The sequence below is a fragment of the Geotrypetes seraphini genome, chromosome 6 (assembly GCF_902459505.1).
Source record: "Geotrypetes seraphini chromosome 6, aGeoSer1.1, whole genome shotgun sequence".
In the NCBI taxonomy this organism is placed as follows: domain Eukaryota; kingdom Metazoa; phylum Chordata; class Amphibia; order Gymnophiona; family Dermophiidae; genus Geotrypetes; species Geotrypetes seraphini.
This window is the reverse complement of record NC_047089.1, coordinates 34266659-34338747: the sequence shown is the minus strand read 5'-3', so window position 1 is coordinate 34338747 and position 72089 is coordinate 34266659. Positions and strand designations below refer to the sequence as shown.

The 72089-nt window shown below is 41.3% G+C and overlaps 2 protein-coding genes across 3 annotated transcripts in view; both read left to right on the top strand.

Moving 5' to 3' along the window:
• The window catches only part of LOC117362383 (collagenase 3-like), a 20232-nt gene extending 11094 nt beyond the window's left edge, over positions 1–9138 (top strand). Inside the window, exon 6 of one of the 2 annotated variants that reach the window (XM_033948671.1) lies at positions 8925–9138. The gene's annotated coding sequence lies outside the window, so the exon portion shown is untranslated. The remainder of the gene's footprint in view (positions 1–8924) is intronic. The other variant, XM_033948670.1, reaches the window with a different exon arrangement.
• An 11292-nt stretch (positions 9139–20430) lies between these two features.
• On the top strand, positions 20431–43245 carry LOC117362380 (collagenase 3-like). The gene is made up of 11 exons (XM_033948668.1): positions 20431–20569; positions 20666–20910; positions 21311–21459; positions 21692–21817; positions 26184–26345; positions 29368–29485; positions 35331–35464; positions 37023–37182; positions 40592–40695; positions 42186–42290; positions 42607–43245. Exons 1-10 carry the CDS (start codon positions 20447–20449, stop codon positions 42284–42286), a joined length of 1422 nt encoding a protein of 473 aa, XP_033804559.1. The 5' UTR covers positions 20431–20446; the 3' UTR covers positions 42287–42290; positions 42607–43245.
• The last annotated feature ends 28844 nt before the right edge of the window (positions 43246–72089 follow it).

The following is a 72089-nucleotide window of genomic DNA, read 5'->3' as shown; positions in this document are numbered from 1 at the left end:
TAAGACAGAAAAATCTAGCAGTGATCCATTGGTACATTGGAAATTCTGATAGGAAATTTTGCTAAAAATGAAAAAGTATTCTGGGACCATAACATAAGGAGTCTAGAAAAACAAAAGGAACCAAATCCCCATAGGACAAAAGCCAAAGTGCAATGAATGGAGAAAAAAACTGTAGGGAACAACTGTGAATATACGGCTATGGACTTAAAAAGACAAATAGTTCTTCAAGTGAATATTTATTAGACCTCGCATAATACTGTTCATTTCTTCACAGTTAGAAGTATTTACTTAGATATACAAATCAGAACATACTGACAGTACCCAGTGGCGTACCAAGGGGGGGGTGGTCCGCCCCGGGTGCAGCCTTAGGGGGGGGTGCACAGCCAGACAAATCTGGAAAATTCCTGGACTGTGATGACACTCAGTGGCATCGGCGCCCCCCCCCCGCCCCGCGACAGCACTCAAGTTCGGCCTCCTTCTCCCGGCATCACCAGAACTTCAGATCGGCAACAGGTGCTCAGTCAAAAGCTTCGCCTGACTCAGCTTCCTGTTTCCGCCCAGGCAGTTCAGTCAGAGGAAGCTTTTGACTGAGCACCTGTTGCCGTTCTGAAGTTCTGCTGATGCCGGGAGAAGGAGGCCAAACTTGAGTGCTGTTGCGGTGCAGGGGGGGCGCCGATGCCGCTGAGTGCCACCACGGAGGGGCGGGGCACTGATGCCGCTGAGTGCCGTCCCAGCCCAGGAATTTTCCGGACCTGTCCGGCTGTGCACCCCCCCCTAAGGCTGCACCCGGGGTGGACCGCCCCCCTCCTTGGTACACCACTGACAGTATCCTCTATCAAGGACCTCTACTATACTAGAAATTCCATTTTTTTCAGTAGTCGTACCCTCGCTCTGGAATGCATTGTCACTTTATCTTCGCAGTGAAAATTCTCTTAATAAATTCAAAACAAACCTTAACACTTTCCTTTTCAAAGATGCCTATCAATAATGCACTAAAGAGCCTATTAAAGGGGGGGGGAATGCTTTTAAGAAGCGACATCCCCATCTTCCTTCTGTTACTTCCTATCCTCTTTCCTTCTTTTTATTTTTATTTACATATTGTAATTAAAACTTCCCTATTCCCCAGTTCCTTTCATTTCTAATAAGTCTAATTTTGTCTTAGTCCAGTTTTACCCCCTCTTTATTTTATTTTAACCAAATTTCTATATTAGATTTTTCCAATTTTTAATATTGTAAACCGTCCAGATACATGTGATGTTTGGCATATCAAGCCATAAATAAACTTGAAACTTGAAACTACTGACAAGCTTGGTGCATTGCTAATTTTATCTGCTCCATAAAAGAGACTTAATATAGTAGGAATTTACTTAGTGCACACCTTATTTATCAGTACATTCCTTTTTTAATTAATTGATTCATTTTTGAATTTTTTTATCACTCTTTTTCTTTTAACATTTTTAGTCCACATTTATAGACATACGGAAATTTGTTTTTTTTTACACTTTTTATTTGTTTTATGGTAATTAATATGCTTTTAAACATTTAGGCCTCTGTATACTAAGCTGCAGGAGCGAGTGGCGCACAGCCAATGCTCCAATGGGACGTCAGAGCATTTAGGGCTCCTTTTACAAAGCCGCGCTAGCGGTTTTATCACACGTACCGGATTAGCGCGCACGCTAGCCAGAAATCTACTGCCTGCTCAAAAGGAGGCGGTAGCAGCTAGCACACATGGCAATTTAGCCCGCGTTAAGGCCTTAGCGCGGCTTTGTAAAAGGAGCCCTAAATTGGGCTTAGTAAAAGAGGGATTAGGTTTCTTGTTGCTGTTAGCTAATTTGCATACAAAAAGTTATATAATTATGTAATTTCTCAGTATTTAATTGGTTTTATGATTTACATAACAATTCTGTTATTTATGTTGTCCTTTTATGTTATATAGTATAATTTACATATCTTTTTGTAGATGTTGACTCCATGACCATTGATGTAGGCTCAGTAGAGCCAAAACATGGACCATGTCAGATCAAATAAATATGTACTAATAAAGATTCACTTGGAGAACTACTCATCATTTAAAGTCCTATCAATATATTCACAGTTGTTCCCTACAGTGTTTTCTCCACTTTTTCAACTTAAACGTAAGAATATAATCGCCATACTGGGTCGGACCAAAGGTCTGTCAAGTTTAATATCCTGTTTCTACGCTTCCAAAAAGATGATAATTTCCATGCCAGGAATAAGCTGTGGCTTTCCCCAGGTTTATGGATTTTACCTCCAGCAATATGTTCAAACCTTTTTTTAACACAGAAAATATAAGGGACCTTATTTCTTCAAAGGTGATAACCATATAACAATTCAAAAAATAATCACCTTATTTCCACACCAGGCTACACTAACTGCTTATATCACATTATCCAGCAATGAGTCCCAGAGCCTAACTATGCACTGAGTGAAAAAGTATTTTCTCCTATTTGTTTTAAATGTGTTTCTTTGCAGCTTCATATCATATGCTCTTGCCTATCTTTGTGAAAGAGAAAATAATCAAATTGCATTTATCCATTCCACTCTACACAGGATTTTATAGAACTCTATCATATTTCTTCTCTGTTATTTCTTTCTCCGAGCTGAAGAGCATGGAATCTTGCTACTTTTTAGGACTCTACTAGGGACTCTTTAACCTTTCTTCATATTAGAGTTGTTCCATCCCCTTTATGATTTTGGTTGCTCTTTTCTTTATGTTTTTGCTATATCTTTTTTGAGGCATGGCATCCAGATTTACATACGGTCTCCTGGATTCTACATGGTATCCAGATATGGACTCCTAAGCATGGGCACGCTTCTGAGATTCACACACAACTTAATTGGTTACCGAGCTGTTAACCATCAGTAATTGGATGCTACGTAACAACCAGTTATTAATGTTAATTGGCATCAGTTGAGACTTACATGTGCATCTGGTTACATGCTATTCTATAATGCTATTCTATAATACTAAGTCCCTAAATTCCATGGTGCGCAACCAAAAAGGGAGTATGGTCATGGGAAGGGCATAGGCAAGTCAGGAGCATTTCAAAATGTTATATGCACTTATAGAACAATGAGTCTCTGCATCCAATTTGGGCATTGGGATTTACATCAGATTTCAGCAGGCATAAGTCTGGCGCCCAGAGGAGGGTACAGAAATTGGTGCTAAATGCTGTTATATAAAGGGTGCATGCCCTTTATAGAATGGTATTTAGGCCCTTAATCTATAAATGGCTCCTTATTTTAGGCGACGATAGGCGCACCTAAGTTAAGAGTGAAATGCCGTTTAAAATAGTACTTAAAAAAATTTCAAGGTGCCTAAAAAATTGGCATTACAATTGCATCTCCAGAGGCGCCTACTGGTGCCTAATGCTACTGTAGGCCAGGTACTAGTGACCTGGATTGGCCACCTGGATTGGCCAGGTACTAGTGACCTGGATTGGTACTAGTGACCTGGAGAATGGGCTACTGGGCTTGATGGACCTTTGGTCTGACCTAGTAAGGCTATTCTTATGTTCTTAACGCCGGAAGTAGTGTTAGGTGCTGGTAGGTGCCTCCGAAGGCACAATTCACATCAAAGGTAGGAGCTGAAAATGTAGGCCTTGAAAACCCTGGAACTTTGCCTGAGGCATGATTCTCTAAATGGTGCCATTGCATAATTGACATATGATCGGCAGCCGCCGACAATGGTGCCATTTAGAAAATCTGGGCCTTAGTGCTGTTCTTTCCCAAGGCCCATTTTTGAGCACATTTATAGAATTCTCCCCAATATGCAAAGTGCAGTTGCATCATGGAGTTATACAGAGGCATTATGACATCCTTGGATTTATTTTCTATTTCTTTCCTAACATTCTATTTGCTTTTTTTTTGGCCAACTTTGCACACTGAGCAGAAGATTTCAACAGTGATGCCAACGTAGATCCTTTTCCTGGATGGTGACTCCTAATTGCAACCTAGAGTCATGCAGTTGTAACTGGGGTTTCTCTACATGCATCATGTTGCACTTGTCCTCATTAAATTACATTTTCCATTTGGATGCCCTGTTTTCCAGTCTTGCAGGGTTACTCCTCTCACAATCAGAATGCAATTTAACAACTTTGAATAATTTGGTGTCATTGGCAAATATGATTACTTCATTTGTTGTTCCCATTTCCAGATCAATTATAAATATATTAAAAAGTACCAATCCTGGTACAGATTTCTGTGGTACAATACTGTTTACCATCTTCCACTGAGAAAATTGGCCTATTAATTTGGTGACAGGACAAAAGCATGCCGGACAAAGTCGCACCGACATTTCGGCACAGATAATTGCGCGCAAGACTCCAGCGCGCTGCTGTAAAAGTTAATTTTAAAGAGCTCCGATGGGGGATGGAACCCCCTCTTTACTTAATACTGTTCACACTGCCGTTGTGGGGTGGGTGGGGGTGCAACCCCCCACATTATACAGAAAACATAACCTTTTCCTAATAAATTTGGAAAAAGTTAAGTTTCCTCTATAATGGGGGGTTCTAACCCCCCAAATCCCCCCAACGGCAGCGCGAACACTATTAAGTAAACTGGGGGATTCCCCCCTCACACAACCCCATCGTAGCTCTGTAAAATTTACTTTTCCGACGGCGCACTGGAGTCTTGTGCCCAATTGTCTGAGCTCAAATGTCGGCGCGGCTTTGTCCCACGCGCGAATGACTGTGAACCATTAATTCTAGTGTCTGTTTTCATTCAACCATTTCCCAATCCACTACAGTACTTTGTCTCCTATCCTATGGCTTTTAAATTTCCTCAGGAGCGTCTCACAAGGGACTTCATCAAATACTCTCTGATAATCCAAATATCCTATATCAACTGGCTCTCCTTTATCCACATGTTTATTCATTCTATCGAACAAATTCTATCGAATAGATTGGTGAGGCAAGATTTCCTTTGGCTAAATCCATGTTAATGCTGTTCTATTAAATTCTGCCCATTGGGAGGGCCTACCCTAGACAAATTTGAATGAAGAGACTATACCCAGTACAGGGTCAAACAAGATGGAAACCAGGCAACAAGGAACCAGAAATAAAGCATGAATTAGGTGTGAAAGAAGAATCACAAGCAGATCATGACTCGACCAGGTTGCATGAATCAGGCATGAAACAGGAGCAGGGCTACCGAGAGCCAAAGCTGGGCCTGGAGAAAACAAGGGACCCACCACTACCCCTTCCCCCCCCCACTCCCATTACCCTCTCACTCCCATTGTCCCCATAAAATTGAGGTACCCCCCCCCCCCGTACCTTTTAGAACTGCAGTTTTTCACTAGCAGCAAACTCCTCACTATACCCACAAAGAAATCATTCCGCATGTAGAATATAGATGTGCAGGACATCAGGTACTTACTACCACGGTGACGTTTTGATATCATTAGGGATGTTTTCTGGGAAAATTAATTGGATGTCTACTTTAGACATCTTGTGGCTCCATATAATCGAAACACTTGAACATCTAGCAGAATGGCTCTTAGCAATTTTTCAGATGCTTATCTAGTTGATTTTTGAAACATCTTATTTTTCCTGGATGTCTTTTCGATTATAGGCGCTACTTTTGGGAGTCCAGCTCTGGACATCTGGGATCTTTTTGACTAAATAAGCCTAGATCAAAGCCTTTGAAAACTGGTAGGACTGATTGACTGAATTTAGCCACTTAAATTTCCCAAGGAGGATAAACTTACACTTCCCCCTCCCGATTCGCGGTTTCGGGACTTGCAATTTTGATTATTCGCTATTTCCTAAAACAGGAATCACCCCCACCTCTCTCTTGCCTCCTGGGCCTCCCTGGACCGTACCTGGTGGTCTAGCGGTCTTTCAGGGCAGGAGCAATCTTCCTACGCTCCTACCCCATGCAGATCCCTCATCCAAAATGGCTACCGTGAGTTCCCGTCGTAGTCTCGAGAGACTACGGGAACTCATGGCAGCCATTTTGGATGACCCCTTTACATTAGATGTGTTAATTCTGGGATCCTCAGCACTATCCTCACCTTTATCTTTGTATCATGATCGCCTTTTGACCCTTTTGCTATTTCTAGCTATTCAATTAATTTTGCAAAATTGGAAAGACTTCTCTAATCTCAGCTTCACTCATTGGTGGAATTCGGTTTGTCTTCATGTTAAATATGAACGACATTTGGCAGAACGCTCTAAATCACTATCCACTTATAATAAAACATGGTCGATACTATTGGATTACTGCACTCAAGACCTTTGAACTAATAATATTTATTAGACCTTTACCTGCATAATTTCATTCATCTAATTGATTTACTCATTTGCATTTCTCATTGGTGTTTAATATCTACTGCATTCTCAGGACTCATCAGTGACCCCTTCCACATTTATGATAATTGGTTTTACATAGCTTTTGTAATTTATGGTTTTCTATCTTTGCTTAAATTATGGTTTCCTATGCACATCCATTGCCCTACCAACATCTCTGTCTTGCTATTTATTGTGGCTAGAAGACTGTATTGTATTATTTAATACTTTGTGTTTGATACCGATATATTATCTTATTGTGGTGATGTACTTGAAAGGAGCTGTCACTTCTTTTCTTGTTGGGCTTTCTCGGAAGCCTGTTGTTGTTTATTTTATACCTATAAAAATCAATAAAAATATTTTGAACTAAAAATATAATTTCCATGATTCTTCTGCATCTTCCAGTTTAACGTTAGGATTAAATGCCACGGTTTGATGGGCTTGATTTTGTTAAATTTGTTAGCCTAACCAAATTTTAGCATCTTTTCTTCTTTCAAGGCTACTCAAAATTTTCGATTTTCTATTTTGCTTCATCTCTATCAAACTCCTGTGGGTTAAAATATTTTTTTTTACTTACCGGCTGATATATTCAGTCCCGTATCGAAGCTATTTTTAGTGACAAGTTTCTTTATTCTGTGATATACCGTTTATCAAACTAGTACCTACACAGTTTACAATGGAATCAGTCTAAAAAAGGGAGCATGACAGACTGACATATTGGAGACAAAACGGGGGAGGGGCATGGTACGTTAATAAATACATCGAGATTGAAAAATAAAAATAACGTGGAGGACAGGAAGATACAGTAATGATAGGGCTCGCTTCAAAAGAAGCATTTTAGTGAAATCCATCAAGGAGCTATGTGGATTCTGTTGGAAAGGAAGTGGATCAGGGGTTATAAGCATCTTTAAAAAGAAAAGTCTGAAGTTTGGATTTTAATTTTTCAAGAGAGTTTTCTAAGCGGAGATCCAATTTGAGAGCATTTCACAGTGAGGGGGCGGTAACGGAGAAAACGGATTTACAGGTTGTGTCGTAGAATAGTTCACGTATAGAAGGGATAGTAAGTAGATTTTGACTTTTGGAGCGAAAAGACCTGAAGGGAGCATAAGGGGTCAGAAGTTGGTCTATAAAAGCTGGCGAGTTGGAATGTTTGGTTTTCAAGTTCAAGTTTAAGTTCAAGTTTAATTATTCTTAATGAATCGCCTATTTTAAATCACTAAGCGATGTACAGAGCCTTAATACAAACAAATTAATACCTAACTACATACAAATTAAATATTAGTGGCAATTTAAACTGAATTTTGTTAAAGATAAAAAAAATTAACCTACTAAAGTACATGCGTATAATAAAATGTTAGTTGGGGTAAAAAGACATACTTGAATTGTGAGGATAAATGGGGAAGAAATTACAATAATTGGATAGTAAAGATAAAGTAATGTTATTAGAAGTATTTTGTAGGATAGACCAGTGGTTGGCAAACTCATTAGTCAAAAGAGCCAAAAATCAGCAGTACAACGATTAAGATTTCTTTTGAGAGCTAAATTTATTTTCAAGAACCATGTTTTTAGGAGTCGGTTTAAACTAGCTACTAACATTAAATAAAACCAGATATGGCAAATGCCATTTAAAGGCAGCAAATCAGTATGATGGGCGGGAAATATTGTCCAATATGAAAGGAGGGGTTCGCAGTTTTCTCTGCATGTTTTGCGGTGGGACTGATATTGCTCCTCCTTTCCTCTTTCCACTCCCTCCCTCGCCCCACAAGCATACCGGGGCCGCAGAGTTTCCTGAACACTAAGTAGAAATACAATAGATGTATGGAACGAGGAGGGACAGTTGGGTGCTATAGAAAAGTGGTGAAATCTGTACAGTCAAGCCTGCAAGGATTACTAGATGTCTTTCAGCAGCTCCCCTCCCTCCCTCCCTCCCCCTTACCTTCATGACAATTTTCTTTTCTTTTTGTTTGTCTTCCAGCTGCCCAAGCTAGCTTTCATCAAGTTGCGTGTGGCTGCCAAAATTAAAGGAGGGAACGCACACGGTCACCAATCGGGCATCTCCCTCCCTCCCCCTTAACTTACCGCGGCAATTTTAATTTTATTTTTGTCTTCCAGCTGCCCGAGCCAGCTTTCATCAAGTCGCGTGTGGCTGCCAAAACTTCTCCTCTGATGCAACCAGAAACAGGAAATTGCATCAGAGGAGAAGTTTTGGCAGCCACACGCGACTTGATGAAAGCTGGCTCGGGCAGCTGGAAGACAAAATTAAATTAAAATTGCCGCGGTAAGTTAAGGGGGAGGGAGGGAGATGCCCGATTGGTGACCGTGTGCGTTCCCTCCCTTAACTGCGGGAGACAAGGTCTTTAGTAGAGCCACAGTCTAGTAGAGCCACAGTCAAGTGGCTAAAGAGTCGCATGTGGCTCGCGAGTCATGGTTTGCCAACCACTGGGATAGACGATGGGTAATGGGTAGCCAGTGTCAGAACTGTGAATGATGAAGGAATATGTTGGTACTCTTTAATGAGGATTTTTAGCAAATACTAAATGGGCAAACACAATGGGAAGAAATATGAAAAAAAAAATGTCTTCATTTATTCTTTAAAATATGTTCTTCCCTCCTAAGGTTACATCTACTTTATCCATGAATCAACACTGTACAGCAAGTGGCATAAACAGGTTATGCGGCCATAAAAGAAGACTTCTGCACTGTGGTGTTTATCTATTCTGATATTATTGTATAACCATATAAAGCAATCCTATTTAATGATGGCATATCCTATATACTGAATATTCCAGCTCTAATTTCCAATAAAATATTTGCTAATAATATGTGTCTATAATTCATAATTCTGTCTCGGTAACAGAAATGGTGAAGAACAGTCCACAGAAGGCCTAATTGTTGACTTTTTGAATTAATGCAGGGTTGAATATTCAAAAGCACTTATCAGTATATTGAAAGTTGTTATCCCCAATTTTTAGTGGTACTATCCAGATAGTGATATTGAATATTATTACAGACCACCTCAACACTATCTGGATAGTGCTGGAGTAGAGTGAGGGTATAACATCAGCATTTTGCCTAACTGTATGGATGGTTGGTGATGTTCAGCTGCTATTTGTATAGTTATTGTATGTGATTTAATTCAGAAATGACAACATTGGAGCAGTCATGGTCATAAAAGAAGCAGGAGATTTTCTTAATAAATAAATAAATAAATTAATTAATTAGAAAGTGTGGCAGATACAGCCATGTTTCGCTGGACACAGCCCTGTTTCGCCAAACAAGGGCTGCTTCAGGGGCAATGCATACCATATATGTGAGCCATTCACTTCTCCATAGGCATTACAGGACCTCTAGCCTCTAGGGGGAGACACTATAGGGCATATCTTTTAATTAATTAAATTAATTAATCAATTAAAAAACTTTTATCCCATTACATTACATTAGAGATTTCTATTCCGCCATTACCTTGCGGTTCAAGGTGGATTACAAAGGAGTTATAGAAGGTGGGTTACAAAAGAAGATCACTGGTCATTTCCAGTGGAGATAAAGAGTAGATCAGGTAGTATCGGTGAGTCGGGAAGAAGATGGGAAGAAGGAAGGTATTTGTGGTGTTAAGACTTATTCAGGGATTTCTTGAAGAGTATAGTTTTTATTTCATTTCTGAACATCTTGTAGTCTGGGGTTGTTATTATTAGATTGGATATTTGTTTATCTAGTTATGCTGCTTGAGTGGCTAGGAGGCCATCGTATAGTTTTTTCTGTTTAACTTCTTTGATTAGAGGGTGAGTGAATGGAGAGGGTGTTTTTCTATGTCTGGTTGAGGTAGTTTGGATGAGGCGGTTGTTCAGGTAGTTTGAGCTGTTTCCGTTTATACCAATCTATGCGGGTTACAATATACACAGAAATAATAAACAAACAACAGACACATCAAAACTAGACAGTAAAAATTTGAATAAAAGAGTAACAAAATACATTTGGCAAATTAAAATAAACCATAACGTACAAAGTATCAACCCTCACCCCTTCTTAGGTAGTATTGAAAGCCTTCTGAAAAAGAGGCGCTTTTAAAATCTTACAGAATGTTAGATACACTGGGATCTGACGAATAATATCAGGCAATGAATTCCACATTTCTAGCCCCACCACACTAAAAACCCTAGAACGAATAGTCACTTTGGTAATAGACTGCAAAGAGGGCACCTCCAGTAACTGTCGTGATTCTGGCCATAATGAACGAACAGGCTCATACAGGCTGTACCGAGATGGAGGAAGATATCCTTTTTCTTACGGGTCCTACGGCAACAAGAGGGCATCCGCTCAAACTCCAGGGTGGGAGATTTCATGGTGACATCAGGAAGTACTTCTTCAGCAAAAGGGTGGTTGATCGTTGGAATGGCCTTCCACGCCAGGTAGTTGAGGCCAGCAAAATGCTCAACTTCAAGAAACGATGGGATAAACATGGGGGTTCACTTCGGGGAATTGCTTAGAGGGAGTGTTCTTTTAAGGGGAGGGTTCTTTTAAGGGGAGGGTTCTTTTAAGGGGTGGGTTCTTTTAAGGGGAGGGTTCTTTTAAGGGGAGGGTTCTTTTAAGGGGTGGGTTCTTTTAAGGGGAGGGTTCTTTTAAGGGGTGGGTTCTTTTAAGGGGAGGGTTCTTTTAAGGGGAGGGTTCTTATAAGGGGAGGGTTCTTTTAAGGGGAGGGTTCTTTTAAGGGGAGGGTTCTTTTAAGAGGTGGGTTCTTTTGAGTGGGCAGACGTGTTGGGCCGAGGGCCCTTTTCTGCCGTCATACTCTTTGTTGTTACTCTTTGTTGTTACTCTACATGCTGAAGGCTCTTAAACACCAACACCAAGATCTTGAAGTTGAACTGGATTCTCCATGAAATCGGAAGCCAATGTAACTTAACCAATAAAGGAGTGACATGTTCATACCGATGAATACCTCCAATCACTGTTGCAGCTGCAGCCCTGTGTGTTTATAAAAGCAACACCACAAAAACAAAAATCAGCATATAATATTCTTTAAAACTTATTTCTTTATTTCTTTATTTTTTTATACCGTTCTCCCAGGGGAGCTCAGAACGGTTTACATGCATTTTTTATTCAGGGACTCAAGCAGTTTTCCCTCTCTGTCCCGGCAGGCTCACAATCTATCTAATGTACCTGGGACAATGAGGGGATTAAGTGACTTGCCCAGGGTCACAAGGAGCAGCGTGGGTTTGAACCCACAACCTCAGGGTGCTGAGGCTGTAGCATTAACCACTGCTCCATACTCTTATAGAAACATAGAAACATAGAAACATAGAAATAGACGGCAGATAAGGGCCACGGCCCATCCAGTCTGCCCACCTCAATGACCCTCCCCTACCTTTCTCTGTGAAGAGAACCCACATGTCGATCCCATTTTGTCTTAAAATCGGGCACGCTGCTGGCCTCAATCACCTGAAGTGGAAGGCCATTCCAGCGATCCACCACTCTCTCGGTGAAAAAGTACTTTCTGGTGTCACCATGCAGCTTACCTCCCCTGAGTTTCCATGGATGCCCTCTTGTAGCCGTGGGACCTTTGAAAAAGAAGATATCTTCTTCCACCTCGATACGGCCCGTGAGATATTTGAACGTCTCGATCATGTCTCCCCTCTCTCTGCGTTCCTCGAGAGAGTATAGCCGCAACCTATCCAGCCGTTCCTCGTACGGGAGGTCCTTGAGTCCTGAGACCATCCGGGTGGCCATTCGCTGGACCGACTCTAGTCTCAGCACATCTTTGCGGTAATGAGGCCTCCAGAATTGTACACAGTATTCCAGATGGGGTCTCACCATGGATCTATACAATGGCATAATGACTTCAGGCTTATGATTGACGAAACCCCTACGTATACACCCTATGATTTGTCTAGCCTTAGATGAAGCCTGTTCCACTTGATTGGCAGTCTTCATATCTTCACTGATGATCACCCCTAAGTCCCGTTCTGCTACAGTCCTTGCTAGGATCTCGCCATTAAGGGTGTAAGTTTTGCATGGATTTTGGCTGCCAAGGTGCATGACTTTGCATTTTTTGGCATTGAAACCTAGTTGCCAGATCCTAGATCAGCGCTCCAATAGGAGTAGGTCGTGCTTCATATTGTCGGACATTGAGTTTTTGACCGTTGCACTCCTTTCTACTACATTGCATAGTTTGGCGTCATCTGCGAATAACGTTATTTTACCTCGAAGCCCTTCTGCCAAGTCTCTTATAAAGATATTGAACAGGATCGGGCCCAAGACCGAGCCCTGCGGCACTCCACTGATCACCTCCGTCATTTCAGAGGGGGTGCCATTCACCACCACCCGCTGACGCCTGCCTCCAAGCCAGTTCTCAACCCATTTTGTCAAAGTGTCACCCAATCCTATAGAACTCATTTTGCTCAACAGCCTGCGATGTGGTACGCTATCGAAAGCTTTGCTGAAGTCTAAGTACACAATGTCCAGGGGCTCCCCAACATCCAGCTTCCTCGTCACCCAGTCAAAGAAGCTGATCAGGTTGGATTGGCAGGATCTCCCCATAGTAAATCCATGTTGACAGGGATCCCGTAGATTCTCCTCGTCCAGGATCGTATCCAATTGACGTTTGATTAGAGTTTCCATCAGCTTTCTCACTATTGATGTGAGACTCACCGGTCTATAGTTTGCAGCCTCCATTCTGCAACCTTTTTTGTGGAGTGGAATGACGTTAGCCGTTTTCCAGTCCAACGGGACTATACCCGTACTAAGGGAGAGATTGAAAAGCGCGGACAGTGGTTCCGCCAAGACACCCTGAGCACCCTGGGGTGTAAGTTGTCTGGCCCCATCGCTTTGTTAACCTTGAGTTTAGACAGCTCACAGTAGACACTGCCTGGCGTAAACTCGAAGCTACTAAATGGGTCTACTGGACTATCCCTTGTCTGTAGCAGAGGGCCAGTTCCCGGCTCCTCGCGGGTGAAGACCGAACAGAAGTATTCGTTTAAAAGTACAGCCTTTTCCGAGTCCGCTTCTATATAGTTCCCGTCTGGTTTCCTAAGGCGTACTATCCCGCCTGTGTTTCTGTTTCTGTCGCTAATATACCTGTAAAAGGATTTATCGCCCTTCTTGATGTTTTTCGCTAACGTCTCCTCGTTTCGGAATTTGGCCTCTCTAACTGCTGTTTTGACGGCTCTTGCCTTGGCCAGGTAGTCTTCTCTCGAGTCCTGATTCCCTGATTGTTTGTAATAAATGAACGCTCTTTTCTTCTCTTTTATGAGGCCCGAGATCTCCGCAGAGAACCACTGTGGCCTATTGTTCCTTCGCCGTTTACTTACTGATTTTATATTTCGGTTGGTTGCCTCCTGTATGGTATCTTTCAGAGCTGACCACATTTCTTCTACGTTATCTGTTACCGCTTGGTTTTGTAGCGCTTGATGGATGAATTCCCCCATGCCCTCGAAGTTGGCGTCCTTGAAGCTTAGGACCTTGGTCAATGTGTTAGATTTGGTGAACCCCTTTTTGAGATTGAACCATACCATATTATGGTCACTGGAGGCCAACGCTTCGCCCACTGAGACCTCTGTGACACTTTCGCCATTGGTAAGTAACAGATCCAGTATTGCCTGCTCCCTTGTTGGCTCCAGTACCAGTTGTTTCAGTCTTGCTCCCTTCATAGAGTTCAATAGCCTCCTGCTGCTGCTGGATGCAGAGGAAAGTGTGTTCCAATCCACATCAGGCATATTGAAGTCACCTAACAGTACTGTATCCCCTCGCAAGGTGATATTCTCTATGTCTCCGATCAATTCCATATCCAGGTCCTCCTGTTGTCTTGGGGGTCTGTATATTACTCCTAGATACAGGCATTTGTCTTTCCCCCTGGCCAAATTTACCCAAAGGGATTCCCCTGTGTACCTGACATCTGCAATTCTGGTGACTTTAATGTCATCTTTAGTATATAGTGCTACACCTCCTCCCATCTTGCCCTCCCTGTCACGGCGAAGTAAATTGTAGTCTGGTATGACCATGTCCCACCCGTGGGAATCCGTGAGCCAGGTCTCAGATATTACCACCACATCCAGGTCAGCGTTCCTCATTTCAGTCTCTAATTCTAGGATCTTGTTGCCCAAACTGTGGGCGTTGACGTACATGGCTTTCCATGTCGCATGTTCGCTTTTAGTGCTAGTTTTAATGTGAGCATCTACCCCAGACACAGAAATGTGTGTACCCTGTGGGGGAATTCCCACTTGAGCTATTTGCACTTTTTTGGTACAATTTGCAAGGTGTGTACCCTCCCTAGACCCCGAATCACAACATGTACCCACCCCAGACTTGGAAATGTGTGTACTCGCCCCAGTCCCGGACCTAGAATTTCGGTGTCCACTTACCCCAGTCTCCAAAAAGTGTTGGCAGCCTAGCTCGCCAGGTGGGTTGATTGAGCCTGTACCCTCCCCCAACTTACCTAGTTTAAAGCCCTGTGAAGTAGGCGGGCTAGTCGGTGTCCTAGGACGTTCTTCCCTCTTCTGGTCAGGTGTAGCCCGTCTGATCCTTGTAGTCCTTGTAGCACCTCTCCATGGTGCAGAAACCCGAAGTTCATCTCCTTGCACCATCCTCGCAGCCAGTCATTAGCCCTCTGGATGCGCTCATCCCTGGCTCTACCTTTGCCCCTCACTGGGAGGATCGAGGAGAAGACCACCTGCGCTTCCATCCTCCTCAGCTTCTCACCCAGGGCTCTAAAGTCTTCTTGTATGCTCTCCTGGGTGTTCCTGGCAGTGTCATTTGTTCCAACGTGGATGAGAAGCATAGGGAAATGGTCCTGGGGCTTGATGAGTCTGTCCAGGCAAGCGGTTACATCCCAAATCTTGGCCCCCGGCAAGCAGCAAACCTCTCTTGATTGTAAGTCTGATCTGCAGATTGGTCCCTCGGTGCCCCTCAGTAGCGAATCACCGATCACCACCACTCTGCGCTTCTTAGGGGTGGGCCGACCTGTTGTCTCCGGAACTGGGGCCTTCTGCTGAACCTCGTTGTCAGATACTTCCTGTAGTAGCTGGAATCTGTTCTTCAAGGTGATTTGCGGGGTTGATGTAGAACAGCCCTGTATGTGAGAGAAAGAAACAGAAGATGAGGAAGGTCTTCTGTGTTTTCCTGTGGAGGAAGTTACCAGCTGCCAGGAGTCAGCGTCACCAGTCTCCTCCTGTATTCCGGTGGTTGGTCTCAAGGTAGCAGGATTGGTTGCTGGCTTGGTTGCTTTGGGTGTGGTGGGTATGGGTTCTTGATTGGTGATCTGGGACAGCTCCTGGATGACTCCGTCGATGAAGGTCTCGTCGTCACGAATGCTTCGTAGGCGCTGGACCTCCTCTCTCAGGTTCCTTAGCTCCAGCAAAAGGCTGTCGTCTAGCTGCTCCGTTGCTTCCGTCTGTGTGGAGACTGTAGACAACTTTGTGGGGGGGGGGGGGGATGGCCTCGGTCTGTACAGAGACCTCTGCACTTCGTCCTGGTTTCCCCTCTGTTTGTACGAGTACCGTAGCCACCCCCTGGATACCCTCGGTGACTGGACAACCTGACTTGATTGAAGTTTTGTTGCTTCTGGTCCTTCCTGCCATAATAAAAAAAAAAAAAAATGTTTAAAAAAAGATGTTTTTTATAATTAATTCTAAAAATTATTATTATTTTTTTGTTTGTTTTATTTTTTATTTTTATTTTTTTTTTATATTGTCTGTTAGGATAGGGATTGATAGTTTTATGTTAAATAGTGTAGAGGTGCTTGCTGGTTAGGTAGAAAGTTAGAAAGTTAAAGGATTTGGTAGAGTTGGAAGTTAGACTGAGGTTAATTGGTTAATTAGCTACTTGTAGAAGTTAAACTACAGACTAAGTTAAAAGTCCCTCCTTGAGGCCCTTCTTGAGGCTCTTCGCGAAGGCGATCTCGCGGCCGTGCGCCGTTGGCTCCCTGCCTTTTAAGGGGGAGCCCGGGCTCCGAAGCGACCTCTGATGCGGTGGGGGGTGGGCGGAGCTTACTCTCGCCGCTGCCCTGTTCAAGTTTCTGCCCCTCCTCGCTGCCTTCCTAGCTCTGCTCTGCGACCCGGCTTCCTCCCCTGTGCTTCCTGGTCCTGCCTTCTCTCCTGCAAGTAAGCAAGAGAAAGAGTTAGTGGTCCTGAACGCCGCCGCGTTTATTTAAAGTCTTCAGATCTTGCCAACCACCAGCCAATTTATTCTCAGGCATAGGCTTATTTTTTATTGGCGTATGTCTCATCATCAGACTTGAATTTTAATTTTAAAGTGCTCTGTGCAATTCATGTGCATAATTCATAATTCATTTGTGAGAATCGCTCTCTCAATTTAAAAACTTGTTTTTTACTTAGCTTCAATCATAGTTTTTTCTGATAAGTCTTTAAACATCAGACCAATCAGTTCATACAACATACAGTATGCATCTATAAAGCTTGACAGGCCAGGTGCCTTGTAACAAAATCTCCCTATAAATTAAGTACTCTGTCAGAACAATGAGTCCTTTTGACATACCTTTACTGCCAGCCCATAACGTTTTCCTTAAAATCTCTCAAGTACTAGCCAGATTTGCTAGAACTTGATTTTTAAACTTTACGTAGGGCTAATGCCCAAAATAACATAGCTGTGGATTTTGTGTGTTTACTTAACTAAGAACAGAAATGGGAGTGTGTTAAAACATTATGGGAAAGCATGTGGCTTTTTACAAACTCATTCACAGATAATTCAATTTTTGCATATGAATAAATTTCCATTTAACCTGTGTTTTTATCAACACTTACATTTCAATCTTTTCTCCTCTTTCTTGACATCATTTCTCAATCTCCTCATGACAATTATCCAAGCAATTCAGGCCCTCTGGTGGTGATTGGCGGGAAATGAAGCAATCTCCAGTTTGGAACAATTTAATGCATCTTACTGAAGCCAGGTTTATGAAAATATGACCTCAGCAATAGAAGTTGACCCTGTATCAACATTTGTTACTTCTATAACACATGTATTCCATGAGCTCAAAGAACAGGATATACAAAAATAGGTCAGGTCATAAGGTCAGATATTAAAGTAGCAGTTCAATTCATAAATGATACTGTTGTAATTTAAGAAACCATTAATTACTTTATGTTCAAATCTGTTTTTATTATGAACACAGTAGAGCAGGGATCTCAAAGTCCCTCCTTGAGGACTGCAATCCAGTTGGGTTTTCAGGATTTCCCCAATGAATAAGCATTGAAAGCAGTGCATGCACATAGATCTCATGCATATTCATTGGGGAAATCCTGAAAATCCGACTGGATTGCGGCCCTCAAGGAGGGACTTTGAAACCCCTGCAATAGAGAATACAAACAACATAGTCTAGAACAGGGGTAGGCAATTCCGGTTCTTGAGAGCCAGAGCCAGGTCAGGTTTTCAGGACATCCACAATAAATATGCATGAGATAGATTTGCATCTCAAAGAGGTAGTGCATGCAAATCCATCTCATACATATTCATTGTGGATATCCTGAAAACCTTACCTGGCTCCGGCTCTCGAGGACCAGAATTGCATACCCCTGGTATAGAACAATCAAAAAGGTAGAACAGGTTCAGCACAATGCTCCCCCCCCAAGCCCCCTAAACACCTCACCATCCAAACATAATAACACCCCCCCCCCCTAAGATTTGGAATGATGGCAACCTGTAGGTGACAAAAACGCCAGAGGCCCATATGCAAGTGGCCCTTGGGTCAATCAAAAGGTGTGTCTCACACACACACACACAAAAAAAAACTGTGTCCAGTTCCGAACTAGAGCTCACAAACCAGCAGACCGCCTATGAAATAGTATTCAAAATGAGGCTACGCCCTCTTGGGGACAAAGAAGCAAGATAAGCTCCCCAAATGAGTAAAAAATGACTCCCCCGGTGCGGGCGGCCCGTCGCCTCACGGGCCTCCCACAAGGCCAGGTTGTGCACCATAGATCTCCATCCCCAAAAGGATGGCGGCTCAGACACCGTCCAAGATGACATTGATGTAGTCTTCTAGACAGGTTGCCAACCAAGGCTCAAAAGCCCTAGGTGCTTGTACCATTTGAGTCTTTGTTGAAACATGGTTGACAAAATGCCAGTGATAGAAGAAAGTGGATCACAGGAAGATGAACTAAAAATGGTTTTATTAAAACAGCCTGACATGGCCACATTTCACTCACTTTAGAGGCAGGATCAGGAGATAAAAACTGAAACATAGTATAAAACACAATTAAAAATATATAAAAGGTACTTAAAATAACATAAACATAATACATAACTATAAGAGACTTTCAAAAGAAATGCACAGTACAAAGGTAAAGTAAGAACTCCAAAAGCAAAAAGATACTGCAGAGAGGAATGTACAAGGTACAGGTACAGGAACTATTATTTGGAGTCAATAAAATGTTGTTTTTCAAGAGATGGCTCTCATTTACATGGAGAATGGACCCAACATGACCTGTGTTTTGGAGAAACACTCCTTCAGGGATCTGAGTTTTGCTGTACTTAACGAATCGTATCGTATGCTGTATTTCACAATCACACTGTGCATCAGCCCGACCTCAACATTGCCTGTAAACTACAAGGTTGTATTCCATATGGTTCTCCATTTGTGAAGTACAGCACAACTTGGACCCCTGAAGAAGGACCCCGTATTGGACCCAATGAGAGCCATCTTTTGGAAAACAACATTTTATTGACCCCAAATAAAAGTTCCTGTACCTTGTACATTCCTCTCTACAGTATCTTTTTGCTTTTGGTGTTGTTCAAGATCAAGAGGAGCCACAGCTTCCATAGTTTTCAGCCTGCTCCTCTCTTAGGCTACTTCTCCATTTCTTTTTTTTAAATAAATCTTTATTGATTTTTAAGACCAACAAAAGTGCAATAACCGTATATTTACATTAATCAACAAGTCAAACACTTATAGTCAATAACACTGCATAAAGAATAAACCCCCCCCCCCCTTTCCTTCCATTACAAAGCAAAGAAATAACCCCCTCCTCCCCAACCTCTCACCCTTCCCTGGATGTGTGTGGAAATAAAAATTAAAGACAACTATAATGAAGTAATAAAAGACATCAACAGGTCCCAAACCAGTTTAAATAAATTGCTATGCCCCAACAGGTCAGCATTCATTTTCTCATACCTATAGCTTGAGTATAAATTCACCCACCAAAAAGGAAAATTGAGGCGATCATAATTTTTCCAATTATGAGTTACCATTTGCATGGCTATCCCGGTCATAATTAGGAAAAGCCAGCATTTATAGCGGTCCATGGGGGGGCTTAATATACAGTAATGTTCCATATATAACTACCTCATATGTCAATGGGATTGATGATTCCAGTATAAGATGAATCTGTCCCCATATTGACTTCCAGAAGTTGAGTATCAAAGGACAATAGAACAACAGATGATCCAGTGTCCCAATGTCTAGATAACAGTGCCAGCATCTATTAGATTTAGAACTGTCTAACTTTTGTAACCTAACAGGGGTCCAAAAAGATCTATGTAACAAGAAAAATCAGGTTTGTCTCATAGATGCTGATGCTGTACATCTCATCCTCTAAGTCCAAATTCGTGGTCATTGAGACGCAGAAATATGCTGCTTTATCTCAATGCTCCAAATGTCTCTAAGACTAGTTTTTGGTTTTTTAATAAAAGTTGGGTGGCTAATTTTTTGTTTAGTCATCCTACGTATTCCTATTCCTGAGTTCACTTACTTTTTGAGTGGCTAATTTAGTTACCTTGTTAAGTAGGCCGACCTAGCTACAAAAAGGGCTCTTGTCCTGAAGTGTGTAACGCATTTACCCCTGGATTCTATAAGGAAAAGGTGTTTATATACCACCTTTTTACAACCACAATCAAAGCAGATTACATTTAGGTACTTCAAGCATTTTTTCTGTCTATCCCAGAGTACTGAGAGCCTGTTTTCATAAAGATTTGGTTTCAATGCGATTTTTGAGCTGCAGATGTACCAATGTGATATATTTTTCTTTACTCTACCACAAACCACAACTTCTTGTGGGGGAAAAATTAGCAAGCATGTTTACCATTGAATGACGAGAATGTTATAACATGTTTGTAAAAGGTGACTCACTATCTTGAAGCTATAAAAGCATGGATTTTATACCGAAGGCCTCAGAAGCTTCAGAATTTTAGAACCAAACATGATGCGTTTGACCTTTCCAGCTCTCATATTCCTCCTATGCTTGACAGGATGTTTGACGTTTCCTGTATCCCACGATTCAGATGAATCTGACTTGTCAGATGAAGACCTATTCTTTGCAGAGGTAATACTTTTTTCTCGAAACTCCAGTATTGAGTTCTGGAAATCTTGTTCGGTCAGGGCAGAAATTTTAATTTTTTGGATTTTTTTTTCTTTCTAGCGTTACCTGAATACAATCTACAGTCCTGAGTCCAGTCCTGCTGGTATGTTCAAAAGAAGAGGAAAGGGCTCCCTGGAATCGAAGATCAGGCAAATGCAGGATTTCTTTGGTCTGGAGGTGACAGGCAAACTAGATGATGATACAATAAATATAATGAAGAAACCGAGATGCGGGGTTCCTGATTTGGCTCAATACAATTTATTCCCTAGAAATCTCAAGTGGTCCATGAATAATTTGACCTATAGGTAAGATCATGTATTGTCACTGTGATAACTCTGTTCTTTGTAGCTCCTTGTGGCATGCACAGGTTTTTGACATTGTAAATCGCCTTGATCCTTTATAGGCATAGAGAGATCCATGAATCCTAGATGAGATCAGGTTCTGTATTCCTTTCTTATCTACATATTATATTCAAGCTTATGTTACTCTACCAATATAAATTTGCCAACAGAGGAGGGTAAATCCCAATCTAATCTTTGGTAAGAACCTAACATGCTAAGGGGTTCAATTGTGTAAACTTTTGTTCAGTGTATAATGTTTTCAGAATGGAAATTTTCATCGTTTTTGCCTGTATGAACATTTGATATAAGAGAATTTGAGATTTTCAGATATTCACAAAAATGTTACACTGATCTGAATTAACAGAATTATGAATTACACTCCGGACCTGTCTCATCCTGAAGTGGACCGAGCTATCAAAAAAGCACTTAAAGTCTGGAGTGATGTGACACCTCTGAACTTTACCAGGCTTCGCTCTGGAACTGCTGACATCATGATCTCCTTTGGAAGAAAAGGTACTGCGCGCAATTGTCTTGCGCTGAGTTGTCGCTGCGCTCAATTGTCAGCGCGCAAATGTCTTACGCTGAATTGTCTTGGCGCTTAGTTGTCTTGCGCTGAATTGTCTTAGCGCTGTTTTGTCTGCGCGATTGTCTTGCACGTTTTTGACCTGTCACCCTCTCTTTTACTGTATATTGAAGTGAACCTTGTGCAATGGTTTGTCTGACTGGTTTTTGGGTTTCTTTGTAGAACATGGTGATTTTTATCCTTTTGATGGTCCTAATGGTTTTCTAGCTCATGCTTTCCCTCCTGGACAAGGTATGGGAGGAGATACCCATTTTGATGATGATGAAACTTGGTCAAGTGACTCCAGAGGTAACAACTTTCTTCATTCTACTGAAGCTCATATACAATATTGTAACACCAATACTGAAACTCATGTATTGTAACACCATTACTGAAGCTCATGCAAACTGCTCAGAATTGCCATCTCAGTCATTAGTAGCGGTGTAGAAGCTTCCAATAAACAATTCTGAACATCCCTTATCTGTACTTTTCTTTAGCTTTGTTCAGTTTATTCATCTTCTGTACAACCTTTCCTGTAGCATTTACAATTATTTGTGTTTAAATGTTTACAGTTGATGATATCTCTCTTATTTATTTATCTGTCTGTCTGTCTATCGATTCTACCATTCTCTAAAAATAAGGACACAAAGTAGATTATGACAGTAAATAAAGTATGGTAGAATTGTAAGCTCTTCTGAGCAGGGACTGTCTATTGTATGTTACAATGTACAGCGCTGCATAGGCCTTTTCAGCACTATATAAATAATAAATAGTAGTAATTAGAAAAAGGTTTAAAGAAGAACAACCAAGATGATAAAAGGGATGGAACTCCTCTCATTTGAGGAAAGACTAAAGAAGTTAGGGCTCTTCAGCTTGGAAAAGAGATGGCTGAAGGGAGATTTGATGGAGGTCTACAAAGTCCTGAGTGATATAGAATGGTGTGGTGTGAATTGAATTTTTTACTCTATCAAAAATTACAAAGACTAGGGATACCCAATGAAGTTATATGAAAATACGTTTTTTTAAACCAATAGAAGGAAATAATTTTTTACTCAAAGAATAATAAAGCTCTGGAACTTGATGCCAGAGGATGTGATAACAGTTGTTAGTATAGCTGAGTTTATAAAAGGTTTGGAGACGTTCCTGGAGGAAAAGTCCATGATCTGCGATTGAGACAGACATGTTGGGATTGGTAGCATAGAATATTGCTACTATTTGGGTTTCTGATAAGTACTTGTGACCTGAATTGGCCGCTGTGGAAATATGATGCTAGGCTGACCCAGTATAGCTATTCTTATGTACAATAAATAGTATACATTCAGCCCCATTTTGGATAGAATGTAGAAATTAATATTGATACATCCAGGTTGGGACATGTACAGTTCCAGTAGTATTTTTTTAAAAAAATTTGCCAACATAGAGCCATTCTAAAATACATACAGGGCAAACTTAGAGCCTGGACAAAGCAGAGCCACAGAGCAGGTTCAGGTGATCAGAATATATTGCTGTATTAAAAGTTCTATATCTGGTGGTCTTGTTAACTTCACAAGCAAGGGAGAAAAAAACATAAGTAGTCCTTCGATGTAAGTAAAGTCCTCTCTGCTTTTTTTTAACCACCGATGAGCTTAATGCAACCAATGAAGCTTTTTATGTTGTGAGACAATACTTCCAGTAAGCAGCCACTCAGTTTGTCATCATTTTCCACGTGTGTTTCACACAGTGTGTTGACCCCCGAGGCAGGTGCACCTTTGCGCTGAAACATGGGGCCGTTTCGGGTCCAGTTCGGAACAATGAAATTAAATTGTGTGGAATCTCCTGCTGCCTCTTTGGAAGTCCTTTGTTCAGCCCTACTTCCCCTTTCCCGCTCTTTCAAGGCCATGGCATGTACTACTGTTTCTAGTCAAGAACATTCAGCAGCCGGCTTCCGGCTGGGTAAAGCATATATTTCTTTGAAGTCCCAAGTTGAACTTGGCCTGGCTGTTGTGGCTGCAGTTCACAGATTCATGGTGGAGGCACATGCATTGCTGCTTCCCTCTGGGCCTCTCTTAACCTTAAGTTGCTCTGAGATTTTATACTTCCTGACAAGTGTCCTCCTGGCTCCACCCCTACAATGTCACTTCCCCCCTGGGCGGGATCATGAATCTAAAGGTGATTCTGATACTGTGATGAGTGCTTTCAAGGAAGAGGGGCAGTGTCTTATAGAGTCCCTCACAGCCATGTATTTTCTCCGTCTCTGATCTCTTATTTCCCTGTAAAGAGGTCTATTTACTAAGCTGCATTACCTCTCAATGCAGTCAGCATGCACTAAAAACACTGCTGCTGCATTAATAGTTAATGTGCACTAACTGGGTGCTAAATGAGCAGTGAATGGTGGGGAACTGCACTTTACAGATAATTGTTCAAATGACAGATAATGCGATACTGTTGTCACCGTTTGAATATGTGTAGCTAAGAGGGAAGTGCATTTGAAAGTGTTAACCGACATGTTCCATATTGTTGGGTGACCTTTTTTAGTTGGGGTTTTTTTTAATTGCCTTCTTCCGAAATGTGGTCCCTCATCTTAAGATTAAGCTTCTTACTGTTTCTTTCCTATGTTCCATTCTTTTATCCCTCAAGTTTCTTCTCTCTTTGTCGCCTTTCCATATGTTGTTTTCCTTGTCTTCCTGCCTTTTGCCACCTTATTTTTGTTTGACTCTCTATGATCACCTTTCTTCATGCCTAGTTTTATGTACCATTAATGTTCTCTTGTTCATGCTCATAACCCTACTTAACATAAGAACATAAGAACATAAGCAATGCCTCTGCTGGGTCAGACCTGAGGTCCATCATGCCCAGCAGTCCGCTCACGCGGCGGCCCGACAGGTCCAGGACCTGTGCAGAAATCCTCTATTTATACCCCTCTATCCTCTTTTCCAGCAGGAAACCGTCCAATCCTTTCTTAAATCCCAGTACCGTATTCTGCCCTATTACATTCTCTGGAAGCGCATTCCAGGTGTCCACCACACGTTGGGTAAAGAAGAACTTCCTAGCATTTGTTTTGAATCTGTCCCCTTTCAACTTTTCCAGATGCCCTCTTGTTCTTTTATTATTCGAAAGTTTGAAGAATCTGTCCATCTCTACTCTCTCTATGCCCTTCATGATCTTATAAGTCTCTATCATATCCCCTCTAAGTCTCCTCTTCTCCAGGGAAAAGAGACCCAGTTTCTCCAATCTCTCAGCATATGAAAAGTTTTCCATCCCTTTTATCAGACGTGTCGCTCTCCTCTGAACCCTCTCGAGTATCGCCATATCCTTCTTAAGGTACGGCGACCAATATTGGACGCAGTATTCCAGATGCGGGCGCACCATCGCCCGATACAACGGCAGGATAACTTCTTTCATCCTGGTTGTAATACCCTTCTTGATTATACCTAGCATTCTATTCGCTCTCTTAGCGGCCGCTGCGCACTGTGCCGTCGGCTTCATTGTCATGTCCACCATTACCCCTAAGTCCCTTTCCTGGGTACTCTCATTCAATAACATCCCTCCCATCGTATAGTTGTACCTCAGGTTTCTGCTTCCCACATGCAGTACTTTACATTTCTCAACGTTGAACTTCATCTGCCATCTCGTCGCCCATTCCCCTAGTTTATTCAGGTCCCTTTGCAATTCTTCGCAGTCCTCTTTAGTCCGAGCTCCACTGAATAGTTTGGTGTCGTCTGCAAATTTTATTATCTCACACGTCGTCCCTATTTCTAGATCATTTATGAATATATTAAATAGTAGTGGCCCGAGCACCGAGCCCTGCGGAACACCACTTAACCTACCCACACTTTTACTAAGCCACAGTAGAGGTTTCTACCGTGGCCTGGACTGCTAAATGCTAAATGCATTTAGAAGCCTCTACCTTGGCTTAGTAAAGAGAGCCTTAGGAGCATCATTCTGGGTCAGACTGATGGCCCATCGAGCCCAGTATCCTGTTTCCAATAGTGACCAATCTAGGTCACAAGTATCTGGCAGGATCCCAAAAAGTAACACGATTCCAGGCTACTTACCCCCAGAGATAACTAGTGGCTTTCCCTAGGTCTACCTTAATAGCAGACTTTTCTCCATGAACTTATTTGGACCTTTTTTTAAAATATGGCTATGCCAACTGCTTTTATCACATCCTCTGACAAATTTGGGTCATAAAGTTGACATACTGCCTTTTTGTAGGTACAATTAAAGTGATCTGCATATATTATATGCAGGTACTTTTTCCTCTGTCCCTAATGGACTCACAATCTAAGTTCCAAAGCTTAACTATGCATTGAGTGGAAAAAAAATTTCTATTTGTTTTAACTATCCTGCTTTGAAACTTCATGACACGCCCCTTAGTCATTGTATTTTTGGAAAAAAAATCAATGAATTTGACTGTACCCATTCTACTCCATTTACAGTTTTATAGATCTCTATCATATCTCTCCCCCTCAGTCATCTCTTCTCCAAGCAGAAGAGCCCTAAGCTGTTCCATTTTCTTTATCATTTTAGTTGCCCTTTTCTGTATCTTTTCTAATTCTGCTGCATATTTTCTGAGATGCGGTGAACAGAATTGCACACAGTTCTTTTGTTCTCCTTCCTTACCTCTTTTTTCCATTGATGCTACATGAAATACTTGCTTTAGTGATTGATCTTGTTTTCTGCTACTTTCTTGCAGGATATAACCTCTTTATTGTAGCTGCCCATGAGTTTGGCCATGCCTTGGGACTAGAACACTCTGCTGATCCTGGTGCACTAATGTTCCCTGTTTATACATTCACTGAAACAAACAAATTCTGGCTTCCTGATGATGATGTCCAAGGGATCCAATCACTCTATGGTAAGCATGTCCAAAGATATATGGAAAACATAAGATCAAACTCAAATTGAGCAAATTTCTTTTTAGTTCTAGTTTAACTAAATTGTCTTGATTTTCTTCAGATTCATAGGGAAAATTTATCAAAAATTGTCATAGTAAGTCTGAAGAAATTCCGCTCGGGCTCTATTGAAGGTTCACAGATTCATGGAAATTGCATTGAGATTTCTGTGGAAACTTTAACTAATTCAGTGAAGCACAAATATTCTTGAAGGCTGGTTGAACTAATTCATAGTGTATTCACCCTTTGTTCCAGGACTTTGCATGAACAATGCATTAAAATATGAAAGTGGGGGAATACTGCTTCTGCTATAATTATTGTCATATATCTAAAGGCGAAAACAAGGAAAAAAAACTTCAGATGCAATGTACAAGGTACAAAATCTTTATTGGAGAAAATACAATGTAGCATTCCAAAAAATGGTTCTCATATATGAAGACACAGGACCCTACATGGTCCGTGTTTCGGAAAACACTCCTTCCTCAGGGGTCCGGGATGTTATGGTGTGTAATGTAGAGAACCTGATTTTAAAAAACAGGTAATCCTTGAATAACTGACTATTGAATTGCAGCTGGACAGCTGTCAGTTGTTCAAGGATTACCTGTGTTTTCAGGTATTTGGCCGGCTGAGCTTGATCAGTTTGGATTGTCTGTGCAAATGGAGTCATTAGAAGAATTCTCCTCCTGAGGAAACACGTTTGTCGTGAAACTTGAGTCAGGGGGAAGACTTGTGTTTCTCGGCTTCAGGAGCTTTTTAATGGCGTTGCACTAGCACTTTATATCCATAGATCTGCCAGTTTTGTGACCCACTGATTTCTATCACCTGGTTATAGCCTGGTTATGAATATTAGTTGGATCGTGGTGATACAGACATTATTGGTGCAATGATGTTCTGATGGCAGCCTATGTTTGGTTCATTTCACTTGAACACTAATAGGTTGTGGGTCTGAGCACTATTTATAAATAGTTATGTATATATTTTTGAAACTGTGATGTAAGTTTATTAATCTCTACATTACGCACCGTGTGGGGTCCTGTGTCTTCATATACGAGAACTATTTTTCGGTATTTTCTCCAGTAAAGATTTTGTACCTTGTCCATCGCATCTGCAGGTTTTTTTTCCCCCCCTTTTTTCATCATTTGACTCTTCACTGCAGATTTGTAAAATCGTTTATTGGTTTTCGTATATCTAAAGGTACAGAAGAAATTATAGTATTGTCAATTTCTAGATGGCAACCTAGTCAGTGGACCTTAATACACATATATATATCATATAAATTTAAACACAATATAGATACAAGGAAAAATGAACTATGGAAAATGGATAAAATGTATAGCAGATAAAAAGAAAACTAACTGACTTCAAAATGGAAAAGGATCAGGGGATGCAAAGAAATAAAACCCTAACAGCTGCAGTTAGGGATGAATGCAACCTGGAAAAACGTAAAGCAAAAAGCATTTGAACATACAATATCATAGCTAAAGGAAATGGTACCATTAAAAAATCCCTTAGAAGAAGATAAATAGGAGATATGACCAGAACCAGAGCTAACTTTTGTTTCGGCATTCACCCCAGCTCACAATCCTTCCAATCTTTCCCCTGCCAGTGGTCCAGTATCTTCTCCTCTCAAGTCCCCTCTCCCACTGATGATACAGGGAGTCAAAATCCCAGTTTGTCATCTCTCCTTCTTTCTTCCCTCCCTCCTATCCTATGGATACTGAAGTGCAGGCAGAGAGAGAGAGATAGGGAAGGGAAGAGGAGGGAGATATGTTAGATGGAGTGGAGGAGTGGCCTAGTGGTTAGGGCTGCAGCCTCAGCACCCTGAGGTTACAGGTTCAAGCCCAGCGCTGCTCCTTGTGACCCTGGGCAAGTCACTTAACACTTTATTGTCCCAGGTACATCAGTCAGATTGTGAGCCTACCGGGAAAGATAGGGAGAAATTCTTGAGTACCTGAATGTAAAACCACTTTAGGCTTTAAGTGATTTATAAATTCTTAAATATATAAATAAATGGGATTTTGACACCCTTTATCACTGGCACCCTGGGCCAGTGCTTCACCTGGTCTATAGGTTGAGTTAGCCCTGAATATGACACAAAAAATGCATAGATAATTATTTAACCATTTATGGAGCACTTAATAATAATAATCTTCTCATATAAAAACCATCCAAGGATAAAGCAAACCACGATGAGGACAAAATACAAGATCAGTTAAATCATAATGGAGAAAAGACCTCAGTATCATTAGGGATATAGACAACAGCTGATATCCCACAGACGAACCTATTTTAACTCAATGTTGAAACAAGAAGACACGTCCTTGGTCACAAAAACTCCATCTTATCAAAGCTATCAATAACTTTCTTTAAATTTTCAAAGCACTGTTCTTCATACATAACAAAATCAAAACAAAAAAAATCCCTAAAGACTTATCTGTTTGAAGTCCATTATACCATGGCACTGAACAGAGGAAAGCAGAGTCTTAAAGCTTAAATCTTTGCGGTCAATAGCCTCCACTGCCATTAGATTAGACCAATCCACAAAATGAAATTCCCTAATAATATATCATATACAGCTACAATGAGTTCCTTTTCCTAGGAAGGTAATAATCAAAGTGGCTATCTGAGGCAGTGAATCTTCAATTCAGTAATCTAACCATTAGGCCATGCTCAAGAGGCCAAACAAGTGCCAAGGACAATATTCGGCTGTGACTGGTACTGTTGATCCTATGATGTCCTACACATGTTTTTGTATTGATACATACAACGTTAATGAGAGATATAGTCCTTGTGACCCATTGAATTCAGAATAATAAAGTGCACTACTTCCTATTCCATACAGAGAGAAGCAAGGGCGGCAAGAAACACATTAGTGATAGGTTGGGAAGGAGAGTAAGATTGTACAAGAAGTCCCTTCCACGTCTGCATGATGTAACATACAATTGATTTATTAAATATCAAGCATGTCTTGATGTATTATTACAGGACCAGGAGATCAAGATCCATATGCAAAGCACCCTATAACTCCAGACAAATGTGATCCAGAGTTATCCATCGATGCCATCACAGGGCTTAGAGGGGAAATGTTGATCTTCAGAGACAGGTAAAGTCTGGTAATGATGCCAAAAGAGAAAGGGATCCTGCAGGAAACTATCAGAATTTACACAACTGGCACCGATAAAATAGTGCTGGGTTAAATGTCAAGACTTTGGGATGTGCCCCAGGATAAATAAGGATGCCAAAGAATGTATCATAAAACTTTGAGGTATTATGTTCCATATTCTTTAAATGGCGCCCTACCAGCACCTAAGTTAAGAGCAAAATGCCGTTTAAAAGACCTTTTAAAACAAATGTCAAGGTGCCTAAATAAAATGGCGCAGGAATCGCATCTACTTAGGTATTTTATTGTGCTTAATGCCACTGTAGGCATGGCAAACATCGTAAAGCGCCTACGTAGGTGCAATTCACATCAAAGGTAGGCACAGAAAATGTAGGCCTTGAAAACCCTGGCCTACATTTCCGGCGCCTACTTTTTCTGAAGGTGCGATTCTTTAAATGGTGCCGTTGCATAATTCCACACCCAAACAGGCATGATTGTCATGTGACCGGCGGTCGCTTTTAAGGCGGCTGCCGAAAATGGCGCTGTTTAGAAAATCCAGGCCTATGGCTCGTATTCTATAAACGGAGTCTTGAATTAGGCTCCGGTAGGAGCTCTGCCAGCGTCTAAGTTAAGAGCAATATGCCATCTAGAAGACCTTTTAAAACAAATTTCAAGATGCCTAAAAAAACAGCTCCAGAATCGTGCCTACATAGGCGCTTTATGGCTCTTAACACCACTGTGGGCGTGGCTAACGTCAGAAGTGCTGTTAAGCACAGTAAAGCGCCTACATAGGCGCAATTCACATCAAAGGTAGGTGCTGGAAAAGTACGACTTGAAAACCCTGGCCTACCTTTCCCGAAAGCGCGATGCTCTACATGGCACTATCGCATGATTGACACGCGATTGGAAACTTCTTTTAAGGTGGCTGCTGAAAACGGTGCCACCTAGAGGATCTGGGCCTATGTGCCCACAGTTACACCAGGTCTATAGCTGGTTTAGTTTTGGGAGTGTAAATTTTGAGCACAACAATGCCGATATACTCCTACCAGAAGTTTGAGATCAGAGGACAAAAACCTTCTAGTAATTCCATCGCTTAGTATAATAAATACAAGACAAGACACGATCTTTGCTGTTACCTTGCCCAGAATAGGGAACTCTTTGCCAGCACTTATTAAGGAAGAAAAATCATTAGATAAATTTAAAGGGCTGTTAAAATGCTGGTTGTATAAGGATGCCTTTGAGACATAATCGTCAGATTCTCTTTTTGACCCCATTCCTTGCAGAAACTTTCACGTCCTTTGTCCAAGGCCTCGACAAATTGTACAAAATAAATAAATCAATAAAAAACTTTTTACTTTTTTTTTAATTACATTTTTAAAATTCTTCCCCCCCATTGTACTTACCTTTCCTGTTTACTTTACTATGCTTATTGTAGTTCTCCCCACTTCCCCTATGTATAAGTCTGTAATGTTTGTGTGTTTATTGTAGTTAGTAACTGAGATCCTGTTTATAATTGTAAATCACTTTGAATTTATGATATTGCAATACATCAAAATTTTAATAAAACTTGAAATTTCTATAATGGCACATGGGTGCCCAGATGCCATTTTAGAATAGAATCTCCCTGCTCTGTATTGGTATGCCTAAAAGAAGGTGCCCACTTATAGAACTAATCTCCAGATGACCAACCTTGGAGTACTTTTAGAAGTAAAAAATTACGAGAACGTACCAACTACAAGTATAAAGGAACACCCTTTGGATTTTGCCTGACATTATCTGCTCTTCTTTTGGACTCCCGTTTCAGTTTGCCATAGTGTAATATCCAGAGGGTTTTCTTTTTTTTATATTCTTTCGTTGCAGTGATGCTTCTCAGCTGGAGGCCACAGACTGTGTGTGGCTCCCTCCAGAGCATGGTAACAGGGATCTTTAGTCTAGTCACAAGAGGGCAATTCTATAAAATAGTGTATAGGTGCTAATAATTTACAAGTATGGTATACGCAAAAATGTTTAGCATTCTAGCATGTTCATGTGTATGTGTGCATATGTGCACATGCATGGCAAATGAGCCAATTAATTGGAATTAATTCATGTCAACCATCAATGATCGTAGTTAATTGACAATAATTGAAATTTGCACCCTATTCTATAACCCCCATGCACCTAAATCTCCTAGCATGTAATTCACAAGAATGCATAACCAGGAAATAGCAGAGGTGTTCCTAAAAAGCTTATAGAATAGTCCTATTTCTGTGCCATAATGCCCGGAGTTGGGGACTGGCATTCATACTAGTTTTCAGGGTAGGCAGCAGGAAAGTTTTTTTTCTCTCTCTCTTTATTGGTGGTGTGACTTACTAAGCCGCGTTAGGGCTTTAACGCGCGGAATAGCGTGCGCTAAATTGACACCCGCGCTAGACCTTAACGCCAGCATTGAGCTGTCGTTAGTTCTAGCTGCATAGCGTGGGTTTAGCGTGCGCTAAAATGCTGCGTGCGCTAAAAACGCTAATGCAGTTTAGTAAAAGGAGCCCTTATTGTTTTTTAAAATTGGTTTGTATGTTGATTGTAAACTGCAGTATATACATTTTTAAAATAAATAAATAAATGCCAGCACCCAACTGTTGGCATGGAAATGAGCTCTAAACACTATTCTATAAATGGCACTCAACCTAGAGTGCCATTTATAGAATAGGGCCCTATGCCAATTTTTTCCAGCAGTGAACTCTTCATGCCACTTATAGAGCGTCTTCTATAATACCCAACCCTGCCTAAGTGCTATTCTGCATATGCGCATAACTTACAATGCATATATTTGGAAGAGGAATATGGAGATGGATGGTGCCTGGGCAGGGCTCACATGCACGTGGAGGGGCATAATCAAAAGGGACGTCTAAGTCCTTTTACGTCCATATTGTAAGTCGTCCAAAGTTAAAAAGAGCCTAAGACACATTTTCGAAAGAGACGTCCAACTTTTTTGTACTTTCGAAAATCGTCTAATTATACGTCCTGCCGATCTGATCGTCCAAGCCACTAAATCATCCATCTTTATACCACATTTCCGTCCAACTTTCCGTCCAAGTCCAAAACGCCTAGAACAAGCCCTGTTGGACGTGGGAGGGATCTGCAAAGTGATGGACCGAACACCCAGACATGGCACCTAAATAGTGGGGTACCTTACAGGGCATTGCTGTGAACTTCACAAAAAGGGTGCCATGGCTTCTCCTCACTACAGCTCCCTTATAGGTGACGGTGAGCCCCCCAAACCACCTCCAGAATCCCCTCGACCCACTTATCTACCACCCCAATAGCCCTTATGGCTGTAGGAGCCACTTATATGCCAGTCAAAAAGGGTTTTGGGGGTGTATAGGGCAGTGCACATGTTTAAGTATCAATTCAGTGATTACAGGGGCTTATGGGCATGGGTCCTCCTCTCTATGGGTCCCTAACTCACCCCCAAGATGACTTAAGCTGCCTCTGGGCTGGACGACTAGGCTTTCCTATGCCAGGCGGCCAGGTGATGATGGTCTGGAGACTGAAATTTAAAGTTGTGAATATAATTTTATGGGGGTGGGGGGGTTCACTGGGGTAGTGTGTGTGGGGTCTGTGTTATGTGTTTGAAGTGCTTATCTGGTGAGTTTAGGTGGGTTTTTGTGACTTAGACCATGTTTTACATGGTCTAAGTCACAACGTCCAAGTTCCGTCTAGGCTCTGTTGTTAAACTTTCGGTTATACATGCTGTATGACTAAGTCTAAACCAGCCCACATCCCGCCCAACTCCTGCCCTCGACACGCCTCCCAAAACGCCCTGTTTAGCTTTGGACGTTGAGCGGCACTATGAAGGCCTAGGTCGTTTAGAAATACGTCCAAAACCTGGTTTTATTATCAGCACTTGGACGTTTTTGAGAAATGTTCACCAAGTGCCGACTTAGGCCGGGTTTTGGACGTTTTTCTCTTTCGATTATGAGCCCCATAATGTATAGAATTCTGACCTACAGCCTGTTCTAAAATACATGAGAAATGGACATCTATATGTGACATACCAGTTTGCACTTCACTATTCTGAACTGGATGTCCTTTCTAAAATGCTGTTCTATATGTATACATCCCTACAATTTATAAAATCACTGCCTATACCTGCAAATACATCAATATGTTCTTGGTTTGTAAATGTGGATTATTTGATAGGGAAGTGTGGTTCAAAGTTTTGTTTTGCTTAGCTTCTCGTGTCACTTATAGGAATTTTTATTTTTTTATGTTTTTATTTTTCATTTCAGGCAATGTCATATATCATACATATCCTTGATTCTCATGGAATTTCTTCTTTATATGTTTATAAAAATGTACATTGAATCACTCCCTGCATTTGCTTTTATATAGATACTAGTGTTTAAGCCCGTTACATTAACGGGTGCTAGAATATATGGCTGTCTGTCTTTCTTTCTTTATGTCTCTCTCCCTGCTCCTGTTTCTTTCTTCCTTTCTTTCTGTCTTTCTCCCTCCTGCAATTTTTTTCTCTCTCTCCCTGGCACCCTTTGCCTGTCTGTCTTTATTTCTGTGTCTCTCTGGTCCCCTGTCTGTCTTTATTTCTGTCTGTCTCTCTCCCTAGCCTCCTTTGTCTGTCTGTATTTCTTTCTGTGTCTCCCCCCCCCCACTTTCCTTTGCAGAAGCAGCAGTGCTATTTCCCTTCCCCTCCAGATCCCTGTGAAGTAGTAGCAGCATTTCCCCCCACCCACCCCCCATTCCCTTCTCTCCCCCCCCCCCCACTTTCCTTTGCAGAAGCAGCAGCGGTATTTCTCTTTCCCTCCAGGTCCTTGCTGAAGCAGTAGCAGCATTTTCCCCCACCCCCCATTCCCTTCTCTCCCCCCCACTTTATTTTGCAGAAGCAGCTGTGATATTTCCCTTCCCCTCCAGATCTCTGAGAAGTAGTAGCAGCATTTCCCCCCACCCACCCCCATTCCCTTCTCTCCCCCCCCCCCACTTTCCTTTGCAGAAGCAGCAGCGGTATTTCTCTTTCCCTCCAGGTCCTTGCTGAAGCAGTAGCAGCATTTTCCCCCACCCACCCCCCATTCCCTTCTCTCCCCTACCACCACTTTCCTTTGCAGAAGCAGCAGCGGTTTTCCCTTCCCCTCCAGGTCCCTGCTGAGTAGTAGAAACATTTTCCCCCACCCCCCATTCCCTTCTTACCTTGAGCTGCCCTGCTCCGTTCGGCCCCTCCCCCTTCCCTTCCCGTGTGCTGGCCTGCTGCGGCTGAAGTTTTTTTTCGGCGACTCCTCCTGTTAAAACTCCCCCCCCCCTCCCGCAACCGCTCCTGTTCAAAGCGGCCTGCTGAGGTTCGCGGCCGCTGTAACGAACCTCGCAGGCCGCTCTCCAACTCGGTAGTATGTTCCCTCTGACGCGATTGCGTCAGAGGGAACGTGCTACCATGTGGAGAGCGGCCTGCGAGGTTCGTTACAGCGGCCGCGAACCTCAGCAGGCCGCTTTGAACAGGAGCGGTAGCGGCTGTTGCAGGAGGATTTGGGGGGGGGATTCTTGAGCGGCGGCAGGACCATGAGGCGGGATTGAGTTTTTCGGCTTCCCCTATCTTGGGAAACCGCCGTGCCGAACTGAGCTGCGGTGGGGCCGTAGTAAGCGCGGGGCATGCTGCAGTCTTGGCGGCCACGGACATACGGATCATGGAAGCACGCTGATAAGACTGCGCATGCGCCGCCTACGGTTTTATTATATAGATAAAGCAGCAACTTTTTTGTAACCATTTCTCAAAGCCTGATTTTAACTGGTAGAAAGCCTTTCTAAAACTGCCTTCTAAGTTAAGTATGCAGAGTTGTAAATAATATGTAATTCTTTTTCTCTTAAGGTTCTTCTGGAGACAACATCCTCAGATGACCGATTCAGAACTTGTGTTAATTAAATCTTTTTGGCCAGATCTTCCAAACAAGATTGATGCTGCTTATGAAAATCCTATCAATGACAGGATGCTCATATTTAAAGGTCAGCTTCATTTTCATACAACAATTAAAGTTACTTCATTCATTTTCCATTGGAATGATGCCACTAAACAGGTTTGAAGGCCTATGCACTGAAAGTTAGGGTAAGTCCTCAGATGATGTAGGTTGCACAAACATTAGCATGCTTTGTACTAACAATCCTATGGGCTTGCTAAATCATGTTCAGAAAATGTTAGTGGGTACACAGAATAAAAACATAAGAATAGCCTAACTGGGTCAGACCAATGGTCCATCAAGCCCAGTAGCCTGTTCTCATGGTGGTCAATCCAGGTCACTAGTACCTGGCTAAAACCCAAAGAGTAGCAACATTCCGTGCTACCAATACAGGGCAAGCAGTGGCTTCCCCCATGTCTTTCTCAATAACAGCCTATGGACTTTTCCTCCAGGAACTTGTCCAAACCTTTCTTAAAACCAGCTACGCTATCCGCTCTTACCACATCCTCTGGCAATGCATTCCAGAGATTAACTATTATCTGAGTGAAAAATAATTTCCTCCTATTGGTTTTAAAAGTATTTCCCTGTAACTTCATCGAGTGTCCCCTAATCTTTGTAATTTTTGACGGAGTGAAAAATTGATTCACTTGTACCCGTTCTACTCCACTCAGGATTTTGTAGACTTCAATCATATCTCCCCTCAGCCGTCTCTTCCCCAAGCTGAAGAGCCCCAACCGTTTTGGTCTTTTCTCGTACGAGGGGAGTTCCATCCCCTTTATCATCTTGGTCGCTCTTCTTTGAACATTTTCTAGCGCCACTATATCTTTCTTGAGATAAGGAGACCAGAATTGAATGCAATACTCTAGGAGAGGTCGCACCATGGAGCAATACAGGGGCATTATGACATTCTTAGTCTTGTTCACCATCTCTTTTTTAATAATTCCCAGCATCCTGTTTGCTTTTTTGGCCGCCGCTACACATTCCTAGCGGGGACATCTCTAGGTTAATATCTCTAGGTAAAACAGAAAAACAGGTAGAAGTGCTGTACACTAGAGAATGACATACAGTAGGTACAAATTTGTCTCCATCCCCGCAGGAACTCAATTTTTCCGTCCCGTCCCCACAAATTTTATCACTGTCCCCGTCCCCGCCACATTCCTGTAAACTGTGCCTTAACCGCACAAGCCTCGAACACTTATGATTTTAAAGTGTTTGAGGCTTGTGCAGGTGAGGACGGAGCTCAGGCATTGGTGGAATGAGGCATTATGACATCACGATCTGAGCTCTAGAATGATGCTACTTATGATTTTAAAGTGTTTGAGGCTTGTGCAGGTGAGGACGGAGCTTGTAGGAATGGGGCAGGGACAGGAAAAGAATGCATGGGGATGGGAAAATAAGTTCCTGCAGGGACGGGGGAAAATTTTTCCCCGTGTCATTCTCTACTGTACACATTTTATTCTACAAATCACATACTTTTATTCTCATGCAGGGTGAGACGTTTCCAGACAGCCTATTTGACAAAAAAACCCAACATTGACAGAGGTAAATGTCACTTGAAAATGGCTATCACAGAGCTTAATGTCATCTTCATTCTTGTGTTTGAACAGGGAGAAAATTTTGGGCTCTCAACGGATATGAGATACTTGAAGGCTATCCTAGGAAACTTTATGAACTAGGATTCCCAAAGACTCTGAGAACAATAGATGCTGTGGTCCACATTACAGACACCGGGAAGACTTTTTTCTTTACTGGAAACAAATTCTGGAGGTAGGAGGCAATATATGGATTGAAAAAATAAATAGCAGCTTCCACGTGGCATTGCCAGCACTTACATGTAGAAAAGGAAATTTCACAAATTCAACATGTAAATAGTGACACTTCCGTGTCCTGCTGCCCCATGTTACAAACATGAACATGTAAATTAAATAGCAAGACTGCAATTTTAAGTTGGTTTCATTTTGTAAGAGGAAATAAATTGCATGGGATTAAGGAGAATGACCCCCTTTTATCACTCCGCGTTAGGGTTTTCTATCGCCAGCTGTGGTGGTAAAAGCTGTGATGCTCATAGGAATTCTATGAGTGTCAGAGCTTTTACTGCTGAGACCGGTGATAAAAAACCCTAATGCGGAGTGATAAAAGGGGGTATTAATTAGAGAGTTGTGTTGGGACAGAAATCAAACCCGTCCCTGCCCATCTCCGGTAGAATCAAACCCGTCCCCGCTAGGAATCAAACCCGTCCCTGCCCATCTCCGGTAGAATCAAACCCGTCCCTGCTAGGAATCAAACCCGTCCCTGCCCATCTCCGGTAGAATCAAACCCCTCCCCGCTAGGAATCAAACCCGTCCCTGCCCATCTCCGGTAGAATCAAACCCGTCCCCGCTAGGAATCAAACCCGTCCCTGCCCATCTCCGGTAGAATCAAACCCGTCCCCACTAGGAATCAAACCCGTCCCTGCCTGTCCCTGATGGAATCAAATCGATCCTCGTCCGTCCCCGCTGGAATCAAATCCATCCCCACCGGTCCCTATAAAGTTAAGAAATAGTTATTTCATTTAATTATGCTACTGAATTAAAGGCTCTAGTAGAGACCCATTTACAAATAAGCAAAGACACTGTATTAATTTGGAAATATTAATTGGGAAGTATACATACTTTGTAAGCAGGTTTCTACCAGAGCCTCTAATGTATATATAGAATATAAATTCTCAGCTGGTGAGGACCCTCAGGACTTCCTCTGCAGTTGGCCAGGGGTTCCTTTGCCAAGCTTGGCAGGCAGCAGTAGCGTCCCTGAGTCACAGATGCTGGCACTTCAGTGGCTCATGGATGCTGCCAGCAACTGCTGTGCTTGGTACAGGGGAGTTCTGGCTGTCTCTAGAGGAGGTCTCTGCTTGGGCTAAATTCTGTTTTTTACTTTTGCTCTCTGGAGACTTATTTTTCCATCAAGTTGGTCCCAGTTTCTTTTTTCCGTTTTCCGCTTTCCCATCTTCTGTAAATTCTTCTGTTGCTGTCCATTGGTTCCTCCTACCATGGTCCAGCATTTATCCCTCTCTCATACCCCAGAACATGTGCAGCATCTTTCGCCCCTGCCCACCAGCCCCATGCCAACATTTCTCCTTCTATCACCCCTCTCCAGTACCATGCCACATCTCTCCACTATGTCCAACATTCCTCCCTCTTGCATCCCTTTCAGTCTGTCTCACTGTTCCCTTTCCACCACATTTCTCCCTCTTATCTTTCTCTTCCCTATCATCTGTCCCTCACTCCCTCCCTAAGACCAAAAATTCTCCTTTCTTCCATTCCCCGTGTACAAGACCATCTCTTTCTCTCTCACTGACACACCCACTCCCAATTCTCCCTTTCTATTCCCTCCCCCACCTCAGCATCTCTTTCCCGCCCTTCCTCCATCCTCTCTCCCAAGTTCTTGCCTTGTATCCAAAAATGCTCTCCCTCCCTCCCCCCTTCTGTGTCCCACATTTGCCTCCCATGCATCTCTCCCTGCACTCTACAGCCCCCTCCCCCCAGCCAGCATCCCTCCCCCTTTCCTGGTCCTCTTATCTTTTCCTGGTCCCTCTTTCCTTTCCATCCCCCCCCCCTCATTACCTCTGTCCAGTGCTCACAGTGAGATCCCCCCCCCAACTCCTCCTGAGCTCTTCTGCCTTCTGGTGACGCCACTTACTGTTTCTGGTGGAGCGGAGCAGAGGGAAGGCTCCACTCCAGCGCAATCACTGCAACTGTCAGAACGAGGGGGACAGAGAGTGGAGCCCAGGTAACGCAGCTAGAGAAGAGATGAAGTGGGGGAGGGGGACGCGCTCAGCCTCTTCGCAGCACCCACTGGATGGGGAGGGGAGGACTGGAACTCCAGCCTGCTCACCTGCACGCTGCACGTGACTGATGTGAAGCCTTCCCTCCGATGTCAGCTCTGACGTCAGGGGATGACTTCCGGTCGGCTACGTGTGCGTGTGCAGACAGGAAAAGATGAGCCTCTCGGCTCGAGCTGGCTCTAATTCTGCAGGATCTCCAAAGCCACAAAGGGCATCCCCACGGGATCCCCGCAACCCGAGGGGTCATCCCCATGGGATCCCCGTGACCCGAGGGGTGAACCCGTGGGATTCTCGTCATCCCAGTTCCCATGCAGCTCTCTAGTCTTAATCCCTTGTGTAAAGTCCTGGTTGAAATGAGCACTTCTAAAATATTTACATGTGTCTTTGAGGTGGTGTGAAACCTGACATGGAATGTGTCCCTATTACTGTATATTCTCTTTATAAAAAGGGGAAAATATATGTAAATTTTAGCCCTGCCCAAGTTACACCCTCTTGAAATCTCTGTGCGTTATTGATCTCCACATGTACACAGCGGCTTTCTGCAATTGGTATTTATGTGTATAAAAGCCGCTATTTAGAAAGGAATATATTCTCAAAGTAATGAGCTAAGTATACTGTTGCTGTACGTTTGTTTTTATTGAGATTTACTACACCTAGGGTTACCAGACATCTGGGAAAACCCGGACATGGCTTCTGTTTAGAGGACAGACTGCAGGTCCATCAAGTCAAATGACCTGTTTCTAACAATGAACAACCCAAGTCCCAAGTACCTGGCTGAAACCCATATAGCAACATTCCAGAGCTGAGATTGTGATGTCATAAAGCCTCATTCCACCAATGCCTAAGAGTCAAACTCATCAGTGAAGTCACAATGGCTTGATTGTCCTATTCTTGGCTCACATAAGAACATAAAAATTGCCATACTGGGACAGACTGAAGGTCCTTCAAGCTCAGCATCCTGTTTCCAACAGTGGCCAACTCAGGTCCCAAGTATCCAGCTAGATCCCAAGTAGTAAAATAGATTTTACGCTGCTTATCCTAGGAATAAGCAGTGAATTTCCCTAAGCCATCTCAATAATGGCCTATGGACTTTTCTTTTAGGAAGTTATCCAAACCTTTTTCAAACCCCGCTAAGCTAACTGATTTCATCACATTCTCCGGTAACAAATTCCAGAGTTTAATTACACATTGTATGATGAAATATTTTCTACGGTTTGTTTTAAATCTACTACTTAGTAGCTTCTTTGCATACTCCCTAGTCCTAGCATTTTTGGAAAGAGTAAACAAGCGATTCACATCTACCCTTTCCATAAATAATACAACAATGTTTGATTTCTTGGTGTCTATTTTTTAAAGTTATGATGAAGAGACTAAAACGATTGACAAAGGGTATCCTAGATTAATAGAAGATGAATTTTCAGGAATCGGTGATAAAGTGGAGGCAGCTTATGAAAGAAATGGTGAGTTTATTTTTTTTTATCATTAATTTTTTCTTGGAAAAGGATTGTGGTTGTTGTTTAGGCTGTAGCTTGAAATCTAAATTTTAGTGTTTGAATATTCACAGTAATGGCGTTCAGTTAATGCTGATTTGCATATGGCAGATACAAGAAGGGTTTGAATAAGCATCATAGTTTCAGCCTTGGCTATTGTCCATTCTGGTAGTTTAACCCTGTCTATTAAATGTTCATTATGGGGGGAGGGGTAATTTTTAAATTTCTTGTACTGCTGAAAAGTTATCTGCTGAATGGTGTGCACAGTTACATGTTCAAAATTCTGCGTGAAAATGCAAAGAGGAACACAAGTCTCTGGATGTCCAGGAGAAATAATTTATTCAAAACAATCACATTAAACTCAAGGTAAATTAGGTACAAGTCATGTCACTGATGGAACATGCTCACAAAGGTGAGCCTTGGACCCTACACAGTCTGTGTTTTAGCAAGTAATCAGCCTTCCTCATGGGTCCTGTGTAATACCTAACGCCTCAGATAAACTTTGGCGATGAGTTGTGTATAGAACCAAAGTTTAGCTGAGGTATAAGGTACTACATATTTGTGTCCAACAAATTAGGACATATGCATACACATATGTATATACACTTCTCCCTCCATATTCGCTATGATAGGGTATTAACAGAACCGCAAATAACTTTTTCATATGTTATTCACTGTTTTCTATTATAAACCATCGTGAATATGGTGAGACCTCGAATAACATGGTGGGAGACCTGCCCTGTTCCTGAAGGAGAGGCAAAACACGGTGAAGAAAGTGCTGGGAATCGGCGATTTTCTCTGAAAATGCCTGGAATCAGCGATTTCTCTATGCAAGCTGATGTCATTTTGAGGGAGGAGCCAGCAAGCTAAAAACCGCGAATAATCTAAACCGTGAATGCTGAAACCGCGAATACGGAGGGAGAAGTGTACTTTTGAAATTTGAATCTTTGTAAATAATTGAAGAAGGTGCTGAATGAGGCAAATTTGGACATTTCCTCAAATGCATCAGGGACAACCTCAAAATACAATTACCACTAGTCGAATTTTGGCCATGCGCACTGAAAATTTAGTGCAATTTGATTCTCTGAAAATTAGCAGATATGATGGGGTGCTGAAAAGTTCTCAGCCTAACCAACCAATTTCCTAAATTCTGAGCGTTATTTTGCCACTGTAGCTGAAAAGAGTGTTATCTTATTTCGTTAAGTGCCAATTTGCAGAGACAAAATTCTATGTTTTGACTTTATTTTAGATCATTGATTGAAACGTATCCACGTCATTCTCTTCTTGGTTGGGCTGAGAACTTTTCAGCACCCCCTCGTATGTTATGTTCACCTGTATTATTCTAGAAGTTATTTTGGAATTGCTTATACACAATTTGAAATTATATAAATTTTTGTACTTATTGGAAAAACTGTAAACAAATGGTATTTGTTATATATTTGGTCTTGTCTTTCCCTTAGGCTATATCTACTTCTTCAAAGGACCAATGCAGTTTGTATACGGCATCTGGAGTAGACGAGTTGTTCGTGTCATGAGAACAAACACCATATTATCATGTTAAGGACATTTTTTTTTTTTTTTTTTTTTTTTTTTTTTTTTTTGGCTGGCAAAGTTTAATAAAAAGAATTACAAGTAAAATATGTATTCCCAAACTGCAAAATGTTAACATATTTCAGTAAAGAAGGCGTACGAAGCACTCATATGCCATACAAAACAAGAAACCCCCGAAACGCTCTTCTGAAAGCTGTCCCTTAATACACAACCTTTGAGGAATCAGCAGAGAAAACACTAAAATTAAGCCCGTTCTTCGCCTCCATGGCAGCGTCAACCTGCTCGCGTCCTCCTCTCTGCCCGTCCGCCCCAGCAACGCATGTTAAGGACATTTTAAGGAATTATTATATTATAAAAGTCTCTGACATATGGAAAATTCCACTACTATGAATATAGACCTGCGTGATGGAAGGCATAGGGTTCTGTGCACATAAGCACAGTTTTGGTTAGATATCAGTTAACCATGTAAATATTTTTGGTACTAACTAGTTTAAAATGGTCTGGAATTGGATAACATAAGACGTGATAACGATATTTTACAAACCACTGGTAAATGCAAAAAGTTGGAAAACCTCTTTTTGCTTGACTTTTCATATCCTCAGTTTGATACCAGAAGATTTCTGTGTATATTAATGTTAAATAATTTGCAATGAATTTTTAGGTGTGTTATAAATATGGTCATCTGAGCTGAGTCATAAGACATAATGAAATATTAATATAATGGATGATGACAGAATGACCAGATGACCCATCCATTCTGCCCAGTTCTTGGGTCTACGTTGCTAAGGATATATCCCGCCTGTCAGCTGTAGAAATTGATCACTTCAAGGCTTGTGCATCGCATTCCAATCTAATCTAATCTAATCTAATCTAATCCTTAGGTTTGTATACCGCATCATCTCCACATTCGTAGAGCTTGACACGGTTTACAGTAGGAGAAATAGGAAGGAACTACAACTGAGGGTTAGAGGTAGAAGTGTGAAGAAAATTTAGAGGACTTGGGATACCAAGATATAAGAGTTTCCTTGATTCCTAAGTTGGAGGGAGACTTACATTTTTTGAGAAAAGCCAGGTTTTCAGATGTTTGCGGAAAACTTGGAGAGAGCTCAAGTTCCGAAGAGGGGAGGTAAGGTTGTTCCAGAGCTCAGTGATTTTGGAGGGAGATCCCTAGCTTTCCTGTGTGGGAAATGCCTTTTAGCGAGGGGAAGGATAGTTTTAATTTGTGGGAGGATCTGGTGGTATTAGGGTTTGAGGAATTCCAAGAAAGAGGGATAAAAGGAAGGAGGATACCATATAGGATTTTGAAAGTTAAACAGGCGCATTTATAGTGGACCCTGGCGATTATCGGAATTATGGTACCCCATCTTACTTTTAAGACCTACAATAATACAACCAGTCACGCAAATCAGTGATATTACTTCCCAAAAGGTTCGGTGGTCTAGATCCCTAAGGCTTTGCCAGATGGTACCCAGATACCACTAACCAGGCAGCCCTGACCTGCTACCAGCCTGAATACCCTATGTATTGTGGTTACATGTTCTTATCTGCTTCTAGCTTTCTCCTTATTCATGCTGAATAGTAACTAGCACAGATGTAGCCAATTATGAGGGCACTATAGACTTCTGATTCCAACTCAGCTTCCCAATGGCCTGCTAAGTTACCAGATTTACTAAGCCTCACAATCCTGTTCTTACATAGAAACATGATGTCAGACAAAGGCCAAATGGCCCATCCACAGCATCCACTGTCTCCTCCTCTCCCTATTGGCTAAGGCTCTTAACACTTGCATTGTGATGTCATAGAGCTTTACGGTTATAGAAACATAGAAACATGATGGTAGATAAAGGCCAAATGGCCCATCTAGTCTGCCCATCCGCAGTAACCATCATCTTTCATATCTGACCCAAACTAGTCCAAATTGTTTTGCAAGTTCTGGCCTCACCTACTTTCAGTTTGCTTCCAAATCACAAGAAGTCAGCACCTCAGGGAAGTTTTTATGGGAAACCCCCAGAGGAGAGGTCAGGCCAGAATTATTCAGATAATATAGTTACTGCAGCCAATCAAAGTTTTAGATGAACTGATTTATGTATGGTAGATTACATATATTTCATTTGTTTCCCAAAACTTTACCACTCGTTTCAGTTAATGCGGCCATATTTAGAACAGTTCACAGGAGTGGACAACTCTTCTTTTCACTTTCGTGACAACCGCGTAAATGATTTGAGAAGCGAGCCCTACATTATGTATCTTCCTCCCCTCCACTTCCCAACCCCTTTTTTTTTCTTTCAAATTACCACGCCCCTCCCCCATCCTGTTTCCAATATGTCAGTCTGTCTGTTCCCTCCTTTTTATTTGTATAATTTTTTTTTTAACTTTTTACATATTGAATCCAATGTAAACCGTTTAAGTACCAGTTTGATAAATGGTACATCAAAGAATAAAGAAACTTGGAGAAACTTGGTATAGATATCCAATATGTAATGTAATGTAATGTAATGTAATTTATTTCTTATATACCGCTACATCCGTTAGGTTCTAAGCGGTTTACAGAAAATATACATTAAGATTAGAAATAAGAAAGGTACTTGGAAAATTCCCTTACTGTCCCGAAGGCTCACAATCTAACTAAAGTACCTGGAGGGTAATAGAGAAGTGAAAAGTAGAGTTAGAGGAAAAATAAAAATAAAATAAACATTTTAACAAGACAGCATTGATCTAAATACTTTGGAAGGTAGAGGAGAGGAGAGAAAGGAATAGAAGCAGAATGGGTCAGCGTCAGTGATGAAGTGGAGCAAGTAAGTTTAGGAGGAGCGATTGACGTATCCAGAAAGGGCTTCTTCAGGGAAGAGACTTGGCCGACAGTCCCAGGATGCCTATGTCTCCTCCCCTGCAATGTTCTCCCATCCATGCATTCCCTCCCAGACAATACTAGACCTATTTTAGTACAGTTGTTTTTGTTAACAATGTTTCAGAGCGAAACATAACTTTCTGATCCCTGCCCCAATAAGTGTTAAGTTCCCCCCCCCCTTTTTTTTTTTTTTTTTACAAAACCGTAACACGTTTTTTAGCGCCGGCCGAGGCAGTAACAGCTTTGACACTCGTAGAATTCCTATGAACGTCAGAGCTGTTACCACCGCAGACGGCGTTAAAAACTGCACTATGGTTTTGTAAAAGGAGGGGGGGAGGGGAGTTTAATGAATTACAGTATTATATTTACATTTCAAATAAGAATTTATTATGAATTGGAATAAAGCATCAACAATTTAAAGACAAAATTGCTATGAAATTAGCATACTGAACTGTCTTTTCATATTGGTGCTATTGATCAGAAGGACCCGATGACCTATTTTGGACTCTCCAGTTCAATGAGAAAAACATATACAAAATCCATAGGTGAATTAAACACTTTGCATACATGTTTTACTAAACTTTGCTCTCATACTGCTTTGCTGTGCGCTCAGCAATACTACCTCATTCCAGATCAACCCAACAGGTAGATTCAGTCTTTTATTTGCCCCATTGCATGCGGGGATTTCTAGTTTAGATTTGTTAAGGGAACTTAGGGCTCCTTTTACTAAGGTGCGCTAGCGTTTTTAGCGCACGCAAGATATTACCGCACGCTACGTGGCTAGAACTAACGCCAGCTCAATGCTGCCATTAAGGTCTAGCGCACATGGCAATTCCGCGGGTTAATGCCCTAACACAGCTTAGTAAAAGGAGCCCTTAGTAGAGGAAATGGGAGCTGTGAGTGGATCGTCCTGTCTGGTAAACCTCTCCTCATGTGGTAATTCTATGTGCACTGCGTAACTGGTATCATTAATTGTGCTGTCGCAGACTGAATAGCAGGATCAATGAAAGAAGCAGAAAAACAAGAGCACAGCGGGCAGAAAACCTCCAATTGCTCTTTTCCTTTCCTTCATCCAATGCACTAAAGAAGAAAAAGAAAAGAACTCAAGTCGTAAAGAATGACACGGGGACAAATTTTCCCCCTCCCCGCGGGATCTCTCTTTCCCCGTCCCGTCTCCGCGAGCTCTGCCCCTGTCCTGCTCCATTTCTGCACACTCTGTCCTCATCTACCCAAGCCTCGAACACCTTATAAGTGTTTGAGGCTTGTGTGGTTAAAGCAGAGCTTGCAGGAGTGGGACAGGGACAGAACTCGCGGAGACAGGAAGGGGATATTGAGATCCATTCCTTACAATGATTGTGCCAGAATTAGATGGGCAGAAAATAGATTGTTGGAAAAAAAAAAAAGTCATGGTATAGTGAATTCATCATGCAATGTCATTCTGATCACATTGTTACATTTTGCCATGTTGTCTTTTTATTTAAATTTTTTTTTTTATACGATGTTGTATTTATTTTACTTTGAGTACCAGGAGCTCCTTGTGTTTTCTTGGTGTTTGTAGTACATGAGCTGGCATGATTGTTTCTCTTCCTTATAATAAAATGAATGAATTTATAGTTTGCATCTGCATTTTTATTTATTTTTTAGCCTGGGACAAGAATGAGGAAAATATAACATGCTAGGGGGGGGGGGTTTAGTTTTTAGTGGCACAGCTGTTTAATTTAGGCACTTCCTTTAAGGCTTTCCAATGGTATGCGCCTTGATTCCTTTATTCAATACTGGTCCTGGCTTTCACACTGAAGTCTTTTTGCTAACGTGACTTCTGTTTCAGAAGTAGTGACGATCACTAGTAAAGACAATTTTCAGCTTACAGGCACATTTTGAAAATCAATTAAAACCGTTCTATTTGACAAATTCATCGCCTAAACAGATGACCTTTTCTCACTATGATATCTCCCCTTGCAAACCTGATATAATTCCTCATTCAACTCCTATTTCTTATGTAACTCTTCTTCGCTGATTATCCAGCCTGGCGGTATAGAAAAATAAAGTTATTATTATTATTATTATTATTAATAAATGGTCAACACAAACAAGAGAAAAAATCCAACAGGAACTACAGCAAAACCAAGCCAAAAGCAAAAACCAAAAAACAACTGCAGACTAAGTACAAGATTTAGGCACTGTTTAGGCTTTTCCATTGAGATTGCAATGCTTATCCAGCAATGCAGCAGTGCAATGCAATCCAGCCCTACACTCGTTCGGGCACTTGTTTTTTCCTTTAATGCTGTTTGTTGCAAAACCTTATCTACCACGGACCCCTGAGGAAGGTTTGTTGTCCGAAACACGGACCGTGTCGGGTCCCTCGGTTGGTCATAAGGTTGTATATACCATTAGAGTTTGAAATAAACAGTGCCTGCATCTTGTACATAGTCTGCAGTTGTTTTTTGGTTTTTATTAATAAATGGTAACAGGCAGCACTGGGGGGAATCATGCATTTCATATACTGCTTTTCTGATCTCAGGAAGAAGGGGTTACCTTCGAAAGCTAATCACTGTCAAAGTTTGAAAATCAATAAAGATTTAACAAAAAAAAAAAAGCTAATCATAAACTACAGTAAATCCCCCTTTTACAAAACTGTAGTGCGGTTTTTAGCACTGGCCGCGGCGGTAACATCTCTGACACTCATAGGGTTTCTATGAGTGTCGGAGCTGTTACCGCCGCAGCCGGCACTACAAACCACGCTATGATTTTGTAAAAGGGGAGGGTAAGTTAGTCCAATAAAAAAAAGTTTGTTTTTTCTTTTTGTTTTATTCATACATATTACCTGTTATATAATCAAAGCCATTTATTTTTAGCGTATGCAGATACTTTCACTGACCCTAGTGGGCTCAAAGTCTAAGGTTTTCTACCTGGAGCAATAGACAGTTAAGTGACTTGGTGAAAGAATTTGTCACCATCACTGTCCTCGCGGTTAACCGCAGGAAACTATCCTCATGTTATTCTTTAAGAAGAGAGGGAAGAATCAGAGAATAATGGGCACAACCACTGACCTTCCAACCTTTGCATTGAAGAATGCTGGTGTAGAAGGATCGAGGCTGAGATTGACACTACAGAATGACATTGGTTAGAACATAAGGCCATAAACATTGCCATACTGGGACAGACTGAAGGCACATCAAGCCCAGTATCCTGTTTCCACAAGTAGCTGGCGGAAACCCAAAGAGTAGCAACATTCCAGAGCTGAGATTGTGATGTCATAATGCCTCAGTGCACCAATGACTAAGAGCCAGGCTCATCAGTGATGTCACAAAGGCTTCATTATCCTACACTTGGCTCAAATAAGAAAGAGTATGAATGGGCCCAGCCACTGACCCTCAAGCCTTGCATTGAAGAATGCTGGTATAGAAGGACTGAAGTTGAGATAAACACTGAAGAATGACACAGGATGGTTATCCATGGGGACAGTGACAAATTTTGTCACCGTGTCATTCAGCACAGAAAAGCATTCTAAGGGATGCAAGGTGCAAACAGGGCAGAAACAGAAGATCTGAGCAAAAACACACTTATGCGCCCATTTATAGAATAGCTCCTATTGTAAGTGTTTCCATGTGGTTCTACAAAGACGGTATGGCCATGGGAGAGACATGGGTGGGTGAAGGGCATTTCATTAAAATGCATACCTTGTTATAAGAGAGTGCCACTACTACTATTTATAATTTATATAGCACTGAAAGGCGTATGCAGCGCTATACATTTTGACATTTAATAAATGGTCCCTGCTCTGAAGAGCTTACAATCTAACTTGGTGGATCCATGCCTAACTTGCACGTAAAAATTTATACCTGGTCTCAACTGGGGTGATTCCTTGCGCCCAAAGTTGAACGCGGATCCTGGCACTATGTGTTATTCTATAAAGTGTGTCAATTCTGTAACGCCCCTTATAGAATACCATGAATCACCAATTTTGTTTGGCACTGAATTTTGAACATCATTTACCGAATCTATCCCTTTGTGCACAAGTTTCCAGCCTTGACTCAAAGTTGCGGTGTAGCCTGTGTTTACAATAAAGCCAGCAAAAATTTTGTGCATGCATTTGCTAGGTGCATGGCTCCCTTTTTGACCCATGCGCATGCACATATGCACAGCTTATAGGGAACACTGCTTTCCATGTATGTGTACATTTCCTTTCTATATCAAATACAAGAGCGGATATAAAATGCCCATGGACTTTGATCTAAATTCAATACATGACACTGGAAAAGTTGGCGTGAAAAAAGTGCTTAGCGTTATTCTATAAACTGCACCTAAGGTTGGATATGGTTTACAGAATATGCATAGTGGGCCCAATTTAGGTGTGGCCATTTATGCCAGTTGAAACCTGGTGTACAAGCCTGTGCTTAAATTCTGTGTGGATCTGGCATATTCTGTAACAGTGCAGGTAATTTTTAGGAATGCCCATAATCCGCCCATAATCCCCTTTTGGGATCCTTGCACTAGAATTTACACACACCACGTTATAAAATAGACTTAGAAAGTTTGCGCGTAAATTTTAATTAGTGGCAATTAGTGCTGATCATTGCTTATTAGTGGCCAGTTATCAGCACCATTTGGCTTGTTAAACAATTAAGTTGCGTGTACAATTAGGTTGCATGGCCAAATTTGCACACTCGACTTTAGTCACTATATATAACATCCGAGTTTCCAAGTTTATTTACAATTTGATATACCGACCATCAAACAAATATCTGGACGGTTTACAATTCCTAAAATTAGAGTTTAAAAAAATGCAATAATAGAAATTAAAAAAAAAAAAAAATAGGGGAACATAAAAACCAGAGAAAGACAAAGATATAGACAGAGTAGGTTCGATAGGCACTGCGGGAGGGGAAGATTTAAATTACATTGAAGTAAAAATAAAAATAAAATGGAGGTAGGAAGGGCAAGGGAGAGAACAAAAAGGAGAGGGGAGGGAGGTCGCTTCATAAAAGCGGTTGTTTTGAGCAATTAAAAAATGGAAGAAAAAAGATCTTATCCGGAATTTTGGTATGCATCATGAAATAAAAAAGTTTTTTGCTTAGTTTTGAATTTGTCGAGTAAATTTTCCGATCGAAGATGAGATGGGATTGTGTTCCAGAAGGAGGAGGCTATAAAGTGGTACTGGGGCTTTCTAGTTGAACTTATATTTATTTCCTTCTTGGTTCCAAATATTGTGGACCAATAATGATAATCACAGGCCAGCTAGGTAAATGCTTCAATGCTCCTAGAATTCCTATGAGTGTCAAAGCATTTACCTCATTGACCCTTGGTAGAAACCTTTAATGTAACAATGTAAAGGAGCCCAATATTATTTCCTTGATTATTTATGTAATTTTTTTTCATATTTCTTATATCAGGAAAATTGTCTCGATTGTAATTGTTAAAATTCATAAATAAAAATATATAAAAAAAGAACAAACTATTTTGAAATTATATGTGGCAATTTTAGGGGGCAATTTTTGCTGTATTTCGAGATGGCTGTCTGCAGGTATACCAAATGTTGTGAGATCATCTTTGTCCTTTGCACAATCATTCACATTTAATGCAAATAAGTACCAGCAGTAGGAATGCAATAGTTCCAAAAAAGCAAAAAAGTCTTGTGTATATATTATGAATTTTGGGTAACCTACAGTGGTACCTTGGATTACGAGCATAATCCGTTCCAGGAGCATGCTCGTAATCCAAAATGCTCGTTTATCAAAGCAAAGTTCCCCATAGAAAATAGTGGAACAGCAACAATTCGTTCCAGAACCCGGGGTCTGTACCTGTTGGGTGCCAGGTGCTGCAGCGCCGTCTCCTCCATCCGCCTCCTCCGTCCGTCATCTGAAGAAGAACCCCACGGTGCCGCTTTTGGGGGGATACCCTTTAATGTCCGCCAGCTGCCGGAGAACCCCGCAGTGCTGCTTCAGAGGGATGCCTCCTCCATCCGCCAGCCAGCCCTCCACATTGGATGCCCCTCGTATGCTGGAGAGCCCCCACCCGAGCCCACGCAGCCGAGCGCGGCCCCACCCACATGCCACGATGACACGCACAACGCCGATGATTGACGCTGTGCGCGTCACACACAACGCGCAGGCGGGACAGCACCCGGCCGTGCAGCCCAGACAGAGGTCCTCCAACCTGTAGAAGGCACCCGACGTGGAAGGCTGGCCGGAAGACAGTAAAGGAATCCCCTGAAGCGGCACTTCCTGGTCTGTAAGTGCTCGTTTATCGGGGCAGTGCTCGGTTTGCGAGTCAAACATTTGCTGAGTGTTTTAACATAACATAGTAACATAGTAGATGACAGCAGATAAAGACCCGAATGGTCCATCCAGTCTGCCCAACCTGATTCAATTTAATTTTTTTAATTTTTTTCTTAGCTATTTCTGGGCAAGAATCCAAAGCTCTACCCGGTACTATGCTTGGGTTCCAACTGCCGAAATCTCTGTTAAAACCTACTCCAGCCCATCTACACCCTCCCAGCCACTGAAGCCCTCCCCAACCCATCCTCTCCCAAACGGCCATATTCAGACAGACACAGACCGTGCAAGTCTGCCCAGTACTGGTCTTAGTTCAATATTTAATATTATTTTCTGATTCTAAATCCTCTGTGTTCATCCCACGCTTCTTTTAACTCTGTCACCGTTTTCCTCTCCCCCACCTCTCTCGGAAGCGCATTCCAGGCATCCACCACCCTCTCCGTAAAGTAGAATTTCCTAACATTGCCTTTGAATCTACCATCCCTCAATCTCAAATTATGTCCTCTGGTTTTACCATTTTCCTTTCTCTGGAAAAGATTTTGTTCTACGTTAATACCCTTCAAGTATTTGAACGTCTGAATCATATCTCCCCTGTCCCTCCTTTCCTCTAGGGTAGGGGAGATATGATTCAGACGTTCAAATACTTGAAGGATATTAACGTTTGCTCGTCTTGCAAAACACTCGCAAACCGAGGTTCCACTGTATTTCCTTTCTGTTGAAAAAGCCTATCTAAGTAAACATGCTTTAAGTGACCTCAGTAGTGTTTGTCATGCCTTAAAAAGAACACAACAAACACATTTGGGATCCTTAGAGCAGTAGATGGCAGTGTTATCAAACAGCGAGAGACAAAACTGAGTGTTGCTGTTTGGGAAATATTTCTGGACAGTAGCAAGGTTCAGATTTTAATGATAAATGACTATATATCTTGACGGCACATGGCCCCCCAAATTTAATAACTTTTTAAATTTATAACTACAGTTACCATTAAATCATTTATATTCCGCTATTGCCAACAAATAATTCATAGCGGATTACATGCAGGCTGTCAAAGTAGTATATAGTCATAAGAACATAAGAATAGCCTTACTGGGCCAGACCAATGGTCCATCAAGCCCAGTAGCCCGTTCTCACGGTGGCCAATCTAGGTCACTAGTACCTGGCCAAAACCCAAAGAGTAGCAACATTCCCACATTTCAAAGAATAGCAAGATTCCGGAACCCCAAATGTAGCAACATTCTATACAGAATTCCTAAAGAGTAGCAAGATTCTAGAATCCCAGAGAGTAGCAACATTCCATGCTACCGATCCAGGGCAAGCAGTGGCTTCCCCCATGTCTGTCTCAATAGCAAAGTATGGACTTTTCCTCCAGAAAATTATCCAAACCCTTCTTAAAACCAGCTACATCATCCGCTTTTACCACAACCTCTGGCAATGAGTTCCAGAGCTTAACTATCTCTGAGTGAAAAAATATTTCCTCCTATTGGTTTTAAAAGTATTTCCCTTGTTTGCATTGTTTGTTGTTATTGCTAATGAAAAACCTAATAAAGATTATTGAACTTAAAAAAAAAAAAGTATTTCCCTGTAACTTCATCGAGTGTCCCCTAGTCGATGTCATTTTCGATGGAGTGAAAAATCGATCCACTTGTACCCGTTCTACTCCATTCAGGATTTTGTAGACTTCAATCATATCTCCCCTCAGCTGTCTCTTTTCCAAGCTGAAATACCTATATTTCTGCCCTGCATAACATAAAAATAGCCATAGTGGGTAAGACCAATGATCTTTCCAGCCCTGTATCCTGTTTCTAATAGTGGCCAAACCAGATCACAAGTACCTGGAGGAAACCCAAATAGTAGCAACATTCCATGCTACTGATCCTTGGAGGGCTTACAATCTAACCCCCCCCCCCCCTCCGTCCCGTCCCCTTTGGTGAAAGTTCCAACGCCCATAGGCTTTCTATGTGCGTCAGAAGTAATACCATTGCGGCTGGCAATAAAAAAAGCTTAAAGCATGTTTCATTAAAGGGGGGCTAAGTTTGTGACTGAGGAATGAAGGTATGGGACTTTAAATGATGGACTGGATTAAAACTGGTTAAGTGGAAGGAGACAAAGGAGTTTGCTCCAAGGAAAAGGATATGTTAGTGGAGTGCCACAAGGATCTGCCCTTAAGCCAGCTCTGTGAGTGATATTGTGGAAGGATTGTCTAGTAAAGTTTGTCTTTTTGCAGATGACATCAAACTCTTTAATAGGGTGCACATTCCGGAGAGTATGGATAACAAGAGGCAGGACCTAATGAAGCTTGAAGAATGGTCTAGTAATTGGCAACTAAGATTTAATGCTAAAACATGCAGGGTCATGCACTTGGGCTACAAAAATCCAAGAGAACAGTATAGCATTAGGGGTATTTTTGTATATGGAAAAAAAATCATATTTTTGTATATGAAAAAAGAGCACTTGGGAGTGATTGTGTCTTGTGATCTTAAGGTGGCAAATCAGGTAGAAAAAGTGACAATCAAAGCCAGAAGGATGCTTGGGTGCATAGGGAGAGGAATGGCCAGTAGGAATAAAGAGGTGATAGTGCCATTGAATAAGTCTCTGGTGAGGCCACATTTGGAATACTGTGTGCAGTTCTGGAGACTGCACCTTCAAATAGATGGAAATAGGATGAAGTCAGTACAGAGGGTTGTTACAAAATTGGTTAATGGTCTTTGTCATAAAGCATATGGAGACAGACTTATAGACTTCAATATAAAATCCCCTCTCTCCCGCATGGAAGACAGAGGGGACATGTTAGAGGTTTAAATATTTCCGTGAGCCTTTTCCAAATGAAGGAAATTCTGGATTGAGAAGGCATAGGATGAATTTAGGAGGTGATAGGCTCAGGAGTAATCTAAGCAAATAGTTTTTTTTTACAGAAAGGGTGGCAGATGCGTGAAATAGTCTCCCAGTGGAAGTGGTGGAGACAAAGACTGTGTCTGAATTCAAGAAAGCATGGGACAAGCATATGGAATCTCTTAGGGCGAGGAGGAGATAGAAAATGCTGCAGATGGGCAGACTGGATAGGCCATTTGGCCTTTATCTGCCATCATGTTTCTATGTTTCTATAACCATAAAGCTCTATGACATCACAATGCAAGTGTTAAGAGCCTTAGCCAATAGGGAGAGGAGGAGACAGTGGATGCTTAATCTGCCATCATGTATCTATGTTTCTATAACCATAAAGCTCTATGACATCACAATGCAAGTGTTAAGAGCTTAGCCAATAGGGAGAGGAGGCGACAGTGGATGCTATGGATGGGGAAACTGGATGGGCCCATTGGCCTTTATCTGCCATCATGTATCTATGTTTCTATAAATATAACGTTGGAAACAAGACTTCTCAGACTGAAAGTTGAAAATAAAGGTCAAACAAATTTCAAATACAAAGAAATTTATGCACTTTTACATACACTTAGATATGTGTAATCTGACCAGGAGCCGTGGCTCCTATAGCTGAACCCACCGTCCCATCACTGTGTATGGCTATAATGCAAATAGGTGAAATTGGAGTACTTTTTATATATTAAATGTGTTTTTCAGTGGCAAAAACAAGGAAAAACAATTCCTACTTAACTCAGAGGTGTGTTAGCAGGTCCGTAAAGCTCTATGACATCACAATGCAAGTGTTAAGAGCCTTAGCCAATAGGGAGAGGAGGAGACAGTGGATGCTGTGGATGGGGAAACTGGATGGGCCCATTGGCCTTTACTTGCCATCTTGTTTCTATGGGAAGGTCTTCTAGTATTATCTGTAAACTGACAAAATTACTTCTCATGTCTCTCTGAAATATTGTTCATAAACATATTGAAAAGAACCGTCTCTAATACTGAGTCCTGAGGTTCCCCTCTGACCACTTTCTCTTTATTGAGATGAACTCTATTGAGCATCATTCTGTTACAGCTGGTTCTGTCAATTTTATGGTTACTAATAAACATGCTGTAAACAAAAGACAGAAAAGCAAGGGGATATCACTTAGTTATAATTAATGCAATCAACCAGCCCTTAGGCATAACGCAGCATAAATTAGCTAATGCAAGTTCCTTTCACAGCAGGGGTGTAGCTTAGATTCATAATTATAATTCCTAAACATAAAAATGACGCATAACCAAGTGATTATTACAAACAGGGCCCAAGTATATAGGCCGTAGGCAACATTTCCGGTTGTCTCATCTTATAACTAGTCATAATTTTCTGGCATAACAACTCTAGTAAATGGCACGGAACAAAAAAAATACTGATTTTCCACTTTTGTCAGTGTAATATTAAGAGTGGAGAATTGTATATTCTCATTCTACATTGTTCTGGGTTTAAAATCATAAGGTTGTGTAAGCTATATGGAATCACACCAAGGTTCAAGTTCAACTTTCAGTTCCTGTCACAATTATCTGGCAGATGCTATAGAGTAGATCAAATTTCTCATAGTACATCCCCCCTCCCCCGCCTTTTACATTACATTACATTAGTGATTTTTATTCCGCCATTACCTTGAGGTTCAAGGCGGATTACAGAAGAGGATTTCTGGACATGTCCAGAGGTGTTACAGAGTAGAGCGGGTTGCTTCAGAGGATTGAAATGTTTCATATGGTGTTAGCTAGTCTTCATGGATTTCTTGAATAGCAGGGTTTTTATTTTTTTTCAGAAAGTTTTGTAGTCTGGGGTCGCGATTAGTAGATTGGAGAGTTGGTGGTCTAGTTTTGCTGCCTGTGTGGCTAGAAGGCCATCGTACAGTTTTTTCCGTTTGATGTCTCTGATTGGAGGGTATGTGAATGGTGTCTGGGTTCTCCTGTGTCTAGTTGTGGTAGTTTGGATTAGGCGGTTGTTCAAGTAGGCTGGGCTGTCACCATTTATGGATTTAGATAATAGACAGTAGAATTTAAATAGTATTCTTGCTTGGATTGGAAGCCAGTGTGAGTCGAGGTATGCCTCGGTGATGTGGTTGTATTTTGTTAGTGAATAGATTAGTCTCAGGGCTGTGTTTTATACTGTTTGTAGTTGTTTTATCATTGTTGCAGTGGTGGTAACAGTTCTGACGCTCAAAGGAATTCTATGAGCATCAGAGCTGTTACTGCCATGGCTGGCGTAAAAAAAAAAAAAAGGGGGGAGGGTAATGGGATAATTGATGACTTAAACATTTTATGGGCTTGCCCAAACCTCTATATTATTTATCTTCATTCCATCCTTTAGCAACAGATTAGTTCAGCACTGGGCTGACAGCCAGGGAAGCCTGGTTCAAATCCTACTACTCTTTGTGATTTTAGGCAAGACACTTAACCCTCCTTTGCCTTACCAAATTTCCAAATTTATTTCTTATTTGATATACTGCCCATCGACATAACTATCTAAGCAGTTCACAATCAAATATAAAAACATTAAAATAAAATAAAATTGTTGTCCTTTAATAAATTTTGCAATATTCTTCTGAAATGGGGGTGGAGTGGGGAGACTAGCGCGGCACACCGACAAATGAGCGCAGGACAATTGTGCTCTGACAAATGCGGGTCGACAAATGTATACAGAGGACAATTGTGGCTCATGAATTTGGAAGGCAGTCTCAGTAAATTAGGGCCTTCATGTTAGGGTAAGGTTTATATCATGATTAGGGTTCCCAAAATGTGGTCAAACCATGACCTATATATTTAGGGCCTGATTCTATAAAAGACGCCTACAGTTAAGCACCTAGATCAGTGTGCCTAGCTGATCTATGCACCTAACTTAATTTTTTAATTAGTTCAATCGGTGCTGTTAATTGTACAGCGCCATTAAAAAAACAAGTTTTCAGGTAGGCACCTAATTTGGTAGGCACCATCAGTGGCGTATCAAGGGAGAGGCAGGGGGGGGGGGAGATCCGCCCCGGGTGCAGCCTTAGGGGGGGGGGTGCATAGCCGGCCAGGTTCGGAAAATGGTCGATCGCCAAGGCTCCGTAATAGACTCACTTTGCCTTGGCGATTTACTGGGCCGATCAGCCTTCCTCTCCCCGACGTGAATTCTGCTGTCAGAGAGGAAGTTCGGGCCAGCCAATCACTGCCTGGCTGGGCGGAACTTCCTCTCCGATGGCAGAATTGACGTCGGGGAGAGGAATGCTGGTCGGCCCGACGCAGGGAAGCAGAGAGAGCTTGGGGCGGCGGAGGCGGTGGCTTTGGGGCCTGTTCCCCGATGGTGGCAGCAGTGGCTTGGTGGAGGGCAGAGAGAAAGAAAGGGGGCAGGCAGGGAGACAGAAGGGAAACAGAAAAAAAGAAAGGGAGGCAGGGAGAAAAAAAGGGCAGGGAGAGAGGAAGAAAAAGTTGGGGGAGGGAATGAGGTCTGGAGGAGAGGAAGCATACAGGCTGAAAGAAGGGAAGAAAGATTGGATGCACAGTCAGAAGAAGAAAGTGCAACCAGAGACTCATGAAATCACCAGACAAGGAAAGAAAAATGATTTTATTTTCAATTTAGTGATCAAAATGTGTCTGAATTTATATCTGCTGTCTATATTTTGCACTATGGCCCCCTTTTACTAAACCACAATAGCGTTTTTTAGCGCAGGGAGCCTATGAGCGTCGAGAGCAGCCCTGGGCATTCTGCGCAGCTCCCTGCGCTAAAAACTGCTATTGTGGTTTAGTAAAAAGGGAGGGGGTATATTTGTCTATTTTTGTATGGTTGTTACTGAGGTGACAGTGCATAGAGTCATCTGCCTTGACCTCTTTGAGAAAAACCCAGAATAGGAATGATAATTAACATTTTCTCAGCGTACAGTGTGCTTTGTGTTTTTTTTTTTTTAATTTTATTGTTGGTAGATCATTTTGACTTGGTCATTTTAAAAGTAGCTCGCAAGCCCAAAAGTGTGGGCACCCCTGAGCTAGAGCATTGAAGCTGCATGTGGCTGCCATAAAGGACATCTCTGACACAACATCAGAGACGACCTTTACGGCAGCCATATGAAACTACAACGCTCCGGCTGCTGTATGAAGGCAGTTTAGACATCGCCAGCCACAAGGCAGGGAGGTTTGTCGGACCGAGCCTGTTGTCCAGGAGGGGGGGGGGGGGCGTTGCAGATCTTGCTGCCAAAATCGGAAAGGTGAGGAAGGGAAAAAGATGGGTCTGTGATTGATGGAGAGATTGAGAGAAGGAGGCAGATGATGGAAGTGGGGAGAAAGGGAGAGCAAATGCTGAATGGAAGTGGAGAAAGAGAACACATACTGATGGAAGGAGGGATAAATAAAAAGGACATATGCTGGATGGAGGAAGAAGATAGAGTTAGTGAGATAGTGGAGGGGTGAAGGAAAGGGATGGCATGCTGTGGGTAGACATAGTGAAAAGAGGAAAACTGAGGACTGCATAGTAAGAAAGAATTTAATTTAGATGGAGGCAGAAAATAAAGAAGGAAGACCAGAGAAGGAAAGGAAAGAGAGAGAGATGCCAGAGAACGGGGAAGGAGACAGAGATATCAGATCTGAGCGAAGGAAATGAGAAGAGAGAAATGCTAAAAACCACAGGGGGGAGGGAAAGAGAGATGAAAGGAGAAAGATGCCAGAGCATGAGGGAACAGAGGGAAGATGATGGATGCCAGACCAAAGGGGGGTGTCTAGAGGAGAGATGGAAGGGGGAGACAGACAGTTTCTGGAAGGGGCATAGAAGGAGAGAAGATGCCATATAGGGGCAGAGAGATGGCAGACAGTGGATGGAAGGAAGAGAGTAACAAGAAGATGAGGAAAGCAGAAACCAGAGAAGACAAAGGTAGAACAAAATTTTTCTATTTATTTATTGCTTTAGGAGACATGTGTCACTGTTTCTGTGGTGTTGCATTTTATGCAGAGTCCAGCTTCTTGCTGGTTCAATTTAACCTATGTCTATGTATTTCTATTTTATCCCCCCTTTTACAAAACTGTGGAGCGGTTTTTAGCGCCAGCCGTGGTGGTAGCAGCTCTGATGCTCAAAATTCTTTGAGCGTCAGAGCTGTTACCACCGTGGCTAAAATCCACACTACAGTTTTGTAAAAGGGGGAGGGGTTAGTTTGTGATGACATATGCTAGGCGAAGGTGTTTTCTGTGTTCTGTGTGTTCGAAAGACATGGTTTTCGTTAGGATTGACAGTGTAGGATTGATCTGTACTAGTCTGGCTTGTTTAGTTTTGCAATGGGTGTATTGATGTTGTACTGCTCACTGCAGTAGGTAAGATGCTGCCTTTTCCTAGGTACTCATGTGTGACATGTGGCTTGTTACTAAAAATCAGGTTTTTCGTACAGATGGGGGGGGGGCAGAAAATGATGGGCCCCGGGTGTCACATATGCTAGGTACACCACTGGCACCATGTATGTGTCTACACCGAATTGTCTACCCAAAAGGTAGGCTTAGGGCGGAGTTTGAGCATGGAATGAGTTAGACGCCGGTATTTTAGGCCAAGAAAACCCTGGCCTTATTTACCAGTGCCTACATTTCTGATACCTAAAACAATTCTATAACTATGACTGACACACGGCCAGTATTAGGTCTTTTGAATTTTATACATTAATTGGTTTTTATCTTGTGGGTCACTTGTGATTGTATACACCAGGGATAGGCAATTCCAGTCCGCGAGAACCGGAGCCAAGTCAGGTTTTCAGGATATCCACAATAAATAGACATGAGATAGATTTGCATATTAATTGTGGATATCCTGAAAACCTGACCTGGCTCCGGCTCTCGAGGACCGGAATTGCCTACCCCTGGTATACACCCTTTGTGGATTGTTTTTAAGATTGTTGTTTTTAAGTTATTTTGGAAGCTTATTAAACCACAAACTGGTACATCTGATCTTCTGTTCCACAATCTTTTTGTTGTTTTGCTGCTTCATTTCCTTTGTAGAACCTCTTGGTGCTACTTGCATTTTGTTGTTATAAGCCTGGCTAGATATATTCCATGTACTAAAAAAAGGAGGAAGGAAGACCTCACCAGACCAAACAGTAACCAGAGTGGTTAATAAGTGAGGTGAAGGAAGCTGTTAGAGTCAAAAGAGAATCCTTAAGAAGGATCCGACTGAAAATAATTGTAAACAGCACAAGGAATGGCAAGGTACCAATAAGAAAGGGAAAGAGAGACCTTAAAAAGAAGATTGCGCTGGAAGCAAAAACACATAGTAAAAACTTTTTTAGGTAAATTAAAAGCAAGAAGCTGGGAAGAGACTCAATTGGCCCGCTAGACGACTGAGGGATAAAAGGGCCTCTCAGGGAAGACCAGGCCATAGCAGAGAGATTACATGAACTCTTTGCTTCGGTATTCGAGGAAGATGTGGGGGAGTTACCGTTGCCAGAAATTGTATTCTGTTCTGATGAATCAGAAAAGCTCAAACAAATCTCTGTAACACTTGAATATGTAATGTGTCAATTTAACAAACTGAACAGTAGCAAGATTCAAGTTTTTCAAGTTTCAAGTTTTTATTAAAATTTGATGCAGTCGCTTATCAATTTTCTAAGCGAATTAACAATTTAAAATGGAGGGGTTCAAATAAAAAAATGCCAATAATATACAAATATCATAAAAGAAGATAAAAGCAAAATTAATTGAATAGCGTACTTAATATTAAACAGACTAGACTATACTTACAGGAAACAAAAGGTAGATGGGGAGGAAATACAATTGAAAAACAGGAAAGAGAAACATTGAAGGGAAGGAGAAAAGGAGGGTAAATACTGCCTATTGTTTCTTTGGAAAGCTTGATGTGCAAAAGAATGAAAAGTGAACCAGATGGTAACATCCCAGAGTGCTGATAGAATTGAAAAATGAACTTGCAGAGCTACTGTTAGTAATTTGTAAATTTTCTCTAAAATCCAGCATAGAACTGGAAGACTGGAGGGTGGCCAACGTGATACCGATTTTAAAAAAGGGTTCCAGAGGTGATTTGGGAAATTATAGACTGGTGAGTGGGACGTCAATGCTGGGCAAAATGGTAGAGACTATTATAAAGAACAAAATGATAGAAATGACAGAACATATACATATCATGTATGCAGGGTTCCACATTAGGAATCACTGCCCAGGAAAGGATCTAAGTGTCATCACTGAGGCTATGTTGAATCCCTCAGATCAATGTGCAGCGGCAGCAGCTAAGAAAGCAAATAGAATGTTAGGAATTATCAGGAAAAGAATGGAAAACAAAGATGAAAATGTTATAATGCTCTTGTATTGCCTGTGGTATTACCGCAGCTTGAATATTGTGTGCAATTCAGGTCACCGTATCTCAAAAAAGATGTAGCAGAATTAGAAAAGATACAGAGAAGGATGACAAAAATGATTAAAGGGATGTGATGACTTCTCTATGAGGAAAGACTAAAGTGGCTAGGGCTCTTTAGCTTGGAAAAGAGACAGCTCAAGGGTGATATGATAGAGGTCTATAAAATACAAAGTGGAGTGGAAAGGGTAGATGTGAATCAATTGTTTACCTTTTCCAAAAGTATTAGGACTAGGGGACATACGATGAAGCTACTAAGTAGTAGATTTAAAACAGACTGGAGAAAATATTTCATCATCATACAACGTGTAATTAAACTCTGGAATGGTGTGAAATCAGTTAGCTTAACAGGGTTTAAAAAAGGGTTGGCTAATATCCTAAAGAGAAGTCCATAGGCCATTATTGAGATAGCAGCCTGGGGAAATCCACTGCTTATTCCTAGGATAAGCACTGGCAGAATACAATCTGTTTTATTACTTGGTAGCTAGATCGGTACTTGAGACCTGGGTTGACCACTGTTGGAAACAGGATGCTGGGCTCGATGGACCATCAGTCTGTCCCAGTATGGCAATCCTGATCTTAATTTCAACCACAGTGTAAGAGGTAGATTCCCAGGCTCATAGAGAGTAACTTTCAAACTGGTATATATGGGTGAAAAGCATTTCACAATACCTGTATTAGTCAGCTCTCTGAAAATTGTCCAACTTTCCTGCAGGTAAAAGCTTACACATATGCTGCAAAGCCCAAACTTTTGAAATAGTGTGGTTTGGGGGCTTTCTAGATTAGGGGAAGAAAAGTATGTGCCTAGGTGACATTTTAACATCTACAGGTTTAATTTTACAGCAAAATTCAACCAATGCAAAGAGCAGGTGTATGTCTCTGCACATGTTATAAACCTGTTGCAATTTTCTAAATAGTTCCTCTTTGAAAAACTAGTGCAAGGAACATGGATAGAAACTTCCCACAAGTTTTCGCATCAATGTAGTTTTTTGAAAATTGCTCTGTAAAAACTTTAAGACCTGTCCTTATTCCAAATATGTCTTTGTTTTAAACATAATGATCAGGGATTTAACAGATAAGCAAAATATCTCATTATTTTAGAATACTACCTGGATAAAACAGTTTGGCGCCAATTCTATTGTAGGGGTGTTTCCTTATTCACACCTGAAGGTTAGGCCTCTCTGGCGTCATAAAGCCTGATCCATTGTCTGCAAGAAATCTTTCCAGCATGAACCTTGCAAGAATAGAAAGAAGAAAACATCTTTGCTGTTTATGCCTGATGAATTCTGGGTATGTGCGCAAAACACAGGGGAAACAAATCCACAGAAAACAGAATAATAAAAACAAGTGGAATTGTCCAATAATAAAAGGTGCAATAAATAAAGATGTCTTTCAACTCATCTGGACAAACAGGTCATCCTTTATTCTTCCAAAAATACTCGACCCGACATGTACATGTTTCGGCCCTACGGCCTGCGTCAGGAGTCTTGAGGATCTTTGGGTATAAAGTAACACCGAGTATGGACCACTCTAAAGTGCTGTATATATCAAAACGTCGTCGTCTGAAAGCTTACTGCACGGTGATGATTGGAAACATGTACATGTCGGGTCGAGTATTTTTGGAAGAATAAAGGATGACCTGTTTGTCCAGATGAGTTGAAAGACATCTTTATTTATTGCACCTTTTATTATTGGACAATTCCACTTGTTTTTAGAATTCTGGGTATGTACCAGAACTGTATTCTAGTCAAGGACATCTAGCTATGCTTACATGCTCTGCCTGTGTGAATCTTGGGGGAGGCATGGCTCTTATGCTGTTCATATCTAACGAAGGTGCCTCTGTTTCACAGCCTGTACAAGACTCTATACAGAAAGGCTATTCATCTAAGTCCTGTTCTGGATTGGTCCAGGGAAGTCATCTGACGAGAATTGAATAGAAGGTGCCTAATTATTAATTATTCTGTGTTGGGATGTGAGGAAGCTTATATCTTAACATTGGATTCTCTGCACTTCTTCTATAATAATTAAGACCTGAAAAGTTACCTCTTGTGACTCTCTGCCTGAGCATGAGATACAGGACTTTTTACAGATCTGGATTCCATCACATAAAGGAAACCTTTGCTGCCAACCTAATTTACAGCTTTTCCAGTGGCTGACAGACTTTGTTCCTGGTCGGAAAATTCTTATCTTCATTACTGAGTAGAAGACGTCTTCCCTTTCACCTGATTCTGTGCTAAGGCCTAATCGGATGGTGAGAATAAGGAATTCTATTGTCTTTTCAGCTGGGTTAGAGAGAGAATCCTATTGTCTTTGGAACAAGGAAGTTAAGTTACTCTTGGTGATAAACTGTAATAGATTGCTGCTAATCAGGAATTATTATTATAAGGAATTATTTAGAGTGTAAGAATTAGTTTTACTCATTTATCTAACAAGTGTGGTGTGATAATTATGTACTGAGATTCATATATGTATTTGGATATTTTGTGAACAATAATCATTATTTGCTGCTGGCATATGAACTATATTTTTCTATTTTTATAATAAAAGTATTTCATTTAGCCTGGGTCTCTGTGTCATGTAAGTAGGCAAAGCTTGCTGGACCTGGATGAGATATTATGATCTTCCCTAGAAAACTAAGACAGACACGTAACTTGTTTATGTAACTGATTAGTTATCCATAAATCTTACTACACTATAAAGGGCGCCTAAGTCATGCCTAAAGTTAGGCGTGCTTTAGGCGTCCAATCCAAGTGGTTAATGAGCCAATTAAGGGTCTTAACAAGTGATAATTGGTATTTAGGCGTCCAAAGGACGTAGGCGACGCTTTGTAGACGCAGCCACAATTTCATGGACGCCCATGTTTAAAACTCGCGCCTAACTCAATAGGTGTTTGCGTGGAATGGGCGTGGTTTGGGCAATGATTCAATTTGGGCATCCTTCGATTCATTTACATAACACTGAGCGACCTAGGGCATCCATATCATGCCTTTATTGTAGGCGAATGAAAGCCAGGTCTACTTTTGAGCTTAGTTTGGGCTTCAAATAGATCTGAGGTCTATGGACGGAACTTAGGCACTCTGTGCACGTCCTTAATGTGATTTGCTCAATAGCTCTCTGGGATTTATTTTTGCTTTAGACGCGTTTTGCAGAATCAGAGCCTATGTGTTTTACATATCTTTAACAGAATATTACATGTTGAAAGGTTAGCACGCCCCCTCATAATTTAAGGTAAGCTCTGAAGTGCTGTAGAACACAGTACATTAAATCATAGTTCTAGCAGAATTCACAGCCTGTTTGTAAGGAACATTTTGGGGTCCTTTTATTAAGGCGCGCTAACCAGTTTAGCTACTGATTAGCGCGCACTAAATGCACTTAATCCGCGCTAATCTTTAGTGCGTGCTAAATCGGTTAGCCCGCCGTAATAAAAGGACCCCATTGGCCTGTCCTTTTTTATTTCTCTTTTCTCTGTAGACACATGCCCACTAGTCATTAAAATATGCAAGATTCAAATTGGTGGATTTACAGTTATGGCAATGATACAAAGGGGTTTTGAGCCAACTCTAAATGGCTCCAGAACTAAATATTTACTAGCAGTTTTCCCCAGCATGATACCATCTGTGATTTCCAGTTTCCAAACTGTTTTGCAACAGCAGAGCTAATGTGCTCAAATATTTTGAAACTTAACAGGAAACCAAGAATTCTGTCTCACGGTCCATTCAATCGTATCTTAACACAGGCTTCCAGTAATTTGCAGGTCCTATTTTTAAAGCAATTTCTTCTATAATGTTGGTGTTGTATGACTAGGACACCATCCTCATAATTCACAGATGATAGATTGAAGCCAATCTTTGGCTTTATTTTCGAGCACAGGGAAATCACCAGGGCAATGGAAAACGGCACTCTGTTATAATGTGGTCTGGAGTTTCTAAGGACGTCTTAAGCACACAGCCAAGCTGTAGATTAATTTTGGGTTTAAACAACACTAATTAGAGGCAGAGATCTGCCACAAAATAAGCAACAAACTAAAAAGCAAATTAGTCCCAATGGAAGTAATCCAATTTATTAATATAACAAACACCCAATGTGGCCACATTTCACCCACAGGCTGCCTCAGGGATAATAACTATGAACAATAAAAGTAGAAATCAAACCCAAATCATACATATACCCTCCCTTTTACAAAACCGCAGCGCGTATTTTAGCGCCAACCGCGGTGGTAGCAGCTCTGACGCTCATAGAATTCCTATGAGCATCGGAGCTGTTACCGCCACGGTTGGCACTAAAAACTGTGCTACAGTTTTATAAAAAGGGGGGGAAAGTCAAATCATAAATGCTTAAAATGCAAACTTAACCAAACTAAACTAACCCTTAAGCTTATATACCGCATCTTCTCTATAAGGATAGAGCTCGACACGATTTACAAGAGTTTAAGAAAGGAAAATATAATAATTGGTGGTTATATAGAGAGCAGCGGAAATTACATTTTTGAAAATAGCCACGTTTTCAGATGTTTTCAAAATAATTGGAAAGAGCCCAAATTACGCAGCTGGACAGGAAAGTTATTCCAAAGATCAGTCATTGTAAAGTAGAGAGATTTCCCTAATTTTCCAATATAGATAACGCCTTTTAACGAGGGGAAAGATAATTTAAGCTTTTGGATAGATCTGGTAATATCAGGTCTCACAGAGTTCCAGGATAGAGGAATTAAAGGGGGGAAGAGTGCCATGCAGGATCTTAAATGTTAGGCAGGCACATTTAAAGTAAATCCTAGAGATTACTGGGAGCCAGTGAAGTTTTAACAAAAGCGGGTAAACATGATCATATTTGCTTTTTGCAAAGCTCAACCTAGCTGCAGTATTCTGACTCTGTTGAAGTCTTTGAAGACTTTTCTTGGTTAGACTTAGATAGACCAAATTACAATAATCCAACCTCAAAGAATGATTGATTGTACGAGGACAACAAAATGTCAATACAGATAAATAAAAAAATAACTTAAAAGTTTATTCAAACATGCATTAACATACTTATATATATATACAGGACTTCCATTTAACACAGTATATGATATGTGCTCGCAGATAGTTGATGGCCGAAATCACTAGAAACATGCGCCAATGATTCAAAAATACTGTGTGCTTGACAAGCTGTTTCTTTGATAATAAAACTAATAACATACATAATGTGAATATAAACCCAGGAAAAGTGAGAGTTGGTGACATTGTGCAAATAAAATTCATTAAAAAGGAGTATGACATATAATAAATACACTTAACATCTACCTGCAGGGAATATGTTAGCACAAACCCTGCTAGCTAGCACTTCCAAACCACACAGCCTAAAAGTAAGAATATAAATATTTAAAGCCAAATTCTTATTCACTACAAAAGAGCAAAAGAAAATACCAGGTACAAATAATAGCCATTTTGTAATCAGGCAAAATTCTACTTAGAAATAAGATTATATTCATTCCCACTGGCAGCATTTCCTGTCCGAGGCTTGTGCAGATGAGGACAGAGCTTGCAGGGATGGGGCAGAGACAGAGGTAGAGATAGATCCCGTGAGGGTTGGGACTAATTTGTCCCCTTGTCATTCTCTAGTGCAGTGTTTCTCAACTCTGTCCTGGAGTACCCCATTGCCAGTCAGGTTTTTGGGATAACCACAGTGAATACGCACAAACTTGATTTGCATACACTGCCTCCATTCTATGCAAATTTCTTTCATGCATATTCATTGTGGATATTTCAAAAACCTGACTGGCAAAGGAATCCTCCAGGACCGAGTTGAGAAACACTGCTCTAGTGGAACTACAATTGTGCTATTGGTAATTGTGATAACTTGCATGCGGTGCCAACCCAAATGCTAGCTGTTACAGTCATCCACTCCTTTGACCCACTCAGGTCATGCCTAGCTCCCTCCCACTTCTATACTAGGTAACCAGCATTAAAAAAAAAAAAAATTGCTGACTGCTGTGACAGAACTGCCAAGGGGGCTGACCTACTCAAGGGGAGATTCAGGGTTGGCCCCTGGCCCCTGGCTCCGCCCTTATCTGCCCATTGCTCTACCCATCCCCGCTCATTGCTCCACCACTGGCACAGCTGATTGGTGGCCAGAGGCAAAAGAAGTTGCCTCCCCATGCCACAACAGCAGGAAAGGCCTTCATAAAAAGTCATCTTTTTGCTGCCGCAGAATTAGCAGCAGCAGGAACTAACCTTTTATGAAGGCCTTTCCTGTTGCCGTGGCACTGGGAGGCAACTTAGCAGGAGATTCTGGCCCATCAGTGGATTATTTGAAGCCTTCTAAGTTCTTTTTAGGTGATGCCTTGATAAAGGGCATTACAGTAATCCAGTTGTGAGCACCCTTTATCGAAAAGTGCTTAGAGTTGATTTTAACCGGCCTAGATTTTTGAGTTTCATTTCCTGAATCTGACTCATAGAAAAGTTAGAGTGAATAAAACCTGTAAGATGATCAGGCCTTCTCTTACAGCTTTAATCACTGTAAACACATTCTTACAAAACTCCAGTCTGAGTCACATACTTGTAATTAGAACGGAGATGCTCATGAACACTTGACTTGAAGTTCCTTTCCCAGCAGTAGACAGTCTTCCTGTTGATTTTAAGGAATCTCCAGTTGAATGGAACACCATTGTATACTAACATATCTGCGGAACCTATTTACATAGGGCAGGAATGAGTAAGAGGGGGAATTTGTCTATTTCCTCAGGGTTAGAATTTATCATAGCATGTCAAGGGTAATGGTTTGGTATACCATCAAAGTCAGTGCCACAAATTACTGGGTAGCAGGAGGCCAAGCACTAAGAGAAAATTAAAGGAGTAAAGATTCAATTGTTTCAATAGAAGGGGTTTCAGGGAGAAAGAATGCTGATCTGCTGTGTTTGAACTGACATGTGCATTATTGTGTAAGAACTCACTCTTACAATCAGAAGTGATAAGACTGGCAAAAAAAAAAAAAAAAAAAAATCTGATTTACATTTTTAATAAAACAACAAAATCCAAATAGCATCAAAAGGTTCCACAAAGGAATTGAAGCATACTTTCCTATGATGTCATAAAATGGTATCCAATCTTGTTCATGTAATAATTGTCTGATCTGCCAGATACTAGCGTTCTTCCAAATTCCCCAATTAATAGTTGATCCTTGTATTATTCCACAATGAAGCCCAACGTGTTTCATTCCATTTAACAATGACAGTTTTTTCTAATTCTTGAAAGGCAGATTTAGTAGCGATGATTATCGGGTTCTTACCCAAATCTCCTTCAAACAGTTAAGATGATGATTTTACCTGTGGTTTGCTACCAAGTGGATGCTGGCACTATCATTTAGACATAGGGAAGCTGGATCATCTGTTGTTCTATTGTCCGTTGATACTCAGTTTTTGGAAGTCGATATGGGGACAGATTAATGCAATACTTGAGTCATCATTTCCACTAACATATGAGAGAGTCATATGTGGAACGTTATTACATATTAAACCCCCCCCATAGATCATTATAAATGTCGTTTTTTCCTAATTATGACTGGGATAGCTATGCAGATGATAACACGTAATTGGATGAATTATGATCGTCTAAATTTATGCTCCACATATAGGAATGAAAAAATGAATGCTGATTTGATGGGGCAGAGTAAATTATTTAAATTGGTTTGAGGCCCATTGACATCTTTTATTGATGCATTATAATTGATTTTTGTTTTTAATTTGGTTTAATTCTATTCACATCCAGGGTGGGTGAGAGGAGGGAGGGGTTACTTTATTATTTCAAATAAGGGTGGATTTAGAAGGTATATAAGTATTTGCATTATATTGCTTACTTAATGGAAGGGGGGGTAGGATAAAATGATGGTTTATGGGTATTGGTAAGTTGTATGTGTGTTTCTTGTTTTATTGTATGCTTCTAAATCTGTATATTGCACTGTTAAATATTTTTGAAACTCAATGAAATATTTAATTTTAAAAAAATTATATTTTTGAGTGCATAGCAGTGGGGTATTATCCCTGTCTGATCTTGACATTTCTGTGGGTGTGAGTTTTTTTATGCCGATGAGAATAGAAACTGGGACCGCCAACCGCGAACGATCGGGGGAACACTGTACTTGTAAACTATTTAGGAGATAAGCAGCTAATAAGTTCTTTAAATACATAAATAAATAAATCTGACTGAAGAGAGTATAATAGAAAATGAGAAGGAAACACAATTGCCAAATAAAAATGAAGCCTCTTTTTCATGCAAATATTTTTTTTTTTGGGGGGAGGGGGGTTGTACAGTACAGTTTGAGGAACTAATCTGTGAGGAAATGTGGTAATTAATTTATTGATGTAACATAATGAAATAGAAAAAGTGAGAGAATAAAGACATTTTTACCAGTCTAAACTAAATTCTCGGTTATGAAACTGAGGACGAGAGGCACTTACTTCTGCTGCCATTATATGAACACACTTTGCTAACTTTGACTACCACATGTAACATGTATAAAGATTTGCTGAGACGTGACCATGGCATTTTTTCAAAACATAGGGGCTCCTAGTTAAGAATATAGCATAAGAATAGCCGTACTGGGTCAGACCAATGGTCCATCTAGTCCAATATTTGGTTCATAGACAAAATCGCGCGAGACAACGGCGCGCTGACAACTGAGCGCAGACAACTGAGTGCAAGGTTGACGGCGCGCCGAAGAAAAGCACTATTTTAAAGGGTTCCGACGGGGGGTGTTGGTGGGGAACCCCCCTATTTTATTCGTGCTGGCGTTGTCGGAGGTTTGGGGGGTTGTAACCCCCCTCATATTTGAAACCAAACTTTTTGCCTGTTTTTTAGGGAAAAAGTTCAGTTTTAAGTATAATGTGGGGGGTTACAACCCCTCAAATCTCCCACAACGCCAGCACAATGTCTTTTAAGTAAAGTGGGGGGGTTCCCCCCCACACTCCCTGTCGGAGCCCTTTAAAATAGTGCTTTTCTTCAGCGCGCCGTCAACCTTGAGCTCAGTTGTCTGCACTCAGTTGTCGGCGCGCCGTTGTCTCGCGCGATTTAGTCCCGTCATCCAATATTCCATCTTCACGGAAGCCAATCCAAGTCACAAGTACCTGGCAAAAATCCAAATAGCAGCAGCATTTCATGCCACCAATCCAGGGCAAGCAGTGGCTTCCCCCATGTCTGTCTCAACAGCATACTATGGAATTTTCCTCCAAGAACTTGTCACATTGATTTCAGCCACTTTCTCCTCATTATCCACAACCCAGCTGTCATGAAGCCAGTCCTGGCACATGTCACATGTGTTATACAACAAAAAAACCAAAGGTTAAATGGTTATCTCAAAAATTAAATATATATATATATTAAGAACCATTAAAAAGTCAAAAAGGACTGTAGACTATACTCATTGAATAATTAATTAATATTTAAATTCAAATTTAATATACAGGGACAAGCCTCAGATTATGGAGTAAATTTTCCCATTCTGGGATTTCTTTAAGAGAAAGAAAACATCTTTTCTCTTACTCCTTGTAACATCACCGGCTTGAACCCAACCTCCCTACCAAATTAATTAATTACTTACTATTAATTGTGCTGCTTCATATAATTCACAAATCTTACTTACTTAAGAATGAATCTTACTTACTTAAGAATGAAATTAAATTGGAGAGTATTTAATAAGTAAGATTTGTGAATTATATGAAGCAGCACAATTAATAGTAAATAATTAATTAATTTGGTAGGGAGGTTGGGTTCAAGCCGGTGAAGTTACAAGGAGTAAGAGAAAAGATGTTTTCTTTCTCTTGAAGGAATCCCGGAATGGGAAAATTTATTCCCTAATCTGAGGCTTGTCCCTGTATATTAAATTTGAATTTAAATATTAATTAATTATTCAATGAGTATAGTTGACATGTCACATGTGATCATGCAGTAGGTGATATAGGGCAACAGTCACACATAATTCTTGGGCATAGATGCCATCTCTTCCTCATCCTCCAGGCCACATTTGGGACTAGTTCTGTCTCTACCCTAGATAGAAGGGTCCTTCTTTGGTGGGTACCTCACACTGGAGTAGTCATAATGATCTCAACCAAACTTGTCACATGATCTCAACCAAACTTTTCCTCAGCTCTCACCTGCTCCAATACCAGACAATCTGCTGTCAAAATAACTGGCAGGTCTTCAATTTTGTGCATAAAAAAAATGAAATAAAGGAACAATAAATTGAGAAACTGCAGCTAAATAATAAGATCCGCCCAGGACACCATCATATTGTTTAATAAATTTACCAAATAAACCACAAATAGGAAACAGCTGTTGTGGTTCATTCAGCAGAAGTGACTTTATTGAGACATGCTCCATCATATCAGAAATGATTGATTTAATTTTCTATACCGTTCTCCCAGGGGAGCTCAAAACGGTTTACATGAATTTATTCAGGTACTCAAGCATTTTTCCCTGTCTGTCCCAGCGGGCTCACAATCTAC

Coding starts and splice junctions, on each gene's coding strand:
- LOC117362380 (XM_033948668.1), top strand. CDS start 20,447: ATGATGCGTTTGACCTTTCCAGCTCTCATATTCCTCCTATGCTTGACA. Junction 21,460..21,691: donor GATCTCCTTTGGAAGAAAAG/GTACTGCGCGCA, acceptor GTTTCTTTGTAG/AACATGGTGATTTTTATCCT. Junction 21,818..26,183: donor TTGGTCAAGTGACTCCAGAG/GTAACAACTTTC, acceptor ACTTTCTTGCAG/GATATAACCTCTTTATTGTA.